Source organism: Podarcis bocagei, assembly GCF_964188305.1.
Source record: "Podarcis bocagei genome assembly, chromosome: 16".
NCBI lineage: Eukaryota > Metazoa > Chordata > Lepidosauria > Squamata > Lacertidae > Podarcis > Podarcis bocagei.
Genome location: NC_138142.1, coordinates 4,053,649 through 4,113,454, shown reverse-complemented (window position 1 = coordinate 4,113,454; position 59,806 = coordinate 4,053,649). Strand labels below are relative to the sequence as shown.

The 59,806-nt window shown below is 43.3% G+C and overlaps 1 protein-coding gene and 3 long non-coding RNA genes across 5 annotated transcripts; 1 reads left to right on the top strand and 3 right to left on the bottom strand.

The window, feature by feature from the left end:
* Window positions 1-890: 890 nt before the first annotated feature.
* On the top strand, window positions 891-10,905 carry LOC308575676. Its single transcript, XR_014002908.1, has 2 exons — window positions 891-1,518; window positions 10,201-10,905. It is a non-coding gene; the product is annotated as an uncharacterized lncRNA (long non-coding RNA).
* IFT81 (intraflagellar transport 81) lies at window positions 3,392-58,941 on the bottom strand. 2 transcript variants are annotated; one of them, XM_081174462.1, is made up of 19 exons: window positions 58,778-58,941; window positions 57,778-57,941; window positions 56,430-56,533; window positions 50,340-50,520; window positions 48,732-48,821; window positions 47,275-47,340; window positions 46,841-46,951; window positions 46,003-46,087; window positions 39,450-39,613; window positions 33,921-34,016; window positions 31,556-31,702; window positions 19,946-20,095; window positions 17,776-17,904; window positions 17,392-17,481; window positions 12,600-12,686; window positions 12,216-12,287; window positions 12,033-12,118; window positions 6,378-6,423; window positions 3,392-4,773 (listed from the first exon to the last, which is right to left on the bottom strand). In XM_081174462.1, exons 2-19 carry the CDS (start codon window positions 57,919-57,921, stop codon window positions 4,591-4,593), a joined length of 2,031 nt encoding a protein of 676 aa, XP_081030588.1. In that variant the 5' UTR covers window positions 57,922-57,941; window positions 58,778-58,941; the 3' UTR covers window positions 3,392-4,590. The 2 variants fall into 2 exon arrangements, with proteins under 2 accessions (XP_081030588.1, XP_081030589.1); XM_081174463.1 differs by lacking the exon at window positions 58,778-58,941 and adding an exon at window positions 58,431-58,686.
* On the bottom strand, window positions 8,929-12,025 carry LOC308575681. The gene is made up of 2 exons (XR_014002913.1): window positions 10,543-12,025; window positions 8,929-10,499 (listed from the first exon to the last, which is right to left on the bottom strand). It is a non-coding gene; the product is annotated as an uncharacterized lncRNA (long non-coding RNA).
* LOC308575678 lies at window positions 21,600-26,994 on the bottom strand. Its single transcript, XR_014002910.1, has 3 exons — window positions 24,365-26,994; window positions 21,828-22,019; window positions 21,600-21,669 (listed from the first exon to the last, which is right to left on the bottom strand). It is a non-coding gene; the product is annotated as an uncharacterized lncRNA (long non-coding RNA).
* Window positions 58,942-59,806: the final 865 nt, after the last annotated feature.

Genomic DNA, 59,806 nt, shown 5'->3' with positions numbered 1-59,806 from the left:
AATATCTTTAAAAAGGTTTTAATAACAAAAGCAAAAACTCATTTTACACTAAATACATCAACAACAAACCAGACCCAACCACCAACCCATCCCCCAGGGGTAATGGGAGAGCTAGGTGCTGCTCCTTATATACTATACCCAATTGCTGACACAGCTTGATTAACACAACTCAGCAGCACCTGCTATGTTTCACAGCTGTAAGACTGGGTCTCGTTATTTGCCCTGGCCCTTAAAGACATACACAACTTGTGAAGCAATAATGAACCTTCACATTTTAAAGTGACCATTCAACAGTTCCATGGACACTGACTCCACCTCCTATCAAATCTCCTGCTGTCCCTTCTCTTCAACTCCTGCCTCAAAACCTACCTTTTCTGAGAGACCTCTGGCTTCAACTCCTTAAATCCTTACCTCCAACTGTAGCCAAGCTTGACTAGAACTGCATTCTCACCCATTTTAACTTTGCGACTCTTTCCCACTTTCAATTTTAGACTGCCCCCCTCCTGGGGAGCAGAGGTCTTTTTTGCAGAACAAACAATTGTGAGCCTTACAAAAGCAGATGCAACGGAAGCTTAAAAACATACAGAAGAGTCCAGCATCCTGCTCCCACAGAGGCCAAACAGATGCCCACAAGCAGGGCCCAATCATAGGAGCACTTGTCCCTCCTGTAAAGGTAAAGGGACCCCTGACCATTAGGTCCAGTCATGGCTGACTCTGGGGTTGCGGCACTCATCTCACTTTACTGGCTGAGGGAGCCAGCATACAGCTTCCGGGTCATGTGGCCAGCCTGAGTAAGCTGCTTCTGGTGAACTAGAGCAGCGCACGGAAACACTGTTCACCTTCCCGCCGGAGCGGTACCTATTTATCTACTTTCACTTTGACGTGCTTTCGAACTGCTAGGTTGGCAGGAGCAGGGACCGAGCAACGGGAGCTCACCCCGTCGCGGGGATTCAAACCACCGACCTTCTGATCGGCAAGTCCTAGGCTCTGTGGTTTAACCCACAGCGCCACCCGCGTCCCATCTTCCATCCTGTAGTTGCCAGCAATTGGTATCTAGAGGCATACTGCCTCGGAAACTGTAGCACGTTATGGATGTGACCAGAGCATGTTAACAGTTGTCTCTGTCCAGGAAACGTTGAAGGTGAGGGGGAAGAAGCTGATGATGAGCGTGCCAGGCCACCTGGAGAGTTCATGACAAAGGTATTATTTTCTTAAACTGGACACATCCTCTTTGGTGATGTTGGCCGTTACACTAGGCATATTAAGCAGATTACAAGGATGCTCCTGAGCTACATTCCTCAAGGGCGCTTGGGTCTAGTTCTCACTGAGTTGATAAATCTCCACCTGGGATTTTAGGTGCCTATGTGACAGAATGTCTCTGTATGTAAACACTGTTCCATTACGAGTGCTGAAGGAAGAATACTCCACTTGAACAGCTGTCTGGCCTCAGTCCGGTTTGAAGTTAAAGACCCCCTCCCCTGCAAGAAAGCACAGAGGCTCTGAAGTCCCCCATCAATGGTGAGCGCCTGGATACAGTGGTGCCCCGCAAGTCAAATGCCTCGCAAGACGAAAACCTCGCTAGACGAAAGGGTTTTGCGGTTTTTGAGCTGCTTCGCAAGACGAATTTCCCTATGGGCTTGCTTCGCAAGATGAAAACGTCTTGCGTTTTTTGCAAGTTTGTTTCCTTTTTCTTAACACCCTTAATACAGTTGCGATTTGACTTTGAGGAGCAACTCATAGAACGCGGTGTGGTAGCCTTTTTTGAGGTTTTTGGCGATTTTTGAAGCTTTTCCAAAACTTTTCCGACACCGTGCTTCGCAAGACGAAAAATTCGCTAGACGAAAAAACTCGCGGAACGAATTAATTTCGTCTTGCGAGGCACCACTGTAAGTACTTAGGAGCCTCGCTGCTGCACTCGGCCCGTGGCCCCTCTAGTCCAGCCTCCTCTTCTCCCAGTGGCCAAGGGGGTGCCCCCAGGGGAAGCCCACAAACAGGGCAAGAGGGTTTCCAGCAACTGGCATTCTTACCTTATCTGCATAATGTCAACAGATGTTACAATCTGACTACTTTCTGCAGATGGAAAGGGGGGGGGGAGAAAGCAAATTACAACCCAAATCTTCCTTGAATCTCTCTGCTGTTGACATGAGAAGGCAGAAAGGGAATTTCAGTCTTATTTCTAACCACTGGCCTGAGATTTCAAAAGTGCTCACTGCTGTGGCCACAGGCTGTGTCGTAGGATGGCTAAATGATTTAGTGGGTAATAAATATAATTTAAGGGCTCCGGGGTGGGTTTTCAAATGGCAGTGAACCTCCCAAGTCCTATCAAGCTGCTATTTAGGCCTCAAAAAATACCTCAGAGGCAGAATCAGAGCTACTTTGCAGCTCTATTTCCACTGAGATTGCCTTGGGCACTGGCTATTTACATTTCTCTCCTCCCACCAAATACATTTTCTCACACTTAGAAGCATACTAACCCTTTTCTCTCCTCCAGCTGTGCTTTAAATTAGACCCTGCTTAATTCATCTCCCCCAGAGACCTAAGTTTCAGAAACCGGCTGACTGATCCTTCCTTTGAAAACTCAGACACTTTACTGTTGGTTCCACCAGCACAAGGAATAATGAACAAGGAAGACCAGGATTTTGCAGACATGAGTGTGCCAATGACTCTATCACTCAGTCTTCAGGGTTAATATCACATTTTGGTCCTGCAAATATAAAATTCTTTTTCAGAAAAACTATTCAAATTAAACATATTTGCATTACATCTGCATCATATGGAAATGAAAGCTTTCAAATAATTTCTGATATATATTTTATACATTTAAGAACTGTACAAGTTTATCACATTTGCCCACACAAAACCACATTTTGCAGACTGCAATTTTCATTTGAGTGTAGGGAAGGCTGGAGTCGAGGAAGTGGAACACAACCACAGTACCTAGCAGAGATGAGACCAACCCACATCTCACAATTTTTAGGTGTACACGTGTAAGAGCAGGGGGAAATTTATCTAAAAATGTAAAGCATAAATGCAACAAACAGGTGGTTGAAACAGGTCCGTAACTCATGTACACTCTTCAGAGCCTGCTCTTTCTATGGCTCCCTAGTTTTTCATTCAGTAATGTATGTTTTCTTACTGAAAACACTCCGCCCCTGGTGGAGGCGGCCAGGGTTTATAGCTCCCGATTCAAATCAGCACTTAACTTTGTCACACCATTTCTTGTTAAAGAGTAAGACAATAGAGCAGCAAGGTCTTGGACTCTGTGTATGGTTTCTTTTAAGATCACCTGTTCCATATCTGATGTAGAAGGGTCAGATGCTGACAGCATTTGGCCCCGAGTCAGAAAGCAAAGCCTTTTGACTTCTCAAAAGAGTAACTCCGAGAGGTGAAGTGGAGCCTGACAACCAATAAGCTCCTGTTCTTTATTAAGTATGGACAATGGGGAACTGAACAAGCATACAGAAGAATAACAATGTGAATGTTAGACTTTATTGTCTCTGTGGCTACATTAATGAAATACATTAATTTAATATCAACCAGGAAAAAATAGGCAGAGAGCAGAAAGCTACAGGGAATGTTAAAATGTCATTGTTCTAACAAAGCTAGAAAAGGTTAGAATAACTACTTTTCATATGTTTCTAAATGACTATAGGTCAAAGGCCTAAGGGAAGCAAGGAAACTTCTGGAAGTTCCTGCACCTCAGTTTTAGTCCAAGGACTAAATTTACTAGTTTTAGTCCAACTAGTAAATTTTCTTTACACACCCTTTGCTTATCTCAAGGGAGAAGTCTAATGGCAGGGATCAGAGGATCTTGTATCAACTGGCCACACTTTGCTTCCCCAAAGCAAGCTTTGCCTGTTGCTTCTATACTCCACTGCAGCTCTCCAGGGGGAATGGCCATTTAAAGATGACACCCGATGAAGTTATAGGCCTGCACATACTTTTGATGCAAAAAATGCATGTTTAAGAAACGTGCTGAGAATGTAAGCCCTTGGAAGATAAATGAGCATCCTTTTCCCAGTACCAAGAGGAAGCAATATGCCAGGTTTGTGCATGACTAAGTGGGGTGAGTGGACTTCTTGCAAGCCAGTTTGGCTCTGTGTCACAGTATATCCTGCTGCTTGGCTGTAGAAGCTGCAGAATTAGAACTTCCAACTTTTTGGGGCCTGGGGAGGGAGTATCATTTATCTTGGTTTCTCTGTGAAAACAGCCAGCCTTCAGCTCAACACATGGACTAGACCTTTGCCCGTAAGCCCATTTCAATGCAGTAATTGAACACGGAGCCCGTCCCACTGCTTAAACTGGCCTCCAAGTGATAGAGCCACTTTGCATCTGCAGTACCTGTAGAATGAGAGTTATTTTCTCTCTTTAATACAAGGAGCGGCCGAAAAGGCTCCCAGTCAAACTGGGAAACCATTGCCATTCTATTTAGGCTGGGACTTTTCCAAGCAGCCGTTGTAGCTGAACAGCAGCTGAGCCCCTGAACAACAGCAATCAGAAATCCAACTTTTGTAAAAACAGTTGTAGAACTAGACCAATTTTCACAACAGAACTGATGCTCAGTATGCCTGGGATACCAAACAGTTTGATTCACAAGACCAGCCGGTCCTCTCCTCCTTCCTGAATAACCTGGCCAATGGATGCTTGGTTTTGCTGCCTGAGGAAACATTCCTTCTTGCACTCCATGAGCAGCTGGAAATCTCGCCACATTTTCACTTGCTTCAGATTTGGACCATGGCTTTCCCGCACACTCTTCTGCTTCTCTCGCAGTTTCTGTTACTCAAAAGAACAGTCAAAATCATTCCAAGAAATGTTTCAGAGTTACAACAGTTACCTCACAGTGGGGCACGAACATTTATTTCTCTGAACAAGAGATCCTGGCCTCGACCCAGTGCACCAAAGGAGCGTCTCCCCATCGTTCAGCCCAGACAGTGAGGTCCTCCTTCAAGGGCCTTCTGGTGGTTCCCTCACTGCGAGAACTGAAGTTACAGGGAACCAGGCAGAGGGCCTTCTCAGTAGTGGCACCCTCCCTTCAGATGTCAAGGAAATAAACAACTACACAACTTTTAGAAGACATTTGAAGGCAGCCCTGTTTAGGGAAGTTTTTTATGTTTGATGCTTTATTATGTTTTTATATATGCTGTAAGCTGTCCAGAGAAGCTGGGGAAACCCAGCCAGATGGGTGGGATATTAATAATAATAATAATTCAATTGCTGCTACTTTGTCTGCGTGGCATTACAAGATCCTGAATTGACTGGGGCAGCCACTGTTGGGGCAGAACTCAGCATGCATATGCAGAGTGCTCAGCCTGTGAGCTACAGCCTGTCCCCTAAATCTGAGCTCCATGCTTAGCACTAAAAAAAGACATAGATTAAGTGTTTTATGTATGTTTTATGTGTGTGTTTTGTGTATGTTGAAATAATAGAAGACAATTTTTGATGACAATTCTGCAAAGAAGATCTAAAACAGGGTTAAAAGGCAATTCAAAATGAACTGTTATCAGGACTACAAACATATTAGTCACTGCTCTGTAGTCTGCTTTGTAATCTGGAATGAACAACAACAACAACAACAACAACAAGAACCACCTCATTTATACCCCACCTTTTTCTCCAAGGAGCTCCAGGTGGCACACATGGTCCCCCCCCCCCCCATTTAATCCCCACAACAACCCTGTGAGGAAGAGGTTAGGCTGAAAGACAGTGACTGGTCATCCTAGTGAGCTTCATGGCTGAGTTGGGTTTTAAAGCCTCCCATGTCCTACTCTGACCCTCTCACCACCACACCAGACTAACTCTAGAACATAAAGAAAAAATGGAATTAATCTTTACAAGGAATTCTGTCCTTAAAAGTATAACACTTGCATAACTGAATTTATAAGGGAAACGTTAAAGAAAGAAGTTAAGAAAAAGGAATTATTTGTGCAATTCTGAACTTTACAGAAGACGATTAAAAATGTACAGAACTCAGCAAGGGTCTTAGTCAACGCAGCTATCTCAAAAGCACTTCAGTTACTTTCTATAAAAAACACCAAGGACAACAGCTGGGAAATGTATCATCTTCAGCCAGTTTCTGTAGATACCACTTCAAATTTGATCTAGCAAAGTGTCGCCTGCATTACAATATCTTATCCCTGGGGTTCCTGGGGAATGTGCTGTTTGTAAAAGATAGTCAAGCAGCTTAAGCATTATCTATAGGAAACTGACTTCAGAACTGTTTCTCTATTTTATTTTGAGAAGCCAATTTCTCCGAGCTGCAACAGAATGGTTTTTTGGTGGCTGTGCATAAGGACCAGAATAAACTAATGACAGGCATGAAATGCAGCATTTTCTAAAACTGAAAGGGAATATTTTTAAAAATAATAACCTATTATTACCTTTCCAAGGTTTTCTTGTTCCGTGATCATCCGGGTGTATTGTTCCCTAAAGAAGATAAAATAAACACATACATACACACATACACATTATTTACAAAAAACCTGTGGATGTGAAGTCAAAATGCTGGAGAAGAAGAAGAAGAAAAGTTTGGATTTGATATCCCGCCTTTCACTCCCTTTAAGGAGTCTCAAAAGCGGCTAACATTCTCCTTTCCCTTCCTCCCCCACAACAAACACTCTGTGAGGTGAGTGGGGCTGAGAGACTTCAGAGAAGTGTGACTGGCCCAAGGTCACCCAGCAGCTGCATGTGGAGGAGCAGAGACATGAACCCGGTTCCCCAGATTACGAGACGACCGCTCTTAACCACTACAGCACACTGGCTCCTGCTGTGGCTGCAGAGACCAGTAACTCGTGACTGCTCTTCTCTGGGGAGCAAGCCTGGGCAGCGTGTATGGAGGTCCTGGGCTGCTAGGCGACAAGACCCCCACTCTTGGCTCCACTGATGTGGTCCAAAGGAAAGCAGAGCATACTTGGAGATTGCAGAGTTTGGAGAAATTAAAGGATAAAGTGCGAGATTGGCTACATTATGCTCAGATGAAGGAGGTTTTCAACTCGGATAAAAAGATAGGATTCCAGGTAGAAAAATCGAAACTAGAAACAGAACTGTTAGAACCTAAGACTAAGGTACTTTCAAAAATGTACAACTTGCTGTTAAAATGGAATACACAAGACGAAACGGTTAAATCAGCTATGATAAAATGGGCACAGGACATTGGGTACAATATTATATTTGCTGACTGGGAAAGGTTATGGACCACCGGTGTGAAGTTCACGGCATGTAATGCCTTGAAAGAAAATGTTATGAAAATGATATATAGGTGGTACATGACCCCAGTCAAGCTGGCAAAAATATATCACCTGCCTGATAATAAATGTTGGAAATGTAAGGAAACTGAAGGAACATTCTTTCACCTCTGGTGGACCTGCCCTAGGGTTAAGGCTTTCTGGGAAATGATATATAATGAATTGAAAAAGGTATTTAAGTATACCTTCTCTAAGAAACCAGAGGCCTTCCTTTTGGGTATTGTCGGTCAGAGGGTGTTAAAGAAGGATCGAACTTTTTTTATGTATGCAACAACAGCAGCAAGAATACTTATCGCAAAACATTGGAAGACCCAAGATTTGCCCACCGTGGAAGAATGGCAGACGCAACTGATAGACTACATGGAACTGGCAGAAATGACTGGCAGAATCCGAGACCTGGGAGAAGAGGCAGTGGAAGAGGACTGGAAAAAGTTTAAGGACTATTTACAAAAACATTGTAAACTGTATGAGTGTTAAGAAGGGTGCAGGACTGAAAACAACATGGCACCAGCAATTTAGTTGAAAGAAAAATGAGAATAAGTGAGATTTGAGAAATAAGATAAACTTTGGAATAACATTATGCCTAAATTAAGTATTTGAGTATTTGATAAAAATGTTTAAAGTCGGGGACATAATATTTGAACACTACAAAATAAGAGTTGAAATAAGGCGATAAATTGCTGTTTATAATTCTATAACTGGGAACGCAGGATTGGGAGATGTGAGGAAGTCCAAAAGCTTAAGAAAAGATGGATGTTGGATATCTGATTTTGTTGTATGTTTTTTATTATATGTTAATCTTTTTGCTTTTTTCTGTTTTTCTTTGTTTGTTGCATTTTGGTGATGGTTTTATATGTGTTTGGTGAATTTAATGTTTAAAATGCTTAATAAATATCTTATAAAAAAAAAGGAAAGCAGAGCAATATGTTCAACACCAGCTTGGCTGCAGGAGTTGCTGGAAGGCACCATCCAACTGTTTCAGGGACTCCACTCCAGATTTGTGTAGGGTTTACTCCTTAACCCTTTCTTCTTCCAAAGATGTCCCGCAAGGCAGCAGGTATGGATTTTTCCTTGGAGTTTACTCTCAAAGCCTTTCTCACAGTTGTGTATAGCTCCAACGCAGCAGAAGTCTAGGATCAGAGTTTTCCTTCTCCTAGATGAGCTACCTTCCCATGTTGTTGAGCCCCATCTGCCCCTCATTTCCCTCTACAGCAAGTGCATAAACTGCCTTCTTGCTGTTAAACCTACTATTGGCCTCATCCACTGAATCTGCCGGAGCCTGTCTTCACATGCAGGGGAAGTTCCTGACTCAGTGAGGGTTTGAGAGCCATTGGTTACCCTTACCTGGTTCTGCTGGCCAGTTGAAGTCGTTTCCTGGAATTGTGGCTACTGTCATATGATGACAGCTTCTAGGAGCCACAGGTGAGAGCTGAATGCAGGGTGGGGACCAATGGCGGACAAACTGCCGCAGAAGGAGCATGATGTGTCCCCCACCAGAGGTACTGTCCCGCCCGTTACACCCCATACACCCCAGCACTTTTAGAGACTTCAAAGTAGTACTTACTTTGTGTGCCAGTCAAATTTACAGCAGCCCTGTAAGGCAGCTCCATATCATTATACCCATGTTGCAGGTGAGGGTCTGAGGCTTTTAATTCACAATTCCAATGGACTCTTGAGTAGATGATTCATTATTATTTTTTACTGTTAAAACACATATTTGTTGTATATCTTTCCTGTCTTATTTCAAGGGTCTAGGAAAGTGATAAAAACCTATTACGTTCTATTTGTCACCATCTTATAAGGTAGATTACACTGACTAGGAATGAATTTTCCGAAGCCTGGCAGAGAGCTATATGGCCAAGGGGGGTTTGGAGACGAGTGTCTTGCATGTGAAGCCTACGAGACTATGCCCTGAAGGACACTGGTTTCACACATCTAAGCTTCTATAAATCTGTGAGTCATCAAGATAAGCTGAAAACCCCAAAGGAATTCACTGGATAATAGAAAAACAACAAACTTGAACCCTCCTACCTCAGCAGCCTAAAATGATCCTTTGACTTCACTGAAATCATTGCAACTCTTGGCTCTGTCATCTGAGCAAAATGACAGTTTAACAGTTGACTAAAAGGGGGCTGATCCAAGGACTGGAAGCCTGGGACAGAAAATTCTTCCAGCTGGGAATCTTAAGAACTATAAATCCTCTTCCACTGGGGAAGGCAGGATAGGATTCCTCCTTTGCTCCCCCCACCCCAGCCAAGACTACTGGGAACTTGCTCTTGTCTCCAGGGCCTGTGCCAGCCATTTACACATTCCCACCCCATATATTGCATGTCCTATGGGGAAATGGGATTTGCGCCTGGAACAGGTTTACTCCTGCAGCCCGGGCTATCCATCTTTCTCATAACCTGCATGCAGCTGCTGTAATTTGTGCCAGGGCCAAGACGACCTCAATTGCCCCCAAGAGAATGCACATCTATTGACATCCTTCCCCATCACTTTAGGTTCACCAATTGCTCTTTAGTCCCAAGACTTGGAAGGAGAAAAAACAGACAACAGAAAACTAAACCTCTGAATGTCAGGGAGGGGAAGGGTTGGTGGTTGTTGTTTTTTGCTATTTATAATGATGTCTGGAAAGAATGCAACTTAATTTTGAAAGTTAAAACTATTTTTAGAGAACAAAATTAACTTTTCACATTCCTCGGTACTGACTCCATGGAACAGAGGATGGGGATCAGAATTAGGGCATTTTTGGTTCATTAGTAAACTGCGGTTCTGCTTATGGGTTGTTTGAGCTCAGTTTACATTCCAGTGTTCGCAAGAAGAGACATTCAGTCCTGAAAGGATTTCTAGAAATCTGCCTTCTCTTTCCATCCTGCACTTATTGAATTTCTGCCTATCAAAGGCTCTGCTTATTTCCAAGAGAATTTGCACTCTCCTGGTTTGTTTTTTCTCTCCACAGGGAGTAGCAAATGGACATTCAGAAGAGTAACTCACCCAGAAGCACCCTGTATTTTACTGTGCAGTCAAAAAGCAAAAGTGCAGGAGGCAGACCCAGAAGACACCTGGAAAATGAACATCCCCCCCTCTATGACAGATGGGCATCCTGATGTGCCTCTTCATAGCTCTTGGTGCTCCCAGAACTGCCCCTGTCTGCAGCATGGGGAACAGACAAGTGAGTGACTTGGGCAGGAAGAAGACTGAACAACATAAACTCTGTGGCCTCTTAGGACTGGATGGGATGAGCACTGGACACCCAGCCTCTGACATGCTCTTCCTTCTCTGCATTAACCACTGTAAGCACCTAGATGCCAGGCAAAGAACAGTGGCCCCAATAAGCTTGGAATTCTAAATACAGTACATACAAAGTTTGTGAAGTAGCCACCATAGCACACCAAGGTCTGAGAAGTAGGTTACAGCAGACAGACTGAGAACAAAAACCACTGAGCAGAGAAACGCTCTCAGTGTTCACCCACTAACTTCCACTGCAACTGTCCTCTCATTTCCACTTTAGCTTTACTATTCCTACTAGTTCTTTGCTCAGCATTCAACTTCTTTCCTCCACTGACATGGATTACATCTCTCCATATATTTGCAAGGGGTTTGTTATCTGTTCCTGGCTGCTCCCCGATTTAACCACCATAAATGGAGACTCATGAGATCAACAGGCGACATAAAAAGTATTTTGTTCTTCAATGAGCTCTCTCTCTCTCTTTCTCTTTCTCTCTCTCTCTCTCTCTCTCTCTCTCTGTGTGTGTGTGTGTGTGTGCAGTCCTGTTTTCCTATGGAGAGAATCCTAAATGGAGCCACAGCAAACAAGAAGTGTCACTGCTGAGACTGTTAAGCAGAGGGAAGAGAGAATTCCACAAAAACTTAACATGGTCAGTTTCTTCTAGTTCAAGACTAATTACACTTCCATTTCTGAAAAATTGTTTGGAATTAAATCACACTCCCAAGTATATCATAGAATCATAGAATTGTATAATTGGAAGAGGAACCAAGGGTCATCTAGTCCAACCCCCTGCAATGTAGGAATCTCGGCTAAAGCATCTGTGACAGATGGCCACCCAATCTCTGCTTAAAAACCTCCAAGGAAGGGGAGTCCACCACTTCCCAAAGGAGTCCATTCCCCTGTTGAACAGCTGTTACTGCCTGAAAGTTCTTCCTCTTGTTGAGTCTTAATAACTTTTCTTGCCACTGGAATCCATTGGTTCGGGTCCTGCCCTCTGGAGCAGCAGAAAACAAGCTTGTTCCCTCTCCCACGTGGCAGCCCAGGCACGCCAACTCCCTGGGGCCTTGAGTGCCCTAGCCCCCACAACATTTTAAATGGGGGGGGGCAGGGCACCCACAAAGTGTGGGGGGGGGCCGTGTGCATGCTGTGGGAGAATGTGCGCACAAGGTCATAAGGCTGCCACTATGTGCGTGAGCGATGTCAGCACACCAATGTAGCTGATGTAGTGTGCATGCGCCAGTGGGTGTGCTGACTTAGCGGCCCCAGGCACCCACAGCCGTGGGGGCAAGCTAGCACCACTGTGACAGCCTTTGAGGTATTTGAAGATGGCTCTCCTATCTCCTCTTTACCAGGCTAAGCACACTCAGTTCCCTCAACCATTCCTCATCAGGCTTGGTTTCCAGGGAATGGTCTTAAGGCACTAGTGAGCCCAACCTCTTGCTGCAGGTAAGTATGTCTGGGACTGACCAGTACTTGGGATGTTCCTGGGGAGCATATGTGTGATGCCTCGGGTTCCAGGTTGAAGGAAGGCAGGATATAAATGTAAGAAAATGAGTAAATACCTGATTGCCTTTCTTCTTTCCTGCATATCTGAAGAAACATACAGCTTCATCTCGTCTTTGGCGCGCTGAAGGCTGACTTCTAGGATCTAAGAAGAAACACCTGAATTTAGATACCAACTGCCCTTCCCATGGAAGAAGTATCATCTTACTGAATGACTACAAAAGAACCTTTTTCAGACTGACCTTTTTCATGCAGTTGATGTGATGATAGCGGCTTTCCTCCTGAATACACTCTTCATGAAGGGCCTTCACCTCCTAAAGCAGGAAGTGCACATTTTTAACATTTATGACGACAAATAGCCTGCAGCATCAGGACCATTTTCAAGGAAAGAGCGCCTGTTGTCAACAGTCACTGATGATTTAATTGCTTCCTCTTCAGCCAAAGCAAGCAAAATAACTGCTGTTAAGTTTAACTGGTCCAGGGGTGGATACAGCCAACCGTTTTGCCACATGTCTGCACCTGGCAGAATGCCTGGATGCAGCCCCCTGCCCCCTGCCCACCTGAGCGCATGTAAAACCAAGCTGATGAGATATGGAGGGGCAGCTCTGTCCTGCCTGCCACCCTACCTGCTCCAGTGCAGAACGGTTGCTCTCCAGGCCTGCTGCACAGCTGTCATACTGGGTTTTTTTCTCTCCGCATTCTTGGGTCAATTCCTGGTGGGGGGAAAGGTAGAAGGGCACATGAATTCTATCAGCATGTGGCACCTGGGGAGATCATGTTCTTGTCAGTCCTGCTGCCTAACCTCAGCTATTGGCACACAGAGGCCCTTACATAAACGGAAAAGGCATCTGAGGCACACCACTCATGGGGAAGCCACCAGCTTCGCAGACCGATAGATCAAATAGGGTAAACCACCACGTAACTTGCAAGCTCCCCCCCCGCCCCAACTTTAAAAACATGTATCACTACCCAGCGTCGTTAATGCTTTGGTGGATTAGGTTTCCCACTTGTTCATTCCATAGCCTAGATTTTGACTCGGCTGCATTAAAATTAAGCTCGCGAGATTGTAAAAGGATTGTGTTCCTGTACAAACAGTTTGTACAGATATTCACTTATGCCATGAGATAATTGGCATCACTAGCAACAGAGCACTCTAGTGAAAGGTAAACTACAATCCAGCTTGTGATAGAAAGTATGGCAGGGCATACTCGACTGGTGAAGCAGCAAGTAGACCTGGTGTAGGTCAGCCTTCCCTAGCCTGGGCCCCCATCACTGGGTTACATCAGACCACCTGAGTGTTCTGCTAGGGGGCGTCATTTTAGGATGTGAAACCTAATTTTTGCAATTTTTTTCACTGAGGCACCTTATATTTTTTAAGCTTTCGGATCTGCTATTATTTTTGTGATTGGTCAATATTTAGCTTGGTACGTCTACATTTGATGAAGAAGTACATAAACTACTTTTGGAAAACCAAAGAATTTAATTTTACCTTCTGAAAATGTCAGATAATGCTAAATAACAACAACAATAAATAATAACAAAAACATTAATATATAAGATAACTGCAAGGACTTGGCAATCATTTATAATGTTTTCTATGCACTTTGACACTTATTCTTCTTACCAAGAAAAACTAAATTATATTAATTTATCCAAAATACATTTCAAATTCCCATGTCGTGTTACAACATTTTAGCACCCCTCATTTTGGAATTTGAAAGTTGGAAAATTCAACATGCCCTAATGTTCTGTTCATGTGAATAGCCTGAAGGTGACCGTCACCCCCTTCCTCTGGCCGGCAGATGAGTAGGATGCATGGGAACATTTCACCCTTATTTAAGGCATTTTATCCTTTGCCCTTTAGCAAAAAAGACTCTCGGATTGGCTTTCAAGAGAGCAGCAGCTCCTTGCCACTGTCAGTGGCAGTTCTACCTGCCTTGCTCCCCCCCCCCCCGAAGCTCCCTTTCTGCCCCCCATCAGATCCAGGAGCACAGCTTCTCGCAGGGCTCAGGCCACGAGAACAGGGCAGCTCCTGTCATATAGTTTGCTTGCCAGACAGCTAGCAAGTTAACCATTGCACCAAAACTTTACACAGGTCCTCTGGATAAATATTCAATAGCTGTCTTCTCTGACCATCTCAGGCTCCTTAGGGCACCAGTTTTCCTCATCTCAGCCATAGCTTCACAGCATCACTCCCCATTCCAACCCTGTCTTGAATTCAGCAATGTCTTAAAACCACATAAGTTTGTATCTGACACATATACGCTGTCTTCACTTTGAGAAAAACACTAACAGACCCAGCAAACAAGCACACGATGAGCACACTAAATGGTGGATCCCTGGGAGTCCAATGTAGGAGTGGAATATAGGTTTTTTTAAAGTAAATAATAACATTCACTCAACTATTATTTTTTCCAATGAGGTTTACACTTGAAGAAACACTTTAAAATACAGTCATACCTCGGGTTGAATGTGCTTCAGGTTGAGCGCTTTTGGGTTGCACTCCACGGCAACCCAGAAGTAACGGAGCGCATTACTTCTGGGTTTCGCCGCTTGCGCATGTGCAGATGCTCAAAATGATGTCACACGCATGCGCGGTAGCAGCAAAACGCGACTTGCGCATGCGCAGAGGTGCAGTTGCATCTTACATTCTATTCTTTTCTTTTTTTAAATGCTATTTATTGAAATTTTTTTAGAATTACAAAAGAAAACAAGGTAGAAAAAGAGAAAGAAAAAACCAAGAAAAAAGAAATCACATCAAACAATACAGGTTAATAAAAATCAAAATCAAAAAATAGCACAACACGACCAAAAGACAAAAAAATACCACAAACATTTAAAAACAAATCCAATATTCCCAAATCCTTAACTGTCATTACCTTCTTTCTTTGACCTCCTCCTCCTCCCTTTTTTTGTATCCTAGTTGTTAATTGTCGCAGCAAATCCTTTCCATATTTCATAATATTCTGTCATTACGTTACCTTAATCTATTTTAATCTTATCTTACTATAAAACACCTTAAAGCTTAAAACTTAAGTCTTTTACCAATTTCTCATAACCATAATATTCTTACATAATTCTTTAAATATTTTTACTAAAGCCAAATAATTTCGTTCCAACATTTTTCTAACATTCATCAATTTTGTAAAACAATCCTAATAGAAAAAAAACACAAAAAACACAATCCAATCTTCATCCAGCGTCTCTTCCTCCTGGTACCGGGTTTTGTCAGTCCTTTCTATCCCATCAATCTAGCGCATTAACCTGGTATTCTTATATCCGAAGCCCTTAAGTCCCTTCCATGTCCCTTCCGCAGCTCTTCTTCATATTTATAGCTATATTTTCCTTTGTCTCCTGCTCCTTTCACTCGTGGGAACTCCAGAATGTTTTTGACCCTTCTTGGCACATCAGCCCCCTTTCCATAGTCCACACTGAACTCCATGTGGTATTTAAGAACCTGTTTCAAAGTCCCTCCAAAATTAAGAGCCCCCACAACCCCAAACATCTCATGGCCCAATACCAGACTTGAAAAGTCCAAACATCCCTGCATAGGGGGGTCTATCCAACCCCCCATTTCCAAGCCAAACCAAACTTTATCTTTCCAAATCTGGCTTTTTCCAAGCTCATTTGTCAAATCCAAAAACTCATGTTCCTGCTGGGCCGCAGCTCCCTCCATCTCTGGTGCCCAAGATTCAGCAACATCCTCTTCCCTCATCTGTTCTGTCAGGGCACACTCCTGATTTGATTCCTGTGATCAATGTGGTGTAGTGGTTAAGAGCGGTAGTCTCGTAATCTGGGGAACCGGGTTCGCGTCTCCGCTCCTCCACATGCAGCTGCTGGGTGACCTTGGGCCAGTCACACTTCTCTGAAGTCTCTCAGCCCCACTCACCTCACAGAGTGTTTGTTGTGGGGGAGGAAGGGAAAGGAGAATGTTAGCCGCTTTGAGACTCCTTCGGGTAGTGATAAAGCGGGATATCAAATCCAAACTCTTCTTCTTCTTCTTCTTCTTCTTCTTCCTGGGTGGGCTCCATATAATTTCCCACTGCCTGTTCAAAATTTCTGATCGCATCAGTCATCAAGTCCGTCTTCTCATGTAGCTGTTCCAATAGGGCACTTGTTTTACAGAGAGCACACAACAGAGCTTCTGAATACATTGTCCTACAAGGTCAGAAGTCTATTCCCACGATCGTAATCTGTAGCAGCTGCAAGCTCCCCGATTCAGAATTGGTTACAGTTTCACAGGCTCCCTCTAGGGGAAAAACTTCTATTTGTTCTTTTCTTTTAAAGGCAGATCTAACAACAAAGTTTCCTTTTTCAGTTATTTTGTCAATATTTGTTCTTTTAAAATGCGAAAGGGAACAATGGAATCACTATGTTTCTCTTCTTTTAGCTATCTGTCAAAAACGTTTGTCTCTGGTCAATGAGCTTCAAAAAATGTCAGTCCTGACACCCCGCTCCAGGATCAAGACGGTGGAAAGTTACTTTGCTTTACACTCACTTCTGCAGGTTTAAACAGTCCAGAAAAAATTCCCCCCAGTTCTCCTGCTTCCGAAGGGGGTTCAACAATCTTAAATGGTGAAAGTTAATCCTTTACAAGCGATTTTCTAAACTCTAGTTTGCCATGTCTTTGCTTTAATCTATCTACAAAAAAAGGAAGGCTGACTTCCTGTTTAGACCTTCCTGTTTCAGTGCCAAATTGAAATAAAATTTTAAGTCCAATTTTCCTTTCTACTCGCAAGTCCTTATTTAGAGTCCTATTGTCCAAAATTTAAGTACTCACGGTGATTGTTTTAAAAGCCAAATTGTCCCAGGAAAAAGGCAGCGCTCTCCGGCAACGGCTGTGCGGCTTCGCTCTACGGAAGAAGCAGTTGACTCTTGGCGCCGTGCCACTTCCCCCTCTTCGCTCCGGAGCCCGTTAGTGGGTTCCTTTGCGGGTTGGGGGGCACTAAAGGTGCCCGCCGAGTCCCATGGTCACTGGCTTCATCCGCCTGTGATTTTTGAAAGGGTCCCCGCTTCGCCGTAGCGGAAAAGACCCGTTTCCCGTGGAGCTGGTCCCTCCAGATCAGAGGGAGTCCGCCATTACCGATGGCGCCACCCCGGAAGTCCTCATCTTACATTCTATTCAGGATGTGAATGAGGCTTCGGAACGGATCCCATTCGCATCCCGAGGTACCACTGTAGCTGAAAACACCAGATGCCGTTGATCATCTCCCCCAAATGTACATTTTGGCCTATACGATAGAGGCACCTGGCCACAGATAGTGTGGAGCATTACTTAGGGGAGGCTCTGAGCCTCTTACTGCCATACAGGCAGAACTGCAGGAGAGGCGTTGGGAGAAATCTTGTTGCACTGTAATCAGCCCAAACCATTTGTTCAAACAAACAAAAAACAAAAAAATTCAAGTCCCCTCTACTCACCTGACACTTCTGTCGCAACTGCCTTAAATCTTTGATAATCGGAGCAAGGCTTGACTTCTTATCAGCCACCATAGCATTCAGTTTTTTCACCTGTTTTATGGGAGGGAAACACATCACATGAATATGTTATTAACAGCATAGCAAGAAAGCTGGAAACACTGGGGGCGGCAAAGGAAGATTAGAAAGACAAATGGAGAGGGAAAGATCAACTAAGATGTGATAAATGGAGACTGGCCATATACCTAGCACAAGCAGTGTTGGCACACCAGTATACCCACAGCCACGCTGGTCTGCCAAAGTAGATCTTGCAGGGTGGTGGTAAGATTCAAACAGACAACACCCTTCCTTTCAACAGACCCTTTAAATACGGGGGAGGAAAATCACCATTTCAGACATGTTATCCAGAGTCCGACCCTTCATTTCATCCATTTCGCTCTTCACAGCTGACACTCTCTCTAGCTCCTCCTGTGTATAGCTGTATCCAGAGATACCCTTCTTGTCTTCAATTGCTTGCTGTTAGCATAGAAAAAGAAAGACATTTCTGAGTATACGTTCTGACAGCAGACAAGCAAACAGATTCTGAATTGCAACCAATAAATAGTAAGAAAGCCCTATGAAAATTTAAAGACTGTGTCAGAGAACTGGCATCGGAACAGGGGAGGGAGGCAGGGGGGCGTTGGGATACAGAGAGCCTCCAGAAATCCTGAGGAGCAGTTCCTCTTCCAGTGGTGGGGAAAGCCACCCCTCCGGTGGAGAAGAGGGGAAGGGGCTTGAGGATGCTGCGGAGAGCCCCAGTGCCTCACCTAGCCCGGCTGGCCAGGAGGGACGCACGCCTCTTCCGTCGCCCAGCTTGCGCAGAGGGGTGAAACGCAAGGAGGGGAGGCGGAGGCTTGGGGTGTCGAAGTTCTTATGCAGGGGGAAGAAGCTGGAAGGGGCCACTCCCGGATTCTGCAAGTGACTAAGACGGACATGAACTTTGGAGATCTGCACTGTAAATAGTTTTCACAATAAAACCTGTAAAAGACAGGTCGGAGTTCTGCCTGGTTACTCATGAGCAACTACCACCACCATCTGACAGACTGCCTGGTTTGTTTTTTGATTAACTAAATCAGGTGTTGTCAACCTGGTCCCTTTTGCCCACTAGTGGGTGTTTCAGGATTCCAGGTGGGCGGCAGGGGGCTCTACGGCACAAGCTGAATCCTCCTTCCATCGAGCACTGGTGGGCGGTAAGGAAATTTTCCCATCAAGAAAGATGCATTAGTGGGCGGTAGGTATAAAAATGTTGACTACCCCTGAACTAAACTATATGAAAATCAATAAGAACAGGTCAGCTGCTGTGGCAAGACATCTCTCCTTAAAGGGCATCTTTGCACAAATCGCCTAGAGGAGCTTCTAAAGAACCAGGTGCATTTGCAGTCATCCATTACTTTAATTTGTGGAGGATGAAATAATTCTGAGTGTGCTGTTGTTATTTATTTACTAAGCCGTGCCTTCCACACACAGATTAATAATGTTTGATCAAGAAATGGGGGACAACACTTATTATCATCTTACAGCCTCACTTGCAGCCTGTTCTGCTTTGTTTCAGAAGAAATAAAATGTTTTACTGAGCAGTGAAGAAAACAAAATACACACTTGGTTACATGGGTTTCCATATTTTGCCACAGCTTCTCTTTTAATGGATAAAAATATGAGTAGCTTTAGGAAAAGGGCCCATCTCTACACCAAAGCAATCTTCTAACAAAGCAAGTGAAGGAAGAAAGACCTGATGCCATGGAAGTGGGCTGGGAGAAGGGCACTGGGCACTGAGCGTTCCTGCAATGATTGTATCTTCACTGACTTCAGCGGCCCAGTTTGTGCCTAAAACTAAACCAAACTGCGGCTTCGGGCAAAAGAGGGAATGTGTGGGTTCCCAAAGCTTAGCGCTACGTGTACACCAGGTCAATGTGCATGGGGAAGCCACTTCAATTTTTTAAAAGCAAGGCAGAGTTTCAGCTTTTGAATAAGAACATGCTAGAACTGAGATACCATGTACATAACTTCTTTTAACATACAATAAAGTCTAGCTCATGTCATTAGAACTGTCTCAAAGCCAATGCTAAAATACTGAACCTAAACCAAAGGCTTCACAAGTGTAAATGTCACTCTGATCATGAAACCACATATCTCAAACAAATGTGTGGGTGCTCCCTCCCTCTCCCCCTTGCTCCTTTGCTGCTCTGCGCGCTTGGAACTGCCTCCCAAAACGCTTTGGATGCCGCCTCCCTAGCTTCCTTCAAACCCTTCCTCAAAATCCACCCTTCCTGTGAAGCCTGAACACATGTAACTGACACAACTGAATCTCCCCCCCCCCCATGCTGCATTTTTGACTGTAGGTTCCCTGGGGGGCAAGAAGATCTCCCCCTGCATTGTGCAAAGCACTAAGTGCCCTGGCAGTGCTGGAACAACCCCGGGCTTGGCCTGCTTGGCTTTGCAGGAAGAGCCGGAAGCTAGAAGATTCATCCTGGCTACCTGCATTTCACAGTATGGACAGGAAGACAGAATGGCCCATTACCAGCTGCTGCTGGATATCCTCGTGGCGCTGTTTTAGGAGCTCCTCTGTTCTCTGCAGGATGCCGTACTCAGCTGTAATTTCTGCTATATCCAGGCGCTTCTTTTTGTAAAGCGTGTTTTTGCTCCGAAGCTTATTAACATACCGCTTAAACTGAAATGAGAGATAACAGGGACCTTTGAAATATGAGGAAGTTAGATTTAGCACGCACTGTTACACCCTGTCAAAATGTTTTGGGGCGGCCTTCCTCTCTATTAAGTATGTATCTCCCTCAGGAGTCCTGTACATACCAATACCAAAACAACCTTTTTTTAAAAAAGGAAACTACTGGTACATTTCTTTCTTAAAAAATCTGTGATATTATAAGTAACCTTTCTCAGTGTAAAAAATTGTGCTGCTTTTAAATAACAAATGCTTAAAGGTTGCCATCACTGGCAGTCTGAGACCCCCAGAGTAAGTGTATGTTCTATAAATAGCGTTGCAGGCAAAGAGCCCATCCTGAAATCAGCCCAGATCATCTGCCATCCTGTGCAGGTGGTGATGCTTTGTCTACCTTGCTGTGCTCCCGTAACTATTTTTAAAGCCAAACACTGTGGACATTCTTAGTGAAAGAACAAACCCACCTATTGCTCAGTGTGTGTTCAACGCAGACCAGGCTATGTGTACCTTCAAGAACAGTCTTTTCTGCTGTGCCAAGGCTCAGGACAAGGTCACAGAAGTCACACAAGAAAACAAGTGCATGGTCATTTCAGGTTTTGGCAGGGTGCGGATCCCCAAAGCACAGCTGCTGTGGAAGCTCTGCTCATTTCAGGGGGGCTTGCACAGGAATCTCCCTAGCAGATGTTTGTTTTTTGCTTAAGAGAATAAAAGGCCCCCCTGTCCAGCAACAGCATTTGAAAGACCCACCTAGCAGTGATAACCTTGGTAATAAGTTGCTTGCACACGCACACCTGAAATGGCACCTGCACCACTTCGGTGGTCTTAAAAGAAAAGAAAAAAGGAACCAACTCACTTCCATTTAAGAAAAGTTTCCCTGCCTGAGGGAATTCTGACTTGCCTTAGGTGAGTCACTGGGTTGTTTACCTATGAAAGTCAGACGGATGCTGATTGCCCTGTCAAATCTGATCTTGCCTGCAGAATTCAGCATCCTGATAACCTCAGCTTTCCTTTTTTTAAAAGAAAACCAAGCAACTCTCTTGCATATACACATGTACAGTGACAGGTTTGATAGTGTGCAGCCAAAGCCTTGATGAAAGCTTCAAAGCCAGGCAGGAGCTCTGTTGAGTTTCCAGCGCTCCGGGCAGGAGTCGCCCCACACGGATTGGCAAAAGCAGAAATAATGATGTAAACAAAGGACACATAATGCAACAATCGCATAATTTATACAGGTCACTGAATCCAGATTTTCCACACACATAATTACTTTTGCATAAAAAAGAAACACTTGATACTATAAAATACACTAAAAGTAAATGACGGGATAGCTAAGTGGGTGGAGCATGTGACTCTTAACCTCAGGGTCATTGGTTCAAGCGCCACGTTGGGCAAGAGATTCCTACACTGCAGGGGGTTGGGCCAGTCCCCACCTAACTGCCTTCTTACTTACAACCAGTCCAGGGAGTGGCGCTAGCTGAGAGCTCCACAGTCTTTTGCCCTTGAACACAACAGGGAGAAGGACTGGGGTGCAGGAGCTGGCCTTGGCTCTGCCTCCATCCACTATTGGCCTCCTGCCTTCCACCCCAGCACTCCAAGGCAGTGTTTCCCAACCTTGGGCCTCCAGCTGTTTTTGGACTACAACTCCCATCATCCCTAGCTAGCAAGACCAGTGGCCAGGGATGATGGGAATTGTAGTTCAAAAACAGCTGGAGGCCCAAGGTTGGGAAACACTGCTCCAAGGGTTATCAGCCACCACTGTGGACCTCCTTCTTCCTTGGAGATCCAAACTGCTTCTGAGCATGCTCAGACTCGAGGCCACTTCCTCAGCACTGCACATCCTGGGGAATCAAGTGGTAGGGACGACTTTCAAAGGGAAAGGAATACTGTGCTGACAGATTGTGAGGAGTGGGGAAAGTACTGCCTAGAATCATAGAGTTGGAAGAGACCACAAGGGCCATCGAGTCCAACCCCCTGCCAAGCAGGAAACACCATCAGAGTACTCCTGACATATGGTTGTCAAGCCTCTGCTTAAAGACCTCCAAAGGAGGAGACTCCACCACACTCCTTGGCAGCAAATTCCACTGTCAAACAGCTCTTACTGTCAGGAAGTTCTTCCTAATGTTTAGGTGGAATCTTCTTTCTTGTAGTTTGGATCCATTGCTCCGTGTCCGCTTCTCTGGAGCAGCAGAAAACAACCTCTCTCCCTCCTCTATATGACATCCTTTTATATATTTGAACATGGCTATCATATCACCCCTTAACCTCCTCTTCTCCAGGCTAAACATGCCCAGCTCCCTTAGCCGTTCCTCATAAGGCATCATTTCCAGGCCTTGGACCATTTTGGTTGCCCTCCTCTGCACACGTTCCAGTTTGTCAGTGTCCTTCTTGAACTGTGGTGCCCAGAACTGGACACAGTACTCCAGGTGAGGTCTGACCAGAGCAGAATACAGTGGCACTATTACTTCCCTTGATCTAGATGCTATACTCCTATTGATGCAGCCCAGAATTGCATTGGCTTTTTCAGCTGCCGCGTCACACTGTTGGCTCATGTCAAGTGGCTGGGGAGGCCCAGCCAGATGGGCGGGGTATAAATAATAAATTATTATTATTATTATTATTATTATTATTATTATTATTATTATTATTATTATTATTAGTGGTCAACCAAGACTCCTAGATCCTTTTCACATGTTCTGCTCTCAAGCCAGGTGTCACCAATCTTGTATTTGTGCCTCTCATTTTTTTTTGCCCAAGTGCAATACTTTACATTTCTCCCTGTTAAAGTTCATCTTGTTTGTTTTGGCCGAGTTCTCTAATCTGTCAAGGTCGTTTTGAAGTGTGATCCTGTCCTCTGGGGTGTTAGCCACCCCTCCCAGTTTGGTGTCATCTGCAAATTTGATCAGGATGCCCTTGAGTCCATTATCCAAGTCGTTGATAAAGATGTTGAATAAGACTGGGCCCAAGACAGAACCCTGTGGCACCCCACTAGTCACTCTTCTCCAGGATGAAGAGGAACCATTGATGAGCACCCTTTGGGTTCGGTCAGTCAGCCAGTTACAAATCCACTGAGTGGTAGCATAGTCAAGACCGCATTTTACCAGCTTCTTTACAAGAATATCATGGGGCACCTTGTCGAATGCCTTGCTGAAATCAAGGTAGGCTACATCCACTGCGTTCCCTTCATCTACCAGGCTTGTAATTCTGTCAAAAAACGAGATCAGGTTAGTCTGACATGACTTATTTTTCAGAAATCCATGCTGACTATTGGTGATCACAGCATTCCTTTCTAGGTGCTCACAGACTGTTTGCTTAATGATCTGCTCCAGAATCTTCCCTGCTATTGATGTCAGACTGACTGGGTGATAATTATTTGGGTCCTCTCTTTTCCCCTTTTTGAAAATAGGGACAACATTTGCCCTCCTCCAGTCTGCCGGGACTTCGCCTGTTCTCCAGGAATTCTCAAAGATGACTGCCAGTGGTTCTGAGATCACACCTGCCAGTTCTTTTAATACTCTTGGATGCAGTTCATCTGGCCCTGGAGACTTGAATACATCTAAACTAGCCAAGTATTCTTGTACTATCTCCTTAGTTATTCTGGGCTGTGTTTCCTTTGCTGAATCATTTGCTCCAAATTCTTCAGGTCGGGCATTGTTTTCTTTATCGGAGAAGACTGAGGCAAAGAAGGCATTGAGGAGTTCAGCCCTTTCTGTGTCCCCTGTTTGCATTTCACCATCTTCTCCTCTGAGTGACCCCACTGTTTCTTTGTTCTTCCTTTTGCTACGGACATACCCATAAAAGCCTTTTTTGTTGCTTTTAACCTCTCTAGCAAGCCGGAGTTCATTCTGTGCTTTAGCTTTTCTGACTTTGTGTCTACATGTGCTGGCTATTTGTTTGAATTCCTCTTTGGTGGTTTCCCCCCTTTTCCATTTTTTGTACACATCCTTTTTTAATCTTAACTCAGTTAAAAGTTCTTTAGATAGCCACCCTGGCTTCTTTAGGCACCTTCCATGTTTCCGTCTCATTGGTATTGCCTGAAGTTGTGCTTTTACTATCTCCCTCTTAACAAACTCCCAGCCATCATGAACTCCATTTCCTTTTAGTATTACTGTCCATGGGATCTCACCCAGCACTTCCCTAAGTTTTATGAAGTCGGCTTTCTTAAAGTCAAGAAATTGAGTCCTAGTATGCTTGGCTGCTCCTTTCCGCTGTATAGTAAACTTCAGAAGAGCATTATTACTCGCGCCTAATGATCCTTCCACTTCCAGCCTGATCAAGTCCATTCTGCTTACAGAGCGAGAAGAAAGTGAGGCCTAAAAGTCTTCCAACCAGCTGAACCAAATGGCTGAATTGAGCAAGTACAGTATTACAAAGTCTTCCCTGCAGCTGGACTGCTTGGCATTTTGGTGAAGTGTGGGTCTAAACCTGCCACAGCCGCTAACAACTGAAACCATTATGTAAAACAAGCATCTATCACGCTGCCTTCTCAGGAAAGAGAGGATTATAAAAGTACAGGGAAGTCATGACGAAGCAAAACTGCAGTGAGAACAGAGATGTTATTTACATAGCAAAGAAAAGAGGGCTTTGCAAAACAAAGCATCACAGCGCAAACATTTTGATTGAATACCAAAGAAGTTCAGCTCCACAAGAGGAACTATCTTGAAGGGGCCTTTCCTGCTATGTTGTACTTCTGGCATTCACAAAGTAATTGGATGCAGATGTTCAAGTGTGATTGTTCTCTCATTACTGTGTGTTGTTGTGGGGCAATCACAGGCACCTACTGAGGGCATCAACCCCGAACATATATCTTCCATCTGACAGCTTTCAGCACTGGTGGTGGTGCTGGTGTTAACCTCCTTTCTGCAGCAACATGAACGCTCAAACAGCCCTTTAAAAAAAGTAAGCACAAAACAAGACCACCTCCTTTCACAGCTTCAATCCCTTGCCATGAAAGAATCATTTTGTTTTAAGAATTCTTTTCCTTTGCTTTGATGTGCACATTAGGACATTTCCTTTGCTGCTAAAGAAAGGGAGGAGCTGACTGCCTCAATCCTTCCAGTTTTACCTGAACAAGTACGGGATCAATTCTTGCGCAAGTGAACTGCTAAGATGGAAGTGCTCCCATCACTCCTAAAATGATAATAATAATTAGCATCTGTTCTGGGAAATCCTTTGGCATTAAACTGGCCTGGAATTTTGGTTGCTCAATTGACATTGCAGGAGTGGGGAAACCTTTTCACCCTGAGGGTCTCGTTCTCCTGCAGGAAACTCTCCCCACATGCCAGTAGTGGTGGGCGGAGCTGGAAGCAAAAGTGGGAAGGCTAGTGGCCTCTCACCCCCTTCCCCACATTTCTGCTTCCAGGGAAGCAAGGGCTCAAAGGCACATTCCAGCTTGGCAAAGGACCTGGTGGCTGGAAGGCAGAGAGCAGGGCTGATGGGGGACACAGCCTGGAGGGAGATGAAAGAGTCAGCTACAGGGGTATGGGGGGGGGGCTGCACTTGGCTTGCAGGCTGGAGGTTCCTGCCATTAAACTGTTCCTGCCTGTGTGGTTTCCTGCTGCTTGCCCTGTTCTGTGTTCGGAGAAGCAAAAGCTGTTCATTAAGATGGTTCATTTATTTACGGTACACCCTTCCCCAAAGGAAACCCACCCTCTAAACTGCAGAGTCCAAAGAGCAAAGGGAACCTGTGGCCCTCCAGATGTTGCTGGCCTGCAACTTCCATACTGGTTGGGGTGATGAGAGCCACAGACTCCTCACTCCTGTCCTATGATAGCTCTGGACTGCCCACCATTGTGGAAGGAGGAGAGCAAAACACAAGAATCAATAAGCCTGGAAACACAAAGGGAAAACATTTTTTAAAATAAATACATAAGTCAATGTAGGTTCCTGAGAACATTCTTAATTAGATACTACGAGACTCTCTTTAACTGCCTCAGCAGGATGCCATAGAAAAATGTTTGCGAAAGATATATATTGAAGATGATGGAGCAGATGGCCAATCTTCCTGCCAGTCCAATTAATGCAATACAGACAATCCCAAGCAGTTAAAAACATTTAGTCTAAGCAAATCTCTGGCTGTGACAAGCTCTCAACAGCCATTTGCAAGATATCACAGATCTTATCTTGGACAGCCATTTTGGGGTATGATTTATTACAGTTACTTCCATTCCCAGTTACGGAGCTGAAAAGCCCCACCCATTTCAGTGGGGTCTGGGGGGTCCATAAGCAGCTTCCTGGCTGCCGCCTAATGCTTGTGGAGAAGCTGACTTCTACTGAAGAAGAAAAATATCCTGCGGTCGTCTTGTTGGAGAGGTCATTCGGGCCATTTTAAAATCTCAGTATTAGGGAAACTGTTTCTGGGCCACACATGACTAAGGCTCCTATTTGGCCAGGCTGGGGCCAGGGATGACAAATGTCTTTTAATTTATAGTAAAGACCTCTCTCTTAATCCAGAACTTAAAGTACATCTCTATTAATCACCAGGGAAACCTAAGTGAATGTCCCACATTTAAAGGAAGAAAAATGTTTTGAAACAGCTCTGGAGATTCAAAATGTCCAGTACTTTTTGGAAAATTAAGTGTCACCTTAAGGGGCACCAGGCACCTCTTGCTGGTGTACCCCTCCAGTGGCAGGCATGTGAGAAGGCCCTCTCCGATTCCACCCATAAGGCTTGCTTTAGCCGCATGTTTTTATACATGAACTGGAGTCCACCCTAAACCTGTAGTGAGGTTACATGAAGAAATGCCCAGGTTCAGAATTGCCCTGAGGTCTCCTTAGAAGAACCACCAGCACCTGGTCTGGATATGTCCCCTGAAGGGACATCACTTGCAGATGTGGGCAGATTCTCAGTAGACAACCATGACCCATGACATGGCCTGGCACGCTGGTTGGCTGGTTTCTGTTCTTGTTTTATTATGCATTTTGTGTTCTCGTTTTGTATTTTTATGTTGTGAACCACTCTGTAATCTTTGGGTGAAGGGAAGTATATAAATTTAATAATTATTAATAATTATATTTATAATTTGTTTCCTTCATGCCTTCACGTATAATCTGAGGGTGAGTTACAACAATTTAAAAATAAGGTATTAAAAACCGTTTAAAACAAATTACAATCCAGAGAGATAAAGTATAGTTATGTGTGTGTATAACGTCAATCATGCTCTGGGAAGCAGCATCTTTAGTAATTCAGACCAGTCTATTTATTCTGCAATACACTCAATCAAACTGGAAAAAGCCTTCTTAGTTCTTGGTGGAAAGCCGCAGATGAGCAAGATGAATGCTTTATCCATTCGAGTGAGTGCTCCAAGAGCATTCATGTGTGCTAAGCCACATTTTACACCTGAGCCACACCGTAAGTTTGACTTCACTGACTGTTAATGCCCTGCTTCAAAAGTTCCTGGCTTCTGTAGCTATATGTCAGGTGACTGACTGTGGCTGCAATCCAGCCTAGGGGTTGGCTAGGTTGACGGCTGCCAAGGGCGAAGAGCCAGGGTGGTGCAAAAATCAGGCCTCTCCACTCTGGCTTCGAGTGGCTAGGAGTCCATCCACATGCTCCCCAGGCCAGGCCAGGTAGCCAGGTGATGTGCGCATTCTCCTTTGGCAAGAGCACAAGGGACAGGGAGAACCAATACGGCTCCTTGCCAAGGGAGCCTAGGTCCACCTCTGATGCACTTAAATGAGTAAACCCCATTTAAAAAATGAGACTTACTTCTGAGTAGGCATATAGGATGGCACTGTAATCTCCACCCCAGCTCCCAAAGCAGGAGCCTATTTTGAACAGGCTGAAGGACTAGCAACAGTGGCTCTGCCCACTGACTCACTTGGGCACAAAAGACTCCCCAATCCCTTTGTTCCAGGGCAAATACTGAGAGGCTTTTGCAGCATTCCAACCCCCCCTCCCCGCACAATTATGCACTTCAGTTACAGGCAAAAGGGAATGAATAGCCAAAAGGCAGAAAGACAGGACTCTGACCAAGCATCTGTTGCTATTCAGCTCTGAAACTGAGTTAGACCTTCACCACATACCTTGCTCCCCTGAAAGCTGTTTTGAGACTGGATAACTATTAAGTTCCGTGATGTCCAAGGAGCATTTTTTCAACAGATGTCTAAACAGTGGGGACTTCAGGCTCTCCCAGCAAGGGCTTCATGATCTTTTCTGCCTTATCTGGCCACTAATCAGACAGGAGAGGCAAGGCTTCAGCAGGCAGGTGGCATCTCTGGCACCTCCAAGTATTTGGTCTATGTTATCAGCCTGCACCAAGTGAAAACTACCTTGCCCAAGTTGCCTATCCCTCTTCTCCGTTGCCATCTGGACCTTCCAGCCTTCCATCTCCCCTGCTGTGCTTTCAGCTTTCCTTCTGACCTAGAGTGAGTCAGGGCCCTAATCTCACCAGGCCTGCCCCACAGCCACCCCCTCATCCCTCTGACTTCAGTATCTGCTTGGTGTCCAACTCTGAAATGGACTAGGCTAGAGCTTGCTGACCATTGGCACTCATCCTGCTGCACTCATCTGACAGCAAAATAGTTTCTGTGAGATTAATGCCACTCTGATTTTGTTCCATCCAGCATGCTGAGGAAGTTGGGCGGGGTGAGAGATCTAGGCTCCCCCAAACCTGTGTTCAGCTTTAAAAGAGTACAATGTGCTGTGAAAGGGAGCTAAAAATATATCCAGTTTACCTAGGATCACTTGTAATTGAACCACCTACCCTTCTAAGAGCTGGAATGTGATTCTCTAATTTTCAGGATCTGACAGCTGCAGGGAGAAGCGTGCCAGCATTGCCTGCGTTTCTTTTGCTTTTTTGAAATAACATCTCAGGTTCTTTCATGATATTCTTCTCTTTGCAACAGACAACTTTACCCCCTGACTTCTATGCGGTTTCTACTAAACACACACCAGCTATCTCCTGCTGTTTGCTTGTCAGTTCCAGCCAGCTGTGCAAACGTCGGCCCTCATAGGACTGGAGGGCTGTGTGTTCCTTGTTAGAGGAGAAAGCAACATGCCGGCAAGTAAAAACATAAGCCAGGGTTGACCTTTCTGTGGATGAAGTGTTAAGACCTCTGCTGAGGATACGATTGCTGGTATGTGAGAGTCCAGGGAGAAGGCATTAACTCATCTGAGTGCCAGCGTGAGTGAGGGCCAGGCCACAAGGGGATACAGCAACCCAAACCTAGGGAGCGGTGGCCAAAGACATAGCAAACCAGGTGAAATAACAATTAATTAAGATCTCTAGCACCACATCCAAAGTATTAGGGACACAGAAATTAGGAACCAAGTGGTATAAAGGCCATCCCAGGATCACACCCCCACCCCCACCTCAAACCAAAAGGGTGTTCAGTTTAGCACATGCTGTCCTCTATAGCAGCTGGTCAGACAGCCAGGGAAGCTCAAAACCACTGCAAGGGGGCATCCACTATGCTAGTGTTAGTTCTCCCCAGTCACATGCTCAGCACCATTTATAATTTAACAAGACTCTTTCATGGTTGTTGTTTTCTAAGCGCTCAAGAGCTTGGAGTGCTTAAAACTTCATTAGAGGTTTAAAACTATGGAGAAGGTGCAAAATGAAGTTTATTATGTTAATTCAAAAATAAACTCGAATATGTGCCAAACCAATCAGTGGTGTTTTCTCAAAACAGCAGTGAACGTGAAACTATGGTAGGCTGCTGGTGTCCTCTTTTTCATTTAGAAAAAACAAAGGCAGGGAGGACATGAGAGGTTTATAAAATTGTGCACAGTGAGTGCAGATAAGAGTGTTTGCCACTTTCTCATGCTACTAGAACTCAGGGTCATCCAGTCAAACTGACTGGTTGGAGATTCAAGGCAGACACACAATTAATTTATGGATTTCACTTCCACGAGTTGTGGTGACTGATGGCCAGTAACAGCTTAGATGGCTTTAAAAGGGGACCAACAGCTTAATGGAGGAGTAGAGCCTATCAGTGGCTTTATGGAACCTCCATAACAGCTTCTGAAGGCAATATGGAAGAAGTCTATTGCCTTCATGCCTTTCTCGTGGGCCTCCTGTAGGCATCTGTTTGGCCAGCATTGGAAGCAAGATGCTGAACAAGACAGCCCTCTGGTCTGAGCCAGCACAGCTCTTCTTAAGCTTTTGTAGAAAACCTCCTAGATCCAAATTGATGGAAGTTAGAAGGTATTTGAACATGCCTGCCTGCTCTTCCCCCTCCTTGCCTTACTCCACATTGCAGCACAGCCATGAGCTCAACTTCCTTTGCTCGCCAGTTTCCTGTTCCACCGTTGTTGTGGGTCTTAACAGTTTAGCTACTTTACAGATTGTTCCCGTCAGGTGCATTGACAACGTGGAACATTTTTTATGTACTTTACAATACACTGAGCTAACAGCAGATAAGACAAAGCGTTTGTGGTTCTCCCTCTCTCTCTTGCAACACTCTGCTGCTGAGTAATTAATCACTGCTTTGCATAGCAGGAATGTTATGATTGTCTGCTTTCAAATTTAACTAAAACAAAGGTTAAGTGTGAAGCTGAAGCTAATATACTACCTAGGAGGATTTTAAAAAACAGTCTTGGGTTTATGGAATAATAGGAAATAGTGGACTTGCAACAGGATTAGGTGTTGAAACCAGAATGTCATTTTCCTTTAAAGACTCTTATCTCAAGGGTTTGTCATCTAGCTGTCTTAGGTTGCAAAGACTGGCCGCTGAAGCCATATTTGGTATGGGGAATAGTGCCTTGACTTCAGAGAAGATAATGCAGCAGGGGAAGGGCCAAAACGCTCTGCTTAAGTTCTTTGCATTCAGCAAGAGCTACCGTGACTGCTGCTTCTTCCTTGAACTGTCCGCCTCAAAGTCTTGCTTCTTAACCTCTCCCAACCTTTCCTTACCCTTTCCTCCCACAGTCTCTCATGGCCCCCAGACCCAAAGACTGTGGAGTCCCACAGATGGCTGATGCTACTTCTGCCTGCTCCCAGTTTTCTCAGACCCATGTAGAGCTGCAGTAAAAGCAGAAAGGGAGGCAATAAGAGCATCTCCGGTTTGCTGCCTGCGAGCTGCACGTGGCTCCCATGGGCCACTTTAAGAGGGCCTTAAAGGTGACATAAAAGCATGGAAATAAAATAGTAACAGACCAGTCTGTCAAACATGAAATGTAAGAATGGCGTGTGCCAAAATGGTGTGTGCTATTCAGTTGTCCTTGGGAGTTAATGGGATCCACTGTAACAGTTAAACACAGAGGCCAAGAGACAAAAGCATGACAAGACATCTGGATGCAGATGGGGGCTTTTGGTTTACATCAGCTGCTAACATCAGCTGCTGAGGCAGTGTGACAAATCACTTTTGATCTGAAAGGCTTTCCCATAGCAGCCTATTCAACCACACTGGCTGCCCAAGCAGTAACTGCTGGAATGGAGGGTGTATGTACAATAAGCTCAAGACACATGTGCAAGCTTTCACATTTTCTCTCCTCACTCACCCTGACCCTGAACTTACCTCATCCCCTTTCAAGACTTCGGCCCCATTCAGTTCCCGGGCTTGGCTTGACTTCTGCAACATTTGCTTCTCTAGGTTGGACAGCTCTTCCTTGGCAGCCTGAAGCTCTTCGGCCTTGGCTGCCTTCTTCCGGGAAATGATGGAGGCCTGTTGGGTCATGTTTATCAATCATCATTGCAGCACACGGCAAGTTGAAACATTCCAGGTAGGGCAGCACAATGGGCAGAGTGGAAACGATCAAGGCATGAGATGCCAGCATACAATACAAACTTGAAACTAAATCCTTGGATTAGAACAAAGTCTGCTTTACCTTCATGTAGCTGCACTAGGACTTCAGACACATAATGACCTCGAAAGGAGAAGGAAAACAGATCCCCCCCCTTCCTGTAAAAGGACTTTGCTGCCTTGCTACTTAGAAATAATTCCTCCTCAACACGGGTGTGGGTAAGTGGCAACTGTGCCACTTAATTTTTTTTAAAAAAACTTTATTTTTGCCATCACAGAATTCCGAGAGGCATACCTAGGAGTCGCAGGCAGTTTCCCATCCAGGCACTAATCAGACCCAGACCAGACCTGCTTAGCTTTTGCAAGGTGGCTGCATTATGTGCCCTCAGCCATGTTCTGCGGCTTCTATGCTGCAGTTAAGAATCAGATTACTGTTGGCCAAGCATTCTACTTTGGCAGCAACATCTGATGATTTCCTTTAGTTCATTTTCAAAAATTAAAGATTTTAAACTGTAGCAATGAAAAGAAAGATCCTGCAGTTATTTCACCAGTGTCTTAATGTGGATTTTCATAGCGTAGCTCCTCAACAAGCTATAGAAATACACAGGACACAGATTAAAGCAGAACAGACCAATAAAACACCAATAAATTGAAAAAAAGTCTGTATCCACGTTACAAGGCATATTTGATAAGACTTCTAAAATAGAAACAAATGTTGCTTGAGACATTGAAAACAGTCACATTTTTAAATCTGAATCATATAGTCTAGAAGTGTGGGTATTATAGCCAGAGGGATACACATTGTATTATTATTTTGAACTGTTGTAGTTTTAATTTAGAGATTCTCACACCATTTCTCCATCAGACAAATATAAGAACAAAGTTCCTGAAAATGGTAGGAGTGGCAATTTTAAGAGCACAACACATTAATATTTCACCATGCATTAGCATTCTGATGGACAACAGTTTCCAGAGGTCTTTTGCACCCGTTACCTAAGATCATTTATTTATCTAAAACATTTCCATCCAGTCTTTACACAATTGCACAAGGCAGCTTGCAGCATTTAACTGGAAATGTCAGGGATTGAACCTGGGACCTTCTGCATGCAAACCATGCACTCTCCTACTGATCTATGCCCCCACCCACCACCCACCACCCATTAGCAGGACTCTATGAGGTCATCATGCAGACGGGGGAAATACAGAATCTAATTTAAGTGGGGACAGATAATATAATGAAAGAGGAATGCTTTTATTTCATTCAGGCCTCCTTGGGATAAATATAATAATTTTTAAAACAGCACAATCCATTATTTCCTTTTATGCAGCATTTTGAGTGTTCCTTTCAACAGAATAATGCTTTCCAAAGCATTTCTATACTATCGCAAGAACCAAGAGGCTGCACTTCAAACATACAGCTTTGGATTATGTTACAGAGTTCTAAAAATTAAACACAAGCCTGCTGTTTTTTCTTATTTAAAACATGGATTATACAGCAATAGTGTAGGCAGTTTTTGAGAACAGCCTCCACTCACCGGATTAAAAAGCTTTCTATAGCCTATCCTTGGTGATTCAGCCTCTACGGTATCCATGCCTTTCCCTTCTCCAAACTAGGCCCATGGTGACAAATTGTGTTAAAAACATATGGGGTGATCTTGTGAAGCCGACGACAGTGCCCTGTGGAGCTGAGAGGAGTCTGCCATATGTTATTGACCAAGGGAAGCGCTCTGAATTCCTGGAATGGCTCATCCAAGGGACGTCAGCACTTTATATTAGGAGCCAGCTGGTCTCTTGTACCAGCACATTATGTAGCATTCTTAACCTTGTAACACATCACTCACTTAAACAAGGTGCTGCAGGTCACATTCGCAACCAGAGAGCCTACCTTTTTAATGTACCCAACTCAACATTTTGACCACTGACTTTGGAGCTGTCTCACATTATATAGATGGGTTGATCATCAAATTTGTAAATCAAAATATAAGCAAAATTCAAAGTCTCACAGGCAATTGGCTGCTCATGATAAGGCAAGTGAACCACCCTGAGACCTTAAGATGAAGGGCTGCGTATAAATGCAATAAATAACAAATACATGATTTTTCAAAATAACATTTCTCTTTAGAGAAGACTCTGTTCTCACCTGTTGTCGATACATTGAAAATTTACTATCAATTGGTTCATATTTCATCATCCGCTTCTCAATCAACTGATTGATTTGTATGTTGACCTCATTTATCTGAAATGTAGATTAAAACACGAAGAACGCTTGTCATCTGAGAAAAGGTTTTCACGGCCAATGCAAAATTATGTCATTTTTATTGCTCTGCAACAGAAGAGACTTCCAGAAATTGCTTCAAACGTCAATAAGGGATTCAAGCACAGTATCAGATCTAATTTTTTAAAAAGCAGCTCCAGGACTTTTCCAAAACCACACAGGGTGTCTGGAAACATGTCGTTAGCAATTACTCCTTATTTATTTAAATATCACCGTTCCCTTCAGCCTCCCAGTCCAAAAGCTTAAATTCCTTATTAGCCAGCAAACTCTCTGAGCCAAAAAGCAGAGAGACTGGTGGACCCATTCTGCAAAGTGTTTCTCTCTGTGAACTTTTCAGTCACGATTAATAACCAGACTAAACGTCTAAAATTCCAGCCTCTTTCTTTCCCCAGAACAATTTCTTGCAATTTAACTGTGCTTTGAAAAGACACAGATGCTCCTCTTTCACAGCCCATTTCTGTAATCTGCCCTGAACCCTGTGGGATGGCTGGATATAAATCAAGACACTTGTTAAAATAAAAGAAATCAGAGCAAGGACAGAGCTACTCCATTTCACTCTCACTCACTAGGCTGCTGCTTTGGGCAGCTAGTTTGGATGCAAATAGCAAAAACTCCCCAATACCTGTTTGTTCACTTTTGGCACACTGCTATTCGACAAAGAGTCTTGTAGCTCCTTCAACTCAAACATATCTTTGGGCTTTAAGGTGCTACAAGGCTCCTTGCTGGTTTTGCTGCAAAACAAAGACCATGGCTATCCCTCTGAAAGCTGCCGTATTGCAGGAATGTCCCAAGATTTTGAGACCATATCAGACCTTGGAAACGAGTTCTCTCAGAGGCTCATGGCTTTGCACCTGAAATATTTCTAAATATCAACATCCTCATATAGGAGGTGCTTATTTTCCCCTTCCAATATCAGTGTAGAGCGAGTATAGAATTCTGTTGGCCTGGTTTGCACATCACGTTAAACCACAGTTAACAGCTGAAATCGTGGGTGCTTCACTATTCCCGCATTCCTTCTGTTGCATTATCTGAAGCTGAGCTGTAGTTTGCATCCCCCAAGCAAAGAACAAACCTTGGCTTGTTTGGAGAAAAACACAAACCATGAGCCCCTGTTCAAACAACAAAACAAGCCAGACTGCAGATTGTTTCATGGCAGTTGCAGAAGCAGGGAAGAAGCAAAGTATCTGCAGTTTCAGCAGGATGCACTAGTTTAGTTTAATTACAGCTTGACGTGATGTGCAAACTGGGCCATTATACCCACAAATGCATTCAATTATTTCACCCAAAGTTGTGGGAAGATGGGGGAAACTTATTTGGAATGAACTCACAAAAGACTTTGAGTTAATATACAATTGCTAAGGACTTTGTATTCTTTTGGAGTTTCATGAATGAAGACATTGTGTGAAAGGGACATTTGCAGCTCCAGTTCATGAATATAAAATGGATGCCCTGGGATAATGTCCAGGAAGCCCAGAGGTATCCTGGGATAACCCCCAGAAGTCTATTCCTGGACATTCACTTGGTGCATAGGCAGTTCTGTTGCAAGAGAGTCCTTGAAGTGCCATACACAACAATAGTATACATTAAATCAAGGCCTGACAGGGGATCTGTTACCATGAGTCACATAAGTGTTCCTACTGCTATGGCCTTCATGCCCTCCTTGTGGGCTTCCCAGAGGCATCTTGCTGGCCACTGTGGGAAACAAAGATGCTGGACAAGATAAAGCCCTGAGTTGATCCAGCAGGGATCTTTTCTCTCTCTCTGATTTCAATTTATATCCTGCATTTCTACATATATTACATATAATACATATATAATAATTATATTTGTATAATTATATATGGGGGGTTATTGAGCTGTTTTATTTTGATTATATATTTTGTGGTTTTATATTTTGACTTTGTTCTGTGAATAGCCCTGAAACCTTCGGGTATGTTGGGGCTCTTATGTTTGCAAAATTATCAGCAGGACATAAATGTGGAATGACTGACTTCTGGTGCTGCCGCCATGGCGAACAGCGGGTCCCACAATAGTGGGTGCTAGCTATGCAGCTAATTAAGGATAATCTGAAAGTAATTAGCTTTGCAAGCCCCTCCCCCCGTTAGGGGGGAGTACTTCCATGGATTGTCCAATTACTGCCTCTCGCTCCGATGGAATGCGGGCGCAGGGACGTTGAGTGCATAGCACTGCACATATTGGAAACTCTCAAACGTAGTCGCCATGAGCAGAGGTACTTCTGTTTTTTAAGATGGATCTGAATTTGGATTTAAGAAACAGGCATGTTCTGGATGAAGGAGACAAGATAACCTACTAAATGAATCAGCCACTGAGTACCAAGGTTTTGAACTGGAGAGGATTTCCTCATAACTGGATTGCTATGTAAGTGAAGGGGAGCCTTTGTTCTTTTTACGTTATATTTGTTGTTTTATGATCCAGCAAGCCTTCAATTAAGAAGAATTAATTACTAATGGAATGAAATTATTAATGGATTACAACTATAAATGGAATGCAAGAGGGATTCAACAAGAACTTTATAATTTTCTTTACGGAGTACTTGAAAGAATAGACTGTAAAATACTGTAATGATTTGTGACATTACCTTCTAAAGAGGGCTCTAACTTTGATTTATAATGGTTTTGGTGAAACACCAACTTGTTAGACAATCAGAAAGGATCAAAGAAGACAATGCTGGAAGTCTGCCAGGAGTCACGGCTGGACACCGAAATACTTTCAGTTTTGAAAAAGCAAAATGGAGAAGCTGTGGCGTAATGATAATTGAGTCCTTGAAGGAGGAGTAATGTTGAAGAGGACTGATTGATTACAACATGAAGGAAAGGACAAATGTAAACAAATATTTCACACAGAAAGCTACAGGATATAAATTCCCTTTGCAAGTTAATGGATATGGATTTGTTAAATATGAACAAAAGTCATCACACCAGTGGCTGCTAAAATAAAGGATTAAGATCAGAACTGTTGTATTTGGACTAATTAAGAGAATTGGAGCAGGACGAAGGAATAACATCAACTTCTGATAAACTGAACACGCAAAGTCATCCAAAAATGTTTAATTCGGAACTGACTAAATGGCTCTTTTGACTGTATTATGATTTGGTATTGTATTAATGTGGCCTGCATTGGACTGTTATTAATGAAAAATTATTTTAAAAATGTGGAATGATTAAGCAACTAAGCACTCTGGTATATGGGATGCCCTAGATCAGGGTTTCCCAAACTTGGGGTAAGCCAAAGTCCAATGAATTTGAAATTGATAGAGGGAGATCAAAGCACAGCCAGTCTCACCTTGTGTGGGTGCAAAAACTAATCTATTCTTGAAGGTGTGCAATTGGAGAAAGGAACACAAACACACAGATCTCTGCCTGCCACACCCCTTGCGAGAGGTGGAGGGAGCAGACCAATATGTAAGCGCACAAATGCAGGAACTTTATGAGTGCCTTGATGCTCACAAAATCTCTGATTGTGGTGCATATTCAATTTCAGCCTTTTAAAAATGAGGTTCCAAAAGGTGGGCTCGCATATTTTTAGATTTCAAAGTCTAATTTCTATTTTTAAAATATATTTGATAGTTTGAGGAACACCGAATGCTGTGGATTCCAATCTAGTCAGAATAAGTTGTGACTTAAGGCGACAGTCCTCTCTCCACTTGCCAGGGAGTAAGCCCCCTTGAACTTAGTTGAACGTAGGATTGTGCTTTAAGTCCCACTGAAAGTATTGAGTTTTTTGCAACCAACAAAAATAGCTTGAATTTAATCCCAACTCAATTTTGATGTTCTGAGGCCGTCAGTTTAGCTCATAACTGAAGCCTTAACAGCAACGTTATAGATGTTTTATAATTGTCTAGTGATTCTCTGAAAACCTCAAAAACTATCAGAATACTGAATTCACTACTTTTTAAAATCTTTGAGCAGTTATGCTCTTTCACACCACAAGTTCAGCACACCTGCAAAAGGAAGGGAAATCCCAGTGAACCTAATAAAAAAAAGAGAAGGATTTGTTCACTCACAGGGCTAATTTGGGTTGTGTCTATGTGCAGGGTGCTTCCTAGCTCCCTTACTACATCTCTGATCAATGTCAGAGCATATCTGGAGCTTATTCGAGATCATCTATGTGAAAATCTTGTATTCTGTTTTACCTATTCTTAGATTTTCCCCAAACACAGAAGAAACGGTACAGTGGTACCTCGGGTTACAGACGCTTCAGGTTACAGACTCCGCTAATCCAGAGATAGTACCTCGGGTTAAGAACTTTTTTTCAGGATGAGAACAGAAATCGCGCGGCGGCGGCAGCAGGAGGCCTGATTAGCTAAAGTGGTACCTTAGGTTAACAACAGTTTCAGGTTAAGAACAGACCTCCAGAACGAATTAAGTTCTTAACCCGAGGTATTGCAGTCAATTATCAAGCCTTAACAAGCTCTAGGTTTCAACATTTCAAATGCTGCAATAAGAAGGAAAATTGCTATGCTAAATTTTATGCCAAATTAGTCATAATGTTAGTATCTAAAACAAAAAAAGGACCGTGTACGTTATTACTTCAATGTGAATGCCAATCAACTCAGCATTCAAATTATTGCAGAAATATATGGAGCCTATTTCTCCATTTTCCTGCAAGTTCTGAGAGGACATTACTCTAACACATAAGGCTGTGAAGAAATGACCTTTTGAAATGCAAAATGAGTAATATAATTTCCTAATAAGCTTTGAGTAATAATCTGTATGTGTATTTTAGTGAGCACCTTGGAGCTTCTTGAAAAAAGTTAAAACAATTTCCTTATGATTTAAAGCAGAGAACAAATTATTGATGGATGTAGTGAGGGATAACAAAAATCTGACAACAGGCCAGCAGAAAGCACGCTGAGTCTGGTCACATACATTTTTACATTATGGTTCAATTACATTCAGCCCACTCCCAAAACATAATCTGTTTGCCTCAGATGGGGCATGCAGTACTATAATGCCCTCTTATTAAAGATGCCATACAGGTTATTTACAAGCTGCCCTCCCCCCAACTACTATGACACAATAACCTTCAAATGTTCATGGTGGAAACTCCTGCAGTGAACACGGTTCCTTGTGCTCTTGTCTCTTACAACCCAGCAGCCAGCAGAGTGCAAATAGGTGTCCCATGTTATATACCAGTCTTCCTCCCCCCAAAAGCTCAACAACTTTGATCAATCCAATGGGTAGATCACTGCCAGTATTTTTAGAGTGGGAGTAGATCACAGACTCTTGGGAGTTGGACATCGCTGTTATAGACCAACCACCAGAAGAGTGGAGCGAGTAAGAGGCACAAAGAAATAGCTGCTTTTAAAATGAATTTGTCAGATGTTTTTGAGCCCTTAAACATGGGAACTGAACTTTCTCCCTGTCAACATACTTTGGTTTCAAGTTCGTTGAGATCAGACTGGCCCATTGCTGGCTCTGCAGCTACTTTCTGCAAGAAGTACAGCGACTGTTTCTTTATTTCCAGTTCTCTAGGAAATTTTTCAGAGACCAAATATGTATTGAACTTTGTCTCCTCTTCCAGTCTCTTCATTAAGCCTGGAAAACCAAAACAAACAATATCAACACATACCTAAATGAAGTAATGAGAAGGTCAGTTTGGTCTCATGCTGTAATAGCTGTAATCTAAGCAAAACTATTTAACAGTCAAATACATTTATTTCTGTACCAACAAACAAGCAGGGGCATAGTGGGAGGAAGGGGTGCCATAGCCCCAGGCGCACAATTTTTAGGGGGTGCGAACTAGGTGCCCCCATGCAAGGATCCCCATCCCATCCTGCCTGACACTGGGGTTCTCTGGGTCTCAGCCTGGCCTGGCTGCAGTGCCCCTGGCCCTCTGGCTAGCGTCAGGGGGGATTTGCCCAACAAGTGCTACATTGGCCGGCCGGGCTCCTCCTGCGCGGGCAGGCAGGAGAACAACACAGCCCTGCTTGGCTCCAGTGGCCAGAGCTGAGCTGATGTGTGGGCTCCACGAGCCCTTTGCACCCTGTGTGCATGCACTTGGCAGCGTTGGCTGGCCTGGCGCAGCAGGTTCTATTGACCCTCTGTGCTCTGCCCCTGCCCAGCACACACACATGTCCCAGGCAACAGAAAAGGATGCAACACTGCTGCAAACAAGAAGTCTCCTGAGCTGCAATTTACACTGCCTATGGATGAAAACACAACCTAGTAGCATATAACTTAGTAAGCTAGACAAATCCTCTCTTCCAGGCAGGCCTGAATTCTTGCCACCTTGTGATTTGGTTATGAATTTCTTAATATTTGCAGGGGTGGTATGAAGGGTTATATTTTAGGTTTTAACAGTAGGTCACTCCTTCTCATTGTATAGTTGAGAAATGCTGTAATAAATTAATCAAGTATGTCACACCAACTCAAAATTCAGAAGAAAAAGACTATCATGAGAATGTCCAAGATTTTACGGTGTATACATCAGTCACATAGGTCCTCTCTATGTGTAAACCACTATGCAAAGTCTAAGCTGAATGTATGAAATGCAGACAGGGTGGAGCAGGCATGTCACAGGGAAAAGGTTGGAGCAATCCTACCAGGAATCTATTCAGAACAGGGCTACAATGTTCAGGTTCACTGGCAATACTGAGTATAGGCATGGTCCTCAAGGCACACTGCTCTTGTGAACCCCTCAATACCGTCTGCCCTGGGGCTGGGAGTGACAGGTGAGGAAGGCGAGCAGGAGGAGGGTGCTGTCCTAAGAGGGCTCCCATTCCTTTGCCTTCAGAGCTGGGGAAACAGAGGCAGTCCTGTTGGCTCCCTGTCTTTGTCCCATCCACACAGTGGGACGGTTCCCTTTACAGCATGAAAGGACTAGCAAGGGAGGGAAGCTGAGCAGCAGCAGCCGTTGCCAGAGAGACTGACCTCTGTCCCATCACCAGGAACTTGGAGCCACCTTCATTGTTGGAAATAGACCCATGCCCCTCACAAAAGCACTTGCTTCCAAGTGCCCCCACTCTCATAGGGAGAATTTCGTGAGTGCACCACCTCTCAGCTTTAAAAGCTGGTGGAGGGCCACGGCTGCTTGTCCATTCTTGGACTCCTGCTGCTGTTCTCGAACTCCCTAACCACGTATGTACCTGTAACCTGACCTGTATCATTGTAAGCCCTTGAATAAAGCTTTCTTACTTGCACATAACAGCCTCTGTCATAGCATTTGAGATGGGAGCCCTGACAACTGACAACTCAAGTTCCTCTAACATCACCCAGGCTTGTGTGAATGGAAGATCTTGAGAATCAGGCTACAAATTGGGCTGTCACATACAGACTCTCATGCGAAAATTCATTAAATTGAAATTGGTGTCATTCCTGGGAATACTATACTCAGATAGCTCAATGTACAATCTCCCTCGTTCATGCTCTAATCTTAAGCTTATTGGATGCCTAAGTTCTGGAATATCCAATTGGTATTCTTTTCTATGTTAGGAATATTCTAAATGTGCAAAGATGATTCTCAATTTGAGCACAGACTGTTCTCTGCTTCTAAAAACAGGCATGATATTGTTTTGATGATGCTGGTCGGACCACATGGGAGTTTTGGTAAACTGAAGGGCAGCACAGAAATATTTTAAACTAGCAGCTGTGTACACAGGATTGTTCAGGAATGTTAAGAACCCCCAACATCAGTCCATTTTTGAAGGTTCAGGCTGCCATCTTGAATTCAAAATGGCATCCAATTGTATCCAAACATAGAAAAGAAACCCCTGCTCCTTGATCTCAGGAACAAGCAGGCGAAATTTGGTTACAATATCTTAAGAGGTGTCCAAATGCATAGAGAACAAACAACTTTCCAAAATAGATTTTGAGCAATAAATATAAAAGGAGCTTGCCTTAAAGCAGTGGTCTTTTGCAAATTTCCTGTTTTAAAGCTGGTTAAAGGTGTGCTTTCACAGGCAGGGGGAAAGTGTTAACTTGCCAAGTGAAAACACACACACACACACACACGGCATTCTCTTTTGTGGCATTAAGTTTATGGAATATGCTTCCAAGTGATGTTTGCTTAGCTCAATCTTTTCCAGGAAGCAAAGGACATCAATTTTATTAGCATTCCTTTCGATAGCTGTTGGTGGATTAATTGTAACTCCTGGTCATTGTTTTAAATATTGTTCCCTTTTATGCTGAATTGGTTCATAGCTGCTGTGTTTTAGCCTTTCAGTATTTTAATGACGATATGATTTCAAATAGAAAAGTGAATATAAATGTAATGAAGGTGGGGAGATGAATGAATTAAAAAAAAGGCATTTGTAACTTTCATATAAGGAAAACATGAGATATGGTTACAACAGATCTCTCCAACAGATATTAGAGTGCAGAATATATACAACATACTATTAGAAACATCTCTTTTTTAAAAGGCTTCTAAAGTAAACGCTGATATGTCTGCTCTGAAGCAGCCTTTTTCAACCTGGTACCCTCTGGATATTTTGGGTTACAACTGGGGCTCAAGGGAGTTGTCCAAAACATGCAGAGGGTGCCAGGTTGAAGGTTATTCTAAAGCTTCCACTGATGCCAGAAACCAGAGACACAAGGTAAAACATGAAAACTAACTGGTTAAGTGCACACAAAGAACAACAGATGCCTAGCCTACTTTGGATGTTTTACATAGAGTAAAATGTTCTCAAACTCTGTGGAATTAGTCACATAGGGAAAGGAATTACCTAGTTCTTTTTCTCTCTCTCTCATTTTGGCAGCTTAATTGAACTTTTTCTGAAAACATTGCCTTTCACAAACTCTCAAGCCAAAGGGAAAATAATAGAGAGCACTTTAGGTCTTTCCATTATCCACTTCAAAAGCTTTTTATTTTTCTAAAAAAACATTTTCTTTTAGACTCTTTATGCACGAAAGCTGTATAGTGTGCTTGGCTCAGGGCCTTAAGCTTATTTGAGTTCCATTTTTGCCAGTGACATATGTGAAAAGCTGTTAATAGTGATTCATCATGTTTTCCGTTCAAATTTTTTATGGTTATAAGAGAGGTTCTGGAAGAGTGAATTAGTGGCTTGTTCAGACATGGGGAAATAGAAAACTTACCTGACTAGACCTGACTAATCAACTTGCCTCAGCTAGAAATTTCAGCGGCTTTCCCAATACACGGGCTAAATGCATATCTTCAAACAAAATTGCAAGCAGCAGAGCTCAAGGCACACTTGTCTTCTGAGATCCAGAGTCTAGCAGTGTGCGCAAACCCTACTGCCAACAACAGCACGTCACTACGTTAGCGGTAAAGGAGTAACAACATAGCTCGGGGGGGGGGGGAATCCAAAAAGTATGAAATGCACTGAAAGGTCTTTAATTTCAAATGGAACTTAGGCAGAACTGCATGCACGCCAGGAGGCAAAGGTGGGATTCCAAGTCTCACTAGAGGTAGAGTCAAGGCTGACAGTTGGTGGGAGATTCCTTCCCCTTTCAGCTGGCCACCACCACCTGATCTATCAGTCAGTGCTGACTATACCTCCAGGAGGAGTTGACCCTTTCCTGCATGCTACACTTCTTCAATGACCAAGAAGTAAGTTGTCTTTGCTGCCATCAACGCTATATGGTAGGGTCAATTCTGTGTTCTCACTTGCGTTCAGTTGTTACTACCCTGAGACTTACACCAGGTTTTACTCCAGCTGTCCTCCTGCCTGTTTCATTGCCCAGAGCTCCCCCAGAAAAACAAAATTGCCATTTGGACTCCACAATGCCTGGCAGCAATCATTTAAGAGCAGTCATGTGTGTGGCTCGTTCTATCTCACCACTCCACTGTGAGATCAGGGCCTCGACAGCAGGCCAGTCACACTAACCAGAAACCACCTCACAGCATTCAGAAGTCAATGAGAGTTTAAAATGCTTAACTTTAGGTGGATCATAACCAACTGGTATTCAACTTAATGACAGTACATTTTTATCATCAATTACTTGCAGGAAAGACCCATTTATCTCAGCACAACTTACAGTTGAGAAACTATGCAGAGGATGGCAGGCCTCATATAAACCGAGGAGGAACAGATGGCACTCAGTACTTAACTTTTAAAATCGTACAATACGTCATCTTTCAGCTGATGTACTTGAAGTTGTTGGGTTTTGTTTTTTGTTTTTTGAAAGCTACTAATAACTCTTAATGGCAAAATGTTCTGGCAGGGCTTTAGGCTTCTCTTATTAATTGCACACTGATGTCATCAGGAGGAGTGCCTGAAAACTAGGACTTAAAGCTTTTCCTTAAAATAAACCTCTCTCTCGCTTACTATGAAACAGCAAAAATGTGATCAAAGTGGTACTGGCTAGGAATTTACATGGCATTTCAATGTGAGTGCTCAGTCAAGAGCAAACATTAGAGTGTCCTCCTCTTGCTCCTGCATAAAAAAACACCACAATCCGATAGGGAAGGGGGAAAGTGAGCAGAATTAGTTGAGGATGAAAATACTAAATCTTCAACTCTCAGACAGACATTGATAAGGATAAGCAGGCAGTCTGATATAGCTGTGGTCAAAGAGGGCTTATTGATTGAAACTGAAGTCCTACCTGCAGGACCAGCTAGCCTTAAACATAAATTGTATCCTGCACAATACACTCTGGCACCCACTCATTCAAAAAACCAGATGTATTCTCTTGCACTGGCCTCCCTACAGCTCAAGGGCCAGGATAAATAGTGGGAAGTTCTGGCTCCATTACAACTTCTTCAGTGCTTCACAGTGGCTCTGCAAGGCACCACTGCATTGTATTATTACAGAATAGGGTCCTTCTGGGCATAGCTGTCAACTTTCGGATTTGAAAATAAGGGATCAGAAGCCTCGAAAATAAGGGATCAGCAGCCTCACCTGTCCTGGGCACAGTCTACGGGATATCTAACAATCCAGGATAGCAGCGGAAAACGGTGCTGAAATAAGGGAATTTCCCGCAAAAAAAAGGGAAGGTTGACAGCTATGCTTCTGGGAGTTAAGAGAAGATAAGTATATATAGAAATCCAAAGTCTTACCATCCCTTATAATGCCAGAGATTATATCTGGTATTTTCTAGCTGCTTATTACAATTCAGTTATTTATTTTACTAGAAGCATTCCACTGCCCCTCCATCAAAAATGTTCCCAGAGCAACTTACATAAGAGCAATTAAAACAATAATAGATACAAGAAAGATACAGCCCACAAGTTAACACATGACATAAAAGGGGAAATGTATGGGGACGGAGGAGGAAAAACAAGCAATCTCATGCACCAATCCATAAAATTACAAAGTCCTTATTAATGACTGACTTAAACAGAAAGTTTGGGTAGGGGAGGCAGTTGACTCTGAGCAGAGCCAATGGAGAGGCCCCTGTTGTCCCATCCCTCCCTCTACAGCAGAGCCATCAAAGTACATGGAACTATTATGGTTTTGCCACTCTGGAAAGACAGAGACCAGGGTAAAAACAGAAAAATATGAACAGGTTTAGTTACCCAACATATAACAACAACAACAACAACAACAACAATAATAATGTTATTATTTGTACCCCGCCAACAACAACAACAACAACAACAACAATAATAAGTTATTATTTGTACCCCGCCCATCTGGTTGGGCCTCCCCAGCCACTCTGGGCGGCTTCCAACAAAGATTAAAAATACATTAAAATGTCACACATTAAAAACTTCCCTGAACAGGGCAACAGATATAGTTGCCCACATTTTGGCTTCATTTATAAAGTGAGGATCAAAAGGTTAGTATAAAATTATTAACAGCGGCAATGAAAAGCTCATCAGTCATGAATATAGTCATGTTCAGATCTTATCTGCAATATTCAGATCTTCAAAAATCTGTACACTTACATCAAGCCAAACCTTTAATATGAAAATGTAAACTCAGGAGGGTATAAATTTTATCTTTCTTAACTTTTAAAAAGTCTATCCTAGGTTTTTGGCAGCAGACAAGGAGGGGAAAAAACATTTTAGAACTCCTACTTACTTTCTGGCTTTGAATCTACTGCTGCATGACGCATATCCTTTAGCTGGAGTTGGACTCTTTGCAGCCTCTGCTCTGCATGAAAAAGCTTAGAAAATATGCACAGGTCTATTAATAAACTTAATCTTTGGAAACGTACACAAAAATACACAATAACAATTTGCAAAAAGGGAGGAAACATCTATGCAAACCCTACTGAATAGGCTGGGAATGCACACAATATACCCCTTCCCTCAGCCTTTAAAAGGAAGTAATTAGAAAGCATTATGATGGCAGATCTGGCAAGACAGTGCTACAACCAGCTGTACCATTGAGCAGGAATTGCTTGGTGGGCCTGGTAAACCTTTGGCCCACATTGGCCAAGAATGCAGCTAGAAATGTCTATTGGAAAGGTCAACAGATGACTACATCACCATCAGATGAATGTATCATGTTCCAATTATCACTGCACCAAAGAGTTAAATTTTGAAGACCATTTTAGAAACTTGTCCATCTAGCCCAGCATCCTGTTTTCAAACTATGCCCAGCTAGATACCTCTGGAAGTTCACAAGCAGTGACATCAAAGCAACAATCTTCCCTGATTTTTGTCCCCAGCATTTGGTATCCAGAAGCATACATGGATTTACAGCCATGACACCCCCAATTTCTCCATAATCTAAATAGAAATTCATACAAAGACTAGATTTTAAACTTCTGTAAACGAGGAGTGTCATCATCCAATGACAATATTGGCATTTTTTAAAAAAAGCCAAATGCAATTTTATTTACAAAAATTAGTAGGTTTTATTTTATTGGGGAAAAAACACCCTTAATTTAAGTGGCATGCTTTTGCACAGATACCTGATTTTTCTGTTCTTGCTTCTGCTGGGAGAGAGATTCCTCTCTCTCCTTCTCCACTCGAAGCTGCCTTGCCATTTCAAGCATCCGCTGATGATTCTGCACTGTCTCCACCTACGGTAAACGGATAAGCAAAGCAAGTTAACTGCTACATAGCTGAGAAATCAATTAGGGTGATCAGGTGTCTCACAGATTCACACCACACTTCCTCCCCATACGCAACACTTCTTGGAGCTCACACTGAAGTGTTGGACTCAAGGCCTTTAAAAAATTTGGACTGCTGCCTGAGGGGAAGATTCTCTTTCCTCCCTTAGCCATTTGATTCCTTCCCAAGGCGTGCAAGATGTTAGTCTTAATCCTTGTTTGCATTCCCCAGTCCAACTTGCAAGCCAAGGATGATGACATCCAAATGCCACAGCTCTGCTTCTCTCACTTACCCGCTTCTTAAGACGCTCTACTCTCTTCATCAGCTGATCCTTCTCCTCTTCCATAGCAGTGATATCCTAGAAAGCGTCAACACAGAAAAAATATGACACACACACCAGAATCAGTTATTTTTCTACACACCTGGAACTAAGAGAAGACTCTGTCATAATATTCATGTAACTGAATACTTATGCTCAGGATTTTAATTACATTACCTCTTAGTTTTGTACAGGTTAATCAAAGTCAAATCAACATATTCAAAGAGGTACTCTTCAGATCCTATAGAATTTGTTAGTGCTTCAAAGAAGAAAAAAGATCAAACTGCCTCAAGTCATTCAACACAAAGAATCTCAATACCCTTAAAAAAAATAAATGCTTTGAACATAAGGTGACTAGGTCTCTTTGGATGCTTTTTTGGTTAGCTACATTTTATTTATTAATCAATGTATATAAAGGTACCCCTGCCCGTACGGGCCAGTCTTGACAGACTCTAGGGTTGTGCACCCATCTCACTTAAGAGGCCAGGGGCCAGCGCTGTCCGGAGACGCTTCCGGGTCACGTGGCCAGCGTGACAAAGCTGCATCTGGCGAGCCAGCGCAGCACACGGAAACGCCGTTTACCTTCCCGCCAGTAAGCGGTCCCTATTTATCTACTTGCACCCGGGGGTGCTTTCAAACTGCTAGGCTGGCAGGCGCTGGCACCGAGCAACGGGAGCGCACCCCACCGCAGGGATTCGAACCACCGACCTTTCGATCGGCAAGCCCTAGGCGCTGAGGGTTTTACCCAAAGCGCCACCCGCGTCCCTTATCAATGTATATATTGCCTTTCAAATGATGTTTTTCAAGAGCATTTACAGGGGGTTAGATTAGGCTAGCTTAGCAGTTTCGGTGAAAAGTAGTTGAACCTCTTGAATGAGCTACCTGTGACAGGGAAGACTTAAGAAATGCTCTTAGTAGTAAGCACTAATGGGAGAAAGACAAGTGACAACTGCTGTATCAGCTATATTTTACTGAGTCTCACTCTTATTACCTGCTTTGAGAGACAGCCACAAAATAGTCAAGAAGAAAAAATCAGTCACCCTCTTCTGCAGGCAGCAACATTTGTAGACATGCTTGTAAGGCTAAATTATGCATTTATTTTATTTAGAAAATGTATAATAGGCCATTTAATCAAAATAATTGCCAATAATACCCAGATAAAATAAACAAAATTCAAAAACAAAGGCTAAGTTATGTGTATGGATAGGCTTTTGTAACAAAGCAAAACAAAGTTTTCATCAGGTGTTTAAATAATATAGTGAGTGTGTCTGCCTAATGGTAACAAACAGGGAATTCCAAAGCACAGGGTGCCATGCTAAAAGATCAATACAATCAATTTAATCAAAATAGTGGCTGGTACAATAGTTGATCTAAAAATCAAAAGCACAGCTAAAAATATACAGTATCTGCAATATCTCTCTCTTTTTTACCCTTCGTATTTCTGCAGTTGAGAAACCAGATGTCTTCAGGTGTTCACATTCTTTATGAAGGTTTTTGAATGCTTCCATCAGCTCTTCATACTGCAAAAAGAGTAAACTTCTAAAACAAATGATATGACTCAGGGTTTGCCAAGCTGTTTGGACCAGTGGACACATATACAGTTCTGAGAGAATACTAGGGAGAACATAGTATAACACAAAATTAGAGGGACAACTGCTCTGAACAACAGAAGTCCGCTATGTCCTGATTGTGGAAATCACACAATACTGATTATACAAACATACTCTCTGATAATGTTGCTGTCTAATAACAACAGGGAGCATTCCTCAGTACCAGGAAAAATACACAAGGTGACCACATCACACGCTCATTCACAGATATCTCCTAGAAGGTAACTGCACATTTTGCCCCATAAAATTCTTTCTAGGAAGACTAGGATTGATGTTAACAGTGCAGTGTCAAGAGTTCATTTAATCATAACAGGAGTTGCTAACCCAGGGCCTGCTAAGGTTTTTATTGGTGCCCCTGGGCAGATTCCCCAGACTGAGCTTTTATTGAAAAAATGAAATAAGGTACATTCACATGATCAAAACTGTGAGCAAAGGGTCCTTCCTCTAACTTCAGGTGAGCAGACCAGTGGGCAGGTCATAACCATCAGAATTAATGTAGCTTAATTCTGGGCCCAGAAACTGTGTGTAAGCCATGTTTGTTCTGTATGTAAGAAACTCTAGCAGAAAATGAAGACACACACAGACACACACAATATTTGTAATGATATGTAGCTTAAATAATTTATCTCAGGTCATAACATAAAATATTACACAAATAAATAACCAAATATTATCAGCAAAATCTCTTCATTTTTAGCAGCGTTTAAAAAAATCTCACGTATTGTTTTAAGTGTGGTGTATTATTATAGTTTCTATTTTGGAGAAGCCAGGGGAGTATTGGAAACATTTTACATAATGGAAACTGTGGAGCTGTATCTTTATACAAATTAGGAGTGGCACACACTGAATAAATATACAAGCTGCATTCCCTGCTCTAAAGGCAGTGTTTGCTTAGTTTTAATTATACAATTGGATATTATCAATGGGGGAAAATGTTTGCTTTAACTTCCATGCAAGGCAAGAGCAATTTTTCCTGCTTTACCTGGTATGCGCACAGACTTGAGGAAACACCAAAGCCGTGCACTATTTCTGCTGCCATTTTCCAAACTTTCTACCCAGAAACACACTATACAGGTGAAGCTTCAGTGATCTGGGGACAACCAAAGCTCACTGACCCCTCTTGAGAGCAGCAAATGCATCAGGTAGCATTTGGGGGTGGAAGGCAGCATCCCATGAGAGAGGCTTACTAGTTGCTCTCTCATCCAAGCAGATGCCTCTGAGCACTTGATAATTAAACAATTCCAGATTATATACAGGTTATCCTGGCTTTCTGTATTTGACCAGCCTTAAAGGCTTTCATTAATATGCTTTTTGCATGATTCTCCCAGTGCATATAAGGTTTATACCCATTGAAGGAAACCTGCCACGGTTTTAACCAACATTATTACAGAAATACAATCTGGATAAGAAATGTGTTGCAAATGCTACCTGTCTATTGGTATCTGACACAACATCATCTTGAAGGAACTCTGCTGGCACGTCTACTTTGATTAGGAACCGTGCAAGATAGGCTCTTTTCTTCAGCTCATTTGTCCGTTGAAGCAGCCAGTGCAAGACCGGATGAATGACAGGCTTACTTCCAATGACTAAACCCTGGCGGAACGTACTCCTGAATCATAACAATAACAGTGACATCAAGCTCTACTGAGAGAAAAGAAGTCTGAAGCAAACATAAGCAGCAGCCCCCCACCCCACCCTTGAGTGCTTAGTAGAAGATGAAGAATTAATATTAACATTTACTTGGCTCTTTTTATAATGTTCAAAGCATTTTACAACCTGCAAATGTAGGCAAATAAAAAACAGCAACAGCACTGGAAACAAAAGAATCCTGCCCCCCCCCAAAAAGATAAACCACATTAAAAAGTAGCAGCATCAATGTGATAATATTCCACAGCTGCAACCGAAAGGCAAAAATTGACCAAGTCTTGTCACCATAACCCAAAAGACCCTGAGTCCACAGTCTTGTCACCATAACCCAAAAGACCCTGAGTCATATGCTCACCTATCTTGCCTAAGTAATTGGGGAGGGGGATATAAAACAGTTCCTCATTTGTTTACCTAAGAAAGCAGGTGGGTACTTCAGGTATTCTGCCCCCCAATCATTTAAGACTTCAGAAGGTCAAAACAAGCATTTGGACGACAGTGCTTGCCTCTGTGGGCCTTTTACATGGCTGATGTCACTTCTCCCCAGCCCCTCATCTCAGCTGGAGCTTTTGAACCCAGCTGTGAATGGACGTGGGTACCACGTCACTTCCAGACCAGCTGTGTTTACTTTTGCCAGGCATGCAACAGAGTCACCAGAGCGCTGTGGCTCCTGACATTCAATTTAAAGGTTGTGTTTGTGAGAGATAAGCTGAAAGACAGTGGTTTCCCTACAGCCATTGAGTACCCTGCATAGTCAAGGGACAGTGTAGATCACAGATCTTTCTCTTAACTGAATCATTCCCAAGCTGTGAGGGAAACAAAAAAAGGCCTAAGTCCCAAGTACACCAGAAGGCAGAATGTGATCATCTGCTAGATCTCAGAGCAATTTGCAACAGATTGGGAGTCAGAAACTCATGCCAATAATTTAACAAAGCAGCGCAAAATGACTCACCCCACTGCCCTAAATTATATTGCTTGAATTAAGAAAGCTTGCGATAGCCAGAAGTGTGCTTTTGTGTGAAAGGAGCATGAACTCAGTTCTGGTACTGAAAACATGTTCCTAAGCTCAGAATGTGCTCAGAAGAAGCCAGTGCTTCAGTACTAACTGTGAATCTGAGGCATCTGAATATAGACTGCATTTTTAATCAAGGCTTATATTGGCTTATATCTTGATCAGGTTCCTAAATTAAATGGGCTTAGATTTTCAAATGTTTCATGCCAGGCAGACCAGCTGCTTAAGAAAACACTGGCAATGTTTTCCTCCTAGACAAGGGGGCCCCTTGATTTATAGCAGAAAACAATTCTCAAAGTCGTAAAAGCTGGAATTACAGGGTGAAGAGCAAGGTTACATAGACCCAACATAATTAGGAATGGGTAAATAGTAAAATAAAACCGTTAAACTTGAGCCACAGGACAAAAGGCCAAGAGCACATGGAAAAGAAAGCAACTGGCTGGAGAAGGGGGGGAGTGTAAACAGGGGAAGAGGCTTCTTTTGAAACTGCTTTTTTTACTGAGTTCCCTTTTCTACTTTACAAAGACCTTATTCCTTTTAAGAGGCTACCTGTGTTGTGTATTAAGTGTATTGGCATAGATGTAATTATGCAAAGGATTTAACAAATGCTAGATTCTTATTTCATATAGTTGTAAGAGTTGTATTTTGAAATTAAGTCAGCCACCAGTCTAGCCCCCCTGCCAGACAAGAGACGCCATCCAAGCAGTCCTGATATATTAGTTGTCAGACATTTGTTTAGAAACCTTCAAATGAAGGAGATCTTTCAATGTTGATGTGAAACTCAAGATCCTTGACATATGTTTAAGATAAAAATTTAAGATTAACCATTTGTTTTAGAAGGCAATAGGGCAAGGAGGGCAAGAGGTGAGCTGGTAATTAAGATTTCTTGTTGAGACACATGTAAGATATATTACTGCTTATTTGTCATTTATAGATGTAACAATATATAGCTCTTTGTGTTCCATATAAGGACAGGAGGATATGGGTGTATCTTTTAAGATTGGTTATAGCAAACAACCAATAGAAATTTCAACCAGGCTGATTGAACAGAGGCAGCCACAGGAGGAGCAAAGGGGGCTGGATTAAGGGAATATAAATGCTGGCCATAATGGCAGGAGGCCAGGCCAGAGCTTGGTAACCATATACCACTGTGCCTCTCATTTATTTGTCTGACAAATAAATTATTATTTTAATTTCTCTGTTGCTGCGTTGAATATTTCATTCCAGCTAAGCGTTAACCACAAGCAGGGTGCTACAAATCTTCCCCACCTGACTCTAGTAGTTGCTAGATCTTAGGCTTCCAGTAAAAGACAAAATAGATCCAACAAGCCTGAACTCTAGTCATCCTTGAAATACATGCCCATGGTTGTGGCTGCCTACTGTGTCTCTGCATGAGTCACTGCTCTGGATAATTCAATCACTGTGAGAGCAAAGATGCAATAGAATTTTCTGCCTTTAAAGCAGGCTGATGCCTCTCTGCACAAGTTGCTGCTCTGGGCTGGCCTCCTTCCATTAAAGAGTCATGCTAAAGCAGTGACTCAGCAGACACACAGAAGTGTGGCCTTTCTCTATGAGAGCACATAGGAAGCTAACTTACATTAGGCCCTGTTATTCATCCACCTTGCCCAGTACTGTCTATTCTAACAGGCAGTGGCTTTCTCAGGAGAAGATTGAAACTGAAATTGAAATACTTTATTGTCACTTGCACAACTTGTATACAGTGAGATTAAACGAGCACCCACCACTCAGCTCCCTTAGTCTTAATTCCCCTCGTTTACTGACGCACACCCACCAAACCCGAAAGTCAGTTGCCCTGTTGTTATCTTTTCATTCAGCAGCCTAACAGCCCATGGACAGAAGCTGTTCTTTACCCTGTTGGTGTGACTAATCATGCTGCTATACCTTCTGCCTGAGGGCAGGAGATCAAGAAAGTGCCGGCCAGGCTGTGAATCATCCCTGAGAATTTTCCTCATGCTATCTGATGATACCAGGAGCTGAACCTAAGGTCTTCTGCATGTAACTAATGTGCTCCAGCACTGTTAACAGGTATAAGTGTTTAGGGCATCCTTGTTTTTAATTCAGAAAAGGAGTGTGCCTCATTAATCAGAAATTTGAGAAATTATGTCTGACTGCAATCCTAAATCACATTTGTTTGTTTCTTCAAATCAATTTATATACAGTCGTACCTTGGTTCGCCTTGAGACTCAAATGTTTTGGCTTCCGAATGCCTCAAACCCAGAAGTGAGTGTTCCAGTTTGTGAAAGTTCTTTGGAACCCGAACGTCCAACGTGGTTTCCACAGCTTCCGATTGAGTGCAGGAAGTTCCTGCAGCCAATCGGAAGCCGCACCTTGGTTTACAAATGTTTTCGGAAGTCAAACGGACTTCCGGAACGGATTCCGTTCGAGAAACTAGGTACGACTGTACTACTATTTATTTGGAACCACAAAGTAGTTCACATTTAAAATATACAACAAACCAAAAGTATATAACATGAAACACAAAGTATATAACAGCAAAATAAAACCATAAAATCACTGAAAACCTTACAACAGCAGGAAGTTAAAATTTCCGTAGACTGTACTTATGAGATCAAATCCAGCTAAACAATCCTCAAGCAAAAAAAAAATCTCATTCAAGAATTGGAGAAACTGAAGCAATTATGAAGACTTAGGAACCTCCAGAGAAAGGGTGAGAGGACACCTTTACAAGGTCACTGTTCCTTGGGCTGGGATGTGGGTGGCACTGTGGGTGGCACCACCAAGCCTCGTTGGCTTGCCAATCTTAAGGTTGGCAGTTTGAATCTGTACAACGGGGTGAGCTCCCTTTGCTCTGTCCCAGCTCCTGGCAACCTAGCATACCAGTGTGAGTAGATGCATAGGTTTCCATGCGTTCTGACACTTGTCATGGTGTTCTGTGCACCAGAAGTGGTTTAGTCATACTGGCCACAGGACCTACAAAGCAAACTTTGAGAAGATGAACACTGTACCACATAGTCGAATTCGACTGGGCCGTCCAGGGGTCCTTTACCCTGTTCCTTGGGCGTTGTCCATCAACATAAGAGGTGCTCTGTCAAGTATACGGGCCCTGAGCCATTAGCGTTTTATAAGTCAATGACAAGACCTTAAACTGGGCCCAGGAGTTAATAACTCAGCCAGGGCAGAACAAAACTCTGAATTGGCATATCACTCTGCAACCAAGTAGCAGCATTCTACAGTAACTGTAAGTTCCAAACTATCTTCAATGCAAGCTCTTGGAAGCATGCACCACTGACCATCGCAAGACTTAATTCAGAGTAAAATGCTTAGACGTGGGCTTTTAACCTTCTATAATACTGCTCCTTTACCTTTACCTTTAGTACTGCTCAAATAAAATCTGCAATTACACAACAGTGGTAAGAACAAACCTCCACAAATTTTCTTAACCAGAACGATAAACTTTTTAGTTTATAGATTTCAAAATTTGCAGAATTTCAAATTTTATTAAACCGTGAAAAGGAAATAAGAATACCAGGGAAGGATTCATTTATTAAATTTTATATTTTGCTCTCCAATCCATTAGCAGGGCAGCTTAAGTAAAAATAAAACACACACACACACAAACTAGAAAGAGCAATTTCATAAAAGCAGGATAAAAATAAAATGGATAATAAGGAAAGAGGTGCATAAGAACGTGTAGTAAAGAGTAAGTATTATGGGTTGGTCTGCGGCATGTTCAGGGAAACTGCAGGCCACTTGAGGTCAAGCCTTTCCAACTCTTCCGTCTGGCCTCTTCTAGGCTCCTATTAATTTGGCCCAGCTTGCTTCTGACCCTATCCCAAGTCCATTTCTGCCTTGATTACTTCTCCCATCTTAGTCCATTCCACACAAAGTCACACGCACATCACCTCAGCCACCACCCACCTTCTCTGAAAAAATTCTACATTTCCTGCAAAGCAGCTTTGTTTCTGTGCTACCAGTGTTTAGTCCTTACTGCCCCCTTCTCAAAGCCCTATCCTCCTCCATCACCTTTGCCTGTCATGGGACACATACAATCAAGCTCTGAGCGGCAGCCACCAAATTGTAATCTAAATGCATCGTAGTCACATCCATGAGTGTTGGGACCTGCTTTTTGTATCAAATGGCCACACCATGAATGAGTCTGATATTGTCGTTCCCCTGGAATCATACAAATGTGAAAAGAAGGCCTCTGCACCAGATCCATCATCTGACAGGCTGCCAAAGGCAAGCCATTTGTCCCACACATAGATGTAAGCTGGCATTTAGTAAGATTATACTAGGGAGCACTATATTTTCCTTGCTCATTTGAATCTGCATTTTCTATTTTAGAATGTAAACCTACAGGATAGGGGACCTGACACACAATAAACATTAATGCAATAGCACCCTCTAGTGCCCAGTAGCAGGAAAAGACACTACTGAATAAACAAGGAATACAGCAACAAAAAGCAAGTTACAACATATCACAAATATTTGAAAGGCAACTAGACATATTTTCTCATAGATGTGTATAAGCTTGCAGCCTCTGGAAGGTTAACAGAAAGCACACCTTCAGGGACTCCACATTCAGTGTGGACTACTCTAAATTCAACTTTATACCTAACTTTTAAGCAATTGACAGTACTCCCTGAAACACATTCACTCTTAAAGTGGAGATGTCTCAAGGATTGGATGATAAGAAATACATTTAGTACAAATAGGCAACCAAATCAGAGCTATAAGGCATGACATCTAGGTTAACAATAAGATGCTCCTGTAAGTGACAAGATGAACTGATTGTATGTTAATTCTATGTCTTTTTACAGGTTCAGATAGCTTCAACAGTGGCTGTACTGTACAACTATCAACAGGACATAAATACTTACAAGTCACTGGTGCCTCCTGGAGGTTTATATTTAAGAATGCCAAGAAGGCTCAACATCCGTTTAGCCGTCTGCTCTGGAAGCTCTTCTCTAATGTCAACAACTTGCTGAAAATTTTTAAAATAACCAAGGCATAATAAACAAGACAAGCTTCATTTCACAAGTAAAGCAAAGAAGAATGGATTTTAATTAACGATTAGTGAACTGTTGAAACTCCTAAGTGAGGTGTTGCACATATAACTAGGCAGCTTTCATCCAGGCCATTATCATCTTCCATGCCATGAACCTTTGCAACTCAATTCCCCCTCCCCAAGTTTCAGGCAGGCAGGCTGGCTCTGACCTTTTCATTTTTTATGTGCCCAGAGTGTTTATCCATTAATTTGTGGCTGCATACATTTTTAAAAGGTAAGCATTTCAATGCAATGTTGTTCTGGAAGCTATTGGGGGATCTTGGTGATATCATGGGGGACTGGTCAGTCACGCCTAGAAACAGAAGGCAGGTCAAATCAGAGCGCCATATCCAGCAACAAGATGTAGTGGTGGCCACCAACCTGGATGGCTCTTCAAGGGGATTAGACAAATTCATGGAGGATAAAGCTATAATGATACCTATATTACTTCTAGTATCAGAGGTGGTGTGCCTCCAAGCATCAGTTGCAGGAGAACACAAGAGAGAAACAGCTAGTGTACCCAAGTTCTGTTTGGGGGCTTTCTATAGGAATCTGTTTGCCACTAAGTGAAAAGAATGCTGGAATAAACAGGCCATTGGCAATCAAATCTGTTTAATAAGCTGAAACAGGAAAAGTGCCCCTTCGCTCTTCCCTTCTTGGTGTGCTACAGTAAGCCAGGAAGTCTTCAGTTAACTGTAGTTTCCCATTCTTGGAAACTATGATTAGCAATTTCAGAATAGGTCATGATCTTAAACCACAGTCTGAAGTTGGTTCAAGATCCTGGTTTGTTCTGAATCTGGGGTAGTATTCAACCAAGTTTACTCTTGGTTGAGTAAACCCATTGAAATTAATGAAGATGACTAAGTTAGGTCCAAAAACTTAGTGCCGTCTATTGCACTGGCGAGAGAATTAGCAGCTGCAGATAGTTTGCTACCCCATCCTTGGGAGAAAGAACGCTCAGCATCGCTAGTTGCCTTGGAATTGCAGAGCCAATGGGAAACACACTTTGTCTGGCCCCTTCCACCAGCCTGGCAACTTAAGATACATGTATTATTATAATTTACTGAAAGCCACCTTGAGGATCGTTAGATATAAAGGCGGGATATAAACCTTTGAGACAAATTAATAATCAGCAAGTTTCTTGACACCTGTAGTTCAACATCTTAATTTTCCATCCTTACCTTTGGGTCAATCTCTCCCAGAACATCATTTAGCAGCTGTAACAGCTGCATTGACTCCAATGAGTCAAATGTGATTAAATTGAAGTTCTTCTTAAAGGGCTCCTTGTTGAGCTTCTCAACAATAAATTTTAGCTGGTCACTCATAGTGGCACTCTTGTAGCTATCTGCAGAAGAGACGAAGCAGCCTCATGAAACTTGCATAAAAAAAATCACTGCAAAAACATTTTTAAAAAATTAAAACCTCAGACGGGTGGTTGTGGGGGTGTTGAATTCTGCTTCTGTTGTAGGTTTGACAGATGAAATATTTGGTGTTGCAGCAGCCTACCTCTAGAGAGAAAGATGAACAAAAAAACTGCCCTGATGCAAATGCATTAAGAAAAACACCTTCTTCCCACTTTTAGCTCTCCTGGCCCCGGAGACTTTTCCCCACACCAAACCCCCTTCTCTGGAGGGCCTGCCCCTCACATTCTGGCTGGGATGTGCCCATGAACACTGGTGAAGCCACTTCACCACTTCTATTCGAGAGTGGTGCACACACATGGAAATCAGCCTACTATACCAAGGGAAAATTCACATTCACGTTGCAGGGAGTCCCCTTCACCCGCCCACGGGGGAAAGGCCCAACTCTGCTGCAGCCTGTTTGTTATGCAGACCTCTCTTCCTCTCCCTTTCTTGGCAAAGTGTTGGCTGCAAGCTCCGTCTCTCCACGTTTCTTCTGCAGCACTGAGCTTTCAAAAGGGAGTAAAACGGTGACAGATCCCATCTCCTGGGGCCAGAGGCAGGAACCGCGCCCCGACCCCTTCCTCAAGGGGGAGATTCGCCCCGCCAGATGCCAGAGCGATCCCCCCAAGTCACCCCTTTCCCCTAAACTGGGGCAAGCGCGGGTTGCCATGGCAACCCCTGCCTCGTTTCCTCCGGGTCCTCCCCCCTCCCTTCTCCAAAGGGATTAGCCAGTCTTTCCCCACACCGCTCTTTTCTCCCACAAACACCCCCACGTTACCTCAACCCTTCGCCCGAAACGCCCCCTCTAAATGGCCACCTCTTCCCCGCCTCTTCGTGCCGGGGCTCTTGGTAACGGTTGCTAGGGTACCGTTGCTGCCGAGGAGGAGGAGGAGGAGGAGGCAGTTCCGCTCACGTGACCAAAATGGCGGCAGCGTGGACGGAAAAGAACCGAGGTGCCTTCGGCGGGAAGACACGCCCCCAACGCCGAGGGCAAAGAGGCGGGGGCTGCGGCGGAGGAGGCGGGAAGCGGGAGAAAGAGATTACTGTAGTATCTCCCGGATGGCTGGCGCTCAGTCTGCGCCGCTGAGGGCGGGGGGGCGGGCTGCTGCACGATAAATGCCGCCCCATAATAATAATAATAGTAATAAATAATGGGGAAGGAGCGGGGTGGGTGTTATTTATTGCTTCGAGCTATAAATCTCAAGGCGGTTTACAGCAAATGTCACAGTCAAAATAGAATTGGTAGGAACACCACTTCTGCTTAGCACTTCAATAACAGTAAGGTTTGCAATAATAATAATAATAATTAAGCCACTCTGGGCGGCTTCCAAAAGAATATTAAAATACTGTGATACATCAAACATTAAAAGCTTCCCTAAACAGGGCTGCCTTCAGATGTCTTCTAAAAGTCTGGTAGTTGTGTTACCGGAAAATCCGAGGGCTCTCTTGGACAAAGGAAGACACCGACCAGGGCAAGTCAGAGCAAAACAGCAGCCAGTAGGCTTGGTCTTTATTTTGGTAAGAAAACTGTCGCGACAGGGCTCCCACCGTCCACGAGGTGAAGCAAGATGGAAGCCCCGAACAATGGGAGACCCCAACTTTTATTAACCACTAATCCCCTTGACTACACCCCCAGAATTACATCATATATACATCATGATTTTATTAAAGGACAGGAGGAGTCAAGGAGGAGTTTCCCAGGTAATCCGAGTATCATGACACCTGGCGGAGACCACCTCTCCCCCTCCCCACATGAGTCATTTCCATAAACAAAGGAATGGGCGAAGTTTCCCTGCCCCCTGAGGGG

Excerpts from the sequence above, each read along its gene's own strand:
- IFT81 (XM_081174462.1), bottom strand. The coding sequence starts at position 57,921 with ATGAGTGACCAGCTAAAATTTATTGTTGAGAAGCTCAACAAGGAGCCC. Across the intron at positions 50,521-56,429 it reads CCAGGAGGCACCAGTGACTT|GAGTACGTTCCGCCAGGGTT; the intron begins GTAAGTATTTAT and ends GTTATGATTCAG. Across the intron at positions 17,905-19,945 it reads AGGATATCCAGCAGCAGCTG|CAAGCAATTGAAGACAAGAA; the intron begins GTAATGGGCCAT and ends CTATGCTAACAG.